The following is a 72,089-nucleotide window of genomic DNA, read 5'->3' on the forward strand; positions in this document are numbered from 1 at the left end:
TATTAAAAGGGAACGTAAGCCTCAATTCACGTCATTTTCTTCCACACAACTCAAGAAACTTCTAGACATCTCCACATACTTCATCTATAGAAATCCCAAAGAATCAAAAGAACATCAAGACCAACAACACCAAATTCATGAAATCAAGTGTAAGAACACAACAAAGGATCATCTAAGTGAAGAAATTTCAAAGAAGGTGGAACTAGGGTTTTGGCTAATTGAAGTATTTCAACTTAAGGATTGTTCAACCATCATCCAAGGTAAGTTTCACGATTATTCCAGGTTGTTTGAAGTATTGGAAAGCTTAGAGACTTGAAATGTAGAAGAACATAGAAAGGGGTCATTATTGAGTGAATAGTGACATAAATGAATGATAGTGGAATTGCACTATGAATATTGAAGTGTTGTGGGTACTAATACGTTATAAATGATGTTTATATCATGAAACAAGCATTAAATGCATGAAAACGCAAGGATGAGCTAGAAGTAGAAATAAGGGAAAATTAGAGGAAAATGGTGGATTTTGCCAAATGTACGTAAATGATGATTGTTGATTATGATATTGCGAATAATATTATGAATATTGGGAGTTGATATAGAATGTGAGAAAAGTAGTATGAGCGAAGGAAGTGTTGTCCTACTTCTCCTAGAATTAGCGACGCGTTCTTATAGTTAGTTTGCTAATGTTGATACGAATTCTCTTGTGAAGGTAACGACGTGATATCGACGGAGAACAAGTGAGCGATATCTTAGCTAAACGACCAAGGTATGTGAGGCTAGTCCTTATTTCTAATGGCATGAATCTTTTAGCTTGAATCCCTATTCCTTTCATGAGTTCTTACATTCTAAGAAGTTAAAAGCTTATACCAATGAATGTCTATATGAGATAAGTTATACGATATGATGACACTAGAATGATGATGATGTTATTCCTTGCCTACACTCACCTTATGTACTAGTCCTTTCAAGGTGAGGCAAAACGTCCATAATGGTTCCATAATGTAATCGGGGGATCACGACCTTACGTCACCCCGATTGAGTAAAGTTGATGATAAGCCTTATACACGCATTATGATAAGATAAGTATTTTGTGATAAGCATATTACTATGAGTATTTACGTTAAGCATGTCATGATTGCATTCACACCGGGCCTAGTTGGCCGGGCAGACACCGCTTCGGCGGGCGGCGATACGGATACACCACGACCTACGGGCATGGGCAGACACCACTAGTGGGCGGCATGAGATGGTACCCCGAACGCGGGAGGCCTGCACGCCGGCTAATATTATTGATTATCACAACGTTCCGACATGGACGGGCAGCTTGCATATGATGCATACATGTTATGATGATGAGTATGAGTAAAATAGCATGCATTACTTCATTTATGATTATCAGTCAGATCCAGATGTCTCATGTTGATGCTATACCCATATTATTAATGTCTCCTTTCATTATGTATGCCTCTCATACTCGGTAAAATATTCGGACTGACGTTCTGTCTTCGGACGCTGTGTTCATGCCCACAGGTAGACAGGGAGGAGAGCTTGGCCCAGGTCCTCAGTAGCTGTCAGCTGATAGATAGCACTCCATTGTTCGGAGGTGCTTATGGCTATTCTTTTGATGTACATTCATACATGCATATTTTGGGCATGACGGAGTCTTGTTCCGTCTATGTATTCATTATGTTAGTAGAGGCTAGTAGATACGCAGTGTGGGTTAGATGGTCTCACAAGATGTTTTCATATGTATGTATATTATTTTGATGGCCGAGAGGCAAATGTATATAAAGTATTTATGTTTTGACTAAATATGATTTTCCTACAATTGGTATGCAATTGATAAAAGAGTATTAAATGAGCAAGACAAGCAGTAGAGTGAGCGGTGCTCGGTAATTGCTCCGGGTACCCGTCGCGGCCCCTAGTCGGGTCGTGACACGTGCGATAGAGCCAAGTCATAGGAAATAAGATTCCTTATGTAAGCCTTACATACGATGGAAGAAGGTGAGGGATGATATGGAAATTCATAAAGGTAAGTTTTGATTTATTTGTTCTGTTATCTAAGACTGGGAGCTCTGGATGGCTGGAATGTGTAGTATGCATATGTATGCCCTGTGAGGCATTGTTGGTATTTGCTGCGTGCAGAGTTTGAATAGCAAGAATTGTAAAGGAGATTCTGTCAGAAATCTTTCAAAATCAGGTCATTTAGTTTGGTACGCCTATCAGAAGGAAGCATGGAAAGAAAATATTGTAATCAGACAATAAGTGAGATGAGTTGTTTGAGAAGGGTTATGGATTTGGCATAGCGCGAGAAAGACGATTAGCAGCCCGAAGGATTAAAATAGATAACATTTGAAGGTTAGTAGGAGCAAAGTCTGTTGGGAGATTCAGAGAAAGTCGACAATCAGTTTTGCTGTAGATTATTATGTAAGGATGGTGAGTGGAAATCTGAATAGGCTGATAACCGAAGTATTCATAAGTAACGGCGATGAAGGTATATTTGCTACCATCGGGAATTTGGGAATCTAGGACAAAGGGTAGTTATACACATAAGTGAAGAGTGAACATTGAGGATTGAAAAGGGCAAAACAGTAATTGTAAAAGGAAGGACGTGTTACGGGAATGTCTCGGAATCTGTAGGACTTCGACTTGCTCCAGATCATGTAATGAAGGTTATGCGGCGAAGCGGGTGCGATTATACCAATGCTAAGGCACCGGATTCCATTGAAGTTTTGAGGTTAAGCGTGCTAAGGTGGGAGAAATTTTAGGATGGGTGACCCCCTGGGAAGTGTGTAAGAAATCCTATAGATTTAGACATAATAGGCAAATGACAAGTTGGAGTAGCCTAAGGGAAACTAGAGTATACGGGATGGTTGGAGACCATAAGAGGACGCGTAGGACGAGGCAGACTAGATTGGTGAAGGGACAGAGAGTGTATCACAGCTCTGGAATTAGGATAGGCTTGAATAGCATTTGGAAGTATTTTGTGGGCAAGGTAATAGTAATTATACATACATATATACGAATGCTTATGATATCTCATATGTGATTGTATCGACGGGCATGTGGTGTGTGTCCCAGCAACCGGTGCTTCGGTATGGAAGGCATCAATCGAGTAAGGGTACCGAAGTTCAAGTGACAGCAAAAATAAATGGTACGAGTGTCATAAGGTAAACTGATGTTATTTTCACTACAGGTTAAGACTGGAAAGTTCTAATACAGCGATAATTGGAAAAGAAAGAGAGTGAGTAAATGGAAGGCAAGGAGATCAAAATGTCGGAAAAAGGTGAAAGGTAAGAAACCTCAGTGAGTGAAGCCCCGAGAGAAACTACCGGCAAAGCACGAGACGACTTGGGTAAAAATCCAAAGATAGGCACGTGAAAAGGATAAAGTGTGGTAATATAGAACAAAAGAATAATGTGTGGGGTTCGAGAACCGATTTAAATAAGTGGGGCTAAAAGAATAGTGATTGCGATAAGGAATGTGAAGTAAGGGAAAGAATGCTTAGGCCTTGCAACGATGTTAGGAGAGCATTTAGGCATAGGGCAAGTGGAAATCTTAAACCATAAGAATAAGAAACAGGGATGATGGATCGACACCGTGGATTAGGAAATTAATGGTATGGAATGAGAATTCTTGTGAGGTCTGAAAGATTTGAACTTAGGGGAGATAGAATGAAGTGCAAGGAATGTGCATGGGAGACCGCTCGGTCATAGCATCATAAATATAGTTCAAGGTCCGATGAGCGAGGATAGAAAGGGTGCAAACTGTAAGGATTTTGTGCTAAGAGCAAAAGTAGCGGGACGCTCGAAAAATATGGACGCGCAGGTGAGCTAAATGGGTGAAAGGGACTAATAGTGGATAGGAAGATATGGGAATGTTGACAAGAATGATGATATAGGCGCAAAATGAAAGAAAAACTTATGGTGAGAAGTTTCGATATGTTATGCACAGAGTTGGAAAGAAAGATGAGGAGTGAGGTATAAACGAAGATTTCACCAAAGGACTATTGGCATATGAGGAACCCCTTAAAAGGGGGGGGGGGGGGGGGGAGAGCATATTATATTAGACTTAAAAGGGAATCGCAACAATTTCAGACTCCAGAGGAGGAAAATTTATTAGCTCGGGACCAGAGTTCGAAACATGTCGGCGCATCAAAAGGATACATGGGAGAAGTAGAAACGAATTGATAATGAGTGTACCGTGAGGCCGACATGAAGGGAAAGGATGGAAGACACCTTAAGAGAATGCTTCATGCCAACATGAATTATGATATGTTTAGAACATAATTTGAATCCCTCATATCGGGCAAATTTGCGCCGTACCTAAGTACGCAGCAACGTGTGTTAAAGAGTAATAAAAAGAGCAAGAAAGGGCAACAAGCTAAGTTCACAAAGGATAATGGAGAGAATGATAAGACTCAAGGGATATTTCGGACAACAACGACTATTAAATAAAAGTATCAACAATTGGTAGTCTGGGAATTTTTGAAAGAAAGAAAGAACGCAGCACCTATGAATGAAATAAAAGAGTCCACCGGATACAAAAAAAATAGTTCATGGACCATTAAATATACGGAACTTGAGAATATACGCTATGAAATTATATGAATTATCGACGTGAAGCGATGTTCGATCATGTTTGTAAGGAATCCACACCAGAGAGCCGACAAGGAATAACGATGGACGAAACGAGTGCCAATACAAAGAAATAAAAAAAAAACAAGTATACTTGTGTCGAGGAATATGAGGGCAAGGAACAGCCTGTGGCCATATTGGATCGACAAGTGAAGATTACGTACCAAATACGTGGCCTCTGTTAAGGTGTTGTGACGAAACAATAACAGAGAAGATATGACATGGGAAGGACAAGGATAGTAAGTTGGTGTAGTGGGTTAGAAAACCCATGACACGGAATGAGGATTCATGTAAAGACCGAAGAGTTCGATTATAAAGGAAATAGGGTGAAAGATAAGGAATGAGCATGAAGAAAAAAGGAACAGCTATAAGAGAGACCCTCCCGAAGTATTACGACACCTCGTAAGGTCAATTGAACATTCGAGGACGAATGTTCTAAAGGAGGGGAGGATGTTATAGCCCGTATTTTGTACATGCGGATATTTCAAGGTAGCCGTAGTAAGTTAAGGACAAGACTATTTTCCAAAATTATTTTAATATATAAGTTGTTTATTAGTATGGAAATATTAAGAAAGGCTAAGGGTTAAAAGGGAAATTTACAAGAAGGTTCATGGTAATATTGTGGAAGGCTAGGGGCAAAAAGGAAATTTCACAAAACCTCAAGAAAGTTCATGAAAGGGCCCTTTGGCCGTGAGGTGTGGTGAGTGTGGGTCCTACCCATGGCCATGTGTCCATGTTTTTACTTGAAGGGCTTAATTATATATATAGATAAATGGTGGGAAACAAAATAAGAGATATTCATCTTCATCCTTTAGAAAGATGAAGAAACTTGGAGAAGAAACATAAGAGACCATTCGGCCATGGTGACAAGAAATTGAGGCCATAGAAATTGATCAAGAAAAATTATTTTCTTCTAGTATTCCAACTAATTTGAAGGCCCTAATCAACGTGAGGTGGTTGTTGAAGCAAGCAAACCATTCATTTGTACAAGTGTACAACCCTAGCCAAGTTAAGAAGTGGAGTGAGAAAGGTATGTATTTAATCTTCTTTTACATGTGTTATAGATGATTTATGTATATTGAAGTATGTAGGAATGGATGAAATTCATGAAATATGGATATAGGGGTTATGGCCGAATATAGAGTATGTTAACAAGATGTGATGAAGTGATTTTATTTAGTATTTTGATTGTTGTAGTTGTGGATTCCATGATGAAAATGAAGGTTGGATGAATTGAAATGAAGTTGTAATCGTTGAGAAATTATTGGAGGAATTAATGTGATTCTAATATGGTTTCTTGTAATTATGAGAATAATGTTGTTAGTGTGTGAATTATGGGTATAGTTCATGAATTGAAGGAAGGAAGTGTGTTATTATTGTTCTTGTTGAATTTGGAAGGTTTCGGGTGAAGTGGTATGTTGGTTGGGTCGTTTTGAATATTATGTGAATTGTTTAAGGTGTTCGTGACTCATGTAAGAAGGATTTCGGATTAACACTTGAATATGAGATTATTGGTGTTAGCTTGACTATATGTGATTGAATTGAATATAAATGAAAAGCCGTTGAATTATGTGACAAGGGTTGTTAGTGTTAGAATGCATTTAAAATAATTATTGAAGTTGGAGATATGATTGTTGGTATTGTTGTTGATAATTTGGCCGAGTTTAATTCTCGGATTGTTGTTGATAAATTGGCCGAGTTAGATTCTCGGGGAGGGTGTATTTATAGGGGAAATGCTGCCGAAATTTCGGCAGATTATAAATGAATTCATTTGAAGGACTAAGAAAAGTATATGATGATGAATCTAATGATGATGTAAATCTTCTTGAATGTAGACTAGCAAGCTTGGACGAAAAAGCGTAGCTAATAGGACGTGGGACAGGTATCTAAGGCTTACCCTTTCTTTCTTTTGGCATGATCCTTATGAAACAAGCAGATGACGTATATGTATGATTTCAAAGAAATTCCTATTCTTAGAGCCACTAGAATGGCTAATATTCTTGATTTCCATAAGCTACTTCATACGGTTGTGATAGGTATCTATGATTTCCGAAGCTCTATTTGATATGTTTCCGAGTCTATCTATGATTCTCATTCACTTCTTGATATGAGTATTCTCAATATGATCGTGTTTATTATATGATTGGACAACGAGATGAGCATAAAGAGTTTTATTTCTAAAAGAGTTCTGTAAGTTTTAATGTCCCTAACTTTTGTAAACAATCTCAGATTTGCTTTGAAACGTTCGTAATGGTTTCTGTACTAAAATGTCCATAACTTTCTCATACTAAACCGGATTGACATGAAACATGTTTATGATCCTTCAAATGTCGGTAAGTGTACGTATCTATCGAGTCTTGATTTATGTGCATATGGTTTCGCACTACTCTGCTCGTGCAAGCTTCAGTATGTCCTTCACTGCGCCCCGGGCCAGGTTCTGTTATCGTGCGCCTCCTCTGCATTGTTCACCGCGTCCCTCATTGGAGAGCCGGGATCTGTTATATGTATATCTGCATATGATGATATGGGGATGACATGTGATGATCCTATTCACCGCGTCTCTCCCTAGAGGGTCGGGATCTGTTATATGCATATACGATATATGATGTCGGCATACATGATGACTTCATTCATCGCGTCCCTCACTAGAGGGCCAGGATCTGTTATATGTATATGTATATGATGACATATGATGTCGGCATGCATGGCCTGTGTTTGGAAAGTAAGCATTTTGGCACTCCGGACAGTTTACTTATTTTCTGTACTTCTTCTAACATATGACATCGGTATGCATGATTTGCGTTCGGAAAAATAAGCATTTTGGTATTCTGAATAATGTACTTATTTTTGTACTGCTTGCTTCGATTTTGGTTCTGTTTTCTGTATTCCACGCCTTACATACTCAGTACATATTCCGTACTGACCCCCTTTCTTCGGGGGCTGCGTTTCATACCACGCAGGTACACCCAGATTAGTAAAAGACATTGCTAGAAGATGCTTCAGCTGGATTAGCGAGCTCCAATTCCTTTCGGAGTGTTGCCGAGTCAGAGTACATATGTTATGATTTTTGATTAATGTTAGAGACGTTGCATACAGAGTCGTGGGTCTAGAATGTCAGTCTTGTAAACGGCTTCACCAGCCGATGTGTCTTTATATATTATGTTACAGATTCCATATGATTACAGATTTTGTTGATTTGAGAATGATAAAAAGAATGTTGCTGAAAGTTGTACTATGTATTTCATCCTTATTTGATTTAAAAGTCCAAAAAGATTATGTGTGTACTAAGGGTCAGAGGGTTCGCTCGGCCCTAAGTAAGGGTCGGGTGCCCATCACACCCCAGGAAGATTAGGGTGTGACAGCTATATGCCAAATTTTCCAAATATGAATTTTGGCTAAATTAGTGGCTTTTCTAGGCCATATTGTGTCCGATGAAGGTATTAAAGTTGATGATCGGAAGATCTAAGCCGTTAAGAACTGGCCCCGACCAACAACCACTTCGGAAGTCCGAAGTTTCTTCGGTCTTTCTGGATATTATCTAAGATTTTTGGAAAGATTTTATTTCATAGCAGCTCCCCTTATAAAATTAACTCGGAAGGGGGCTAAGTTTCAATGGTAAGAAGTGTGCGAGCGGAGTTTCCAGAAATTAAAAGATAAGTTGACATCTGCTCCAATTATTACTCTTCTCGAAGGCACCGAGGGTTACACTTTATACTGTGATGTGTCACACACAGGTCTGGGGTGTGTATTAATGCAAAATGGTAAGGTGATCGCTTATGCCTCTTGGCAGCTATGGAAACATGAGCAAAATTATCCAACCCACGATCTGAAGTTGGCCGCAGTGATTCACGCCCTTAAGATATAGCGACATTACTTATGTGGAGTCCATGTTGATATCTATATAGACCATAAAAGCCTTCAATACATATTCAAGCAAAAGGAACTGAATTTAAGACAATGAAGGTGGCTTGAATTGATAAAGTATTACAACGCTGAGATTTAGTATCACCCTGACAAAGCTAATGTTGTTGGTGATGCTCTATGTCACAAATCGATGGGTAGCCTATTGTATGTACCAGTGGAAAAGTTGAAAATAACTAGAGCTTTACCGCTTGGCAAATTTGGGAGTTCTCCTACTGGATTCAGAAGACACTGGATTACCTTACAGAATATATCCCAATCGATTCTTGCCTCGGATGTAAAGGCTCAGCAGAATGAAGATCCAGTTTTAGCTAGCATTAAGGAAGGAGTGCAACAAAATCGGATCTCAGCCTTTGAACTGGATTCAGATGGGATTCTTAAATATTGAGGTAGTTTGTGCGTTCCAAATGTAACCGGGCTTCGAGACAGGATTATGTCAGAATTTAATTACTCCCGGTATTCAAACCATCCCAGATCCACCAAGATGTATCATGATCTCAAGGGCTTTTATTGGTGGGATGGTATGAAGAAAGATATTGCTAACTTTGTAGCTCAATGTCCCACTTGCCAATAGGTAAAGATCGAACATCAGAAACCCAGTGGCTTATTACAAGAAATGGAGATCCAAACGTGGAAGTGGGAAGTGATTAATATGGATTTTGTCACGGGATTGCCCCGTTCTCGTCGCAAATTCGATTCTATTTGGGTTATCGTTGATAGGTTAACTAAATCAGCCCATTTCTTGCCAGTAAGAACTACCTATACTGCTAAAGACTATGCTAAGCTGTATCTTAAGGAGATTGTGCGCCTTCATGGCATTCCATGGTCAATTATTTCGGACAGAGGCGATCAGTTTACGGTAAAGTTCTAGAAATCTTTTCAGGAAAACCTTGGGACTCGAGTAAATCCTAGTATGACTTTCCATCCGCAGTTAGACGAGCAGGCTGAGAGGACTATTTAAACTTTAGAAGATATGTTACGAGCCTATGTACTGGATTTCCAAAAGAGTTGGGATGATCATTTTCCTCTGATAGAGTTTGCTTATAACAATAGCTATCACGCCAGTATCAAAATGGCTCCGTATGAGGCTTAATATGGCAGGAAGTGCAAGTCTCCTGTCGGATGATTTGAAGTTGTAGAAGAAAACTTATTCGGGCCAGACCTTTTTCATCAAGTTATTGAGAAGTCAAAGCTTATTTAGGAATGGTTACGCACAACTCAGAGTCGTCAGAAATCTTATGCGGATGTACGACGACGATAATTGGAGTTTTAGGTAGGTGATTGGGTGTTTCTGAAAATATCACCTATGAAGGGCATGATACAATTTGGTAAGAAAGGAAAGCTCAGTCCCCGATATACCGAACCTTATAAGATTGTCCGAAAGGTAGGCCAGGTGGCTTATGAATTGGAGCTGCCATCAGAACTGCAAGCGGTTCATCCAGTTTTGCATGTATCCATGCTGAGGAAGTGTATTGGAGATCCCTTTAGATTTGTACCTGTTGATGATATACAAGTTACAGAAAATCTGATATACGAGGAAGAACCAATTGCTATTCTCTACAGACAAGTCTGCAGACTCAGAAACAAAGATGTGGCTTCAGTGAAGGTTCTATGGAGGAGTAAAGATAGGGAACAGATGACGTGGGAAGCCGAGGCAGAAATGAATTCCAAGTATCCCCATTTATTCCCCGTCACAGATGATACTATTTCGGAGGAACCCTTGGAATGTTCTGCTTTATCCGCAAATCACTTGCAAGGTAAAAGTCATATTTAATCCCTTGAGAATCAATGTGATAGGAAATATCATTCTAATTACTGCATGTTTATGTGTCATTGAGTACGGTAGACATATAAATGGAAGTTGTGGTAGGCGGGAAATTACCAATGCTCCAATTGCAAAAGATACTTTACTAAAGATTCGTAGAATTTTAAATATATGATTACACCGTAAGTATTCCAACATTCGAGGACGAATGTTTCTAAAGAGGGGGGGGAGGATATTATACCCCGTAGTTTATACGTGAAAATTCGTAGGTGTTGGCTGTTGTACCTACGGATATTGGAGTTACCTCTAAGGATACATGATATTAGATGCGCTTATCTTATGTTTATGAGGGTTTAAGTTTATATAATGAGCTGCGGAAGGATTTTAGGGCAAGTGAATCAAGGAAATTAAGTTTGTTGGATTTTGGAAGAAATGGGAGGGGTAATTTTGTCCCTACTTGAGGAAGGAATATCTTATGGTATACAAGGAGTTTTGAAGTGAAATACAAGCCTAATTGAAGTTCGGGAAGTCTAGTTTCCAACGCAACAAACCGTGTGTCGATCCGACATGGGAATAGATAAGTATGAGCATTTTACGACAGGCTGTCAGTGCAGGGCTTAACCCTGTGCGAACGCACCAAAGGGTGGCGCGAACGCAAAGAGTAGCACTGGCCAACTCTGTGCGAACGCACCCCATGGCAGCGCGAACGCGCAGAAGGATTTTAGAGTCGGTGCCAACCAACTCTAATCCACTATATAAAGGGTCAAACCCCCATTTTTCTCCCCCAAATATTTCCCAAATATTCCAGAAATTTCAGCAAGAATATGAGAGCACATATACACCATAAAAGTGAGGATTTTGAGTAATTTTGAGTGACGAAGTATTAATCGAGATCCGGACAGCATGTAATCGCGATTATAATTCGTTTTGCGTTGGAGTTGGCTTGGACACAAATTAAATATTAGAGATTTTGCTAACTTAGTAAAGATAAGGTATGAATCTCCCTTCATTAGTATTGATTTAGGAATGATTACGAGAATAAGAGTTATAATTATTGTGTTGGTGTTGTTGGCTTATGGATTTAAGTTTGAAGAGAATTTTGGATGAAAATATACATATTTATCTTGTAGAATCTTGATGATATTGTTGTTGATGTTGTTGGTATTGTTTGGGAGTTGTTTTGGTATTTGGAGGAAACGGATAATATAGGGGAGATGCTGCCCAAATTTTCGTAACCCAAATTAGTCTTCGATAACTTATACGAATAAGTTGATGGGAAAGCATGATTAAAGATGTGTTTCTCATTATATAGGTTTTGATGAAAGGCAGGCACCGAAGTAAAGGATTGCTTGAGTGGTAGCATGGTAAATAAAGTATGTAAGTTGTTCATTCCTCTCTCTTTCCTTGGCACGAATCCAACTAGAGCATGAATATGAGCGTTCCATAATAAACTCATTCCATTCCCAGGTCATGTAGCTCAACTCTTATTGTCTTAGCTATTTGATTGATTCTTGGTATATTATTATGTTTATCATCGGTAAGTTAGTTCTTTGGAGTCGACATGACTTCCATAATATAAGTCGGAGGTTACCGACCTTACGTCACTCCAATAAAGTTGTATCTTTCATATGAGCTTGCATGCATTCTATTTACATTAGGTATATGTAACATATTATATTTATGGATCGGGCCGTATATTCCTCGGCACTAACATGTGATATATATTGATCGGGCCGTACATTCGTCGGCACTAACATTTATGAATCGGGTTGCACGTTCAGCAACACTAATGTTTATATGATATATATATATACATGTGCTTACTTACATATGATCATAAAGATTCATGCATTACTTATTGTAAGTTCTCAGACAACAGGTTATCTCTACTCTATTTATATTCCCGTCCTACTTATGTGTTGCAGGCTCTGACAGAGTTATTGGAGAGCATCCACAGTAGGACTTCCAGCTTCAACGGTGACTGCAAGTGCAACTACTCCGGATTTGCTATCTTTGGGTACTTTTCTGCTAATTTAATATATGTTCATCTGCACACTCTTAGTGGCTCATAGACATAGTGGGGTATGTAAATATTGTGTATGGGCATGTTGGCCTTGTTTTTGTCTATGATACGTTCTTATTAGCCTTGCCGGCTTATGATACTCGTGTTGTCGTAGCGACCTTGCCGGTTCGCATATGTACAGAGATGTTGAGTTATCGGATATTTCTATGTTGAGCCTTTTCTGCGTGCAGGTATTGCTTGAGTTACGGTATAAAATATTCAAAGTAACTGTTAAGTCAGGTGGTTTCCGACCTACGGGGTGAAGCCTGTCATACTCCTCGTCAGGGAATGACAACCATGAAATATGGTTTAGATTCTTACCCCCAAGTAAATATATGACAAGAATGCCTTGAAATCACCTCAATCCGAGCTCCCAAACTTCTGAGAGAAAGGGCCATAAATTTTATATCCTTGTAGCACCTCCCTTTGGGAAGATTCCACTTACGAAACAAAAGTTGTTTACATACTTATAACGTTCAGAAGAAATATATTTAAAAAGATATTCGCAATAATTTAGTAGCGGAATTATGTGAAAAAGGTTTAAAAGTGCAACATTGTTTTTAATAATACACTTTATACAATACCTTAAAGAAATATCCAAGTATCAATTTAGTTTGGTAGTACCCTTCTTGAATAATCAAAATGTTGAACCAAATTCCTAATGAAATTTTATTTTCCATTCAGCACCACTGCAGGTTCATACTATACACGAATCTCAAACTTGCGAATATCAAAAGAAAACTAGTCTCCTTTGTACATAATTACAAGGCAAAATGTAAATTTACTACATGACATGACTTAGGTTATTATCACACCCTAAAACAAGTCAGCAAGTTCAAGTTACAAGCTGCGGTCTTATGGTCCGTCAAACCTCCAAAATTTCATACATAAGTTAACATATGGATCATTTACAAGTCCCAAAACTATACAAAACCTAAATGCATATGAAAATGTGATCTTCACTAAAGCTCCCATAAATTCTACTCCAAATGGCCATCTTCAAATCTTCTCCCATACATTACCTACGATAGAAAACAACTATCGCTAAGCATAAAGCTTAGTGGCGTATAAACTTTGGGCTTGAAGCCATTAGATTCTCCAATTCCCTTATCAATCGTAGGTAGCTTAATGAGATAAAAATAAATAAAGTAAACAAGTATATCGAAAGTATCAAATATCAAACCTTGAAGGGTTTCCAAATATCGATATCAATATTTGAATGCTCAAGTGTCAAGAAAGCTTATCAAATCAATTCCAGAGAGTTTGTCAAATAATAAATTTAGCCCAATATGTACGTCATGCCATCACACCAAGAATAATCATTATCAAGATGGACCGAAGCCACAAATCAAGTAGGGTCAAAACCCAATAATCAAGAGAATCAAGAACCATATTAAAAATGGCTTTCTAGTTCGTACTTAACATAGAGAAGTTCAATAACTAAGACAAAACACAATTTCAAAGTCAAGATGGCAAAAGATCCGAGTCAAAAGGCATGCCGATATCGGTGACAAAGGCACAACCACAAGAAGGACAAAGTCCCAGCAAGAATGAAAAATGATCAAGAAACTCGTACAAGTGGGAGATTTAGCGAATATCTTGCAATATTTGAGATAATAACCATACAATGATGTAAAGTGGAGAGAAAGGAAAAAACACATCAAGATATTTCAAAAATTCTAGAAAGTAAAGATATTCCAAGCTCAGGTTTATACACAAACCTTGGCGTTTTACCACACAACAAGTTCTCCCACAACTCGAGGAGTTCAAATCATCTATGCCATAGACCAACCAAATTTGTCCACTTCCTCAACCAATTCTGGTTAGCTTGTACAAGAGTATATATACATTAAATGCACAATCAAAGATCTATTTAAGTTCAGTGGTTTCGGTATGTTGAAACTAAACACGATATCAGGGAAAATTACCCAAAACTATCAAAACGTAAATTCTGGACAGTACCACTACGTTGTATTATGGCTCAATTTTAAAGGGGTAAACGATAAAACTAGACTTTGTTGTCTCATGAAAGTTGTATATTTATGTCTTGGGGTTCCAGATATAGTTAAATCATCCTAATATCAGTTTCATACGAAAATATATGCTCAAAATACTAACAATAGGACGAGGGTTTGTAAACGAAAATCTGGGCAGCACCTGCCCTGTATTCCTCACCCTTTTTCGAGTAAATACAGGCAAAACTAGGTTTTGTAGCTTCAACAAAAGTTGTAGACTATGGAATATATTTCTATATCATCTTGGCTCACTTAAAATGAAATTTTATACAAGGAGATATGCTAAAATTAGTAACGGCTATCTAGTTCAAAAAGGGGTTTGGTTAACTTACCTCAAAAGTGTGGAGTAGCTTTTGGCTCAACCACAACAAGTCTTGCTGGTGATTTAGTGGTAGAATTTATGAGAGAATAGGAGATTTGGGGTTTAAGTTTTTGGGAGAAAATGAAATTTGAGGTGGTGGAGAGGATATAAGCCCAAAAGGTATTATATATATACCTTGGATAAGGATGAAAGAAAAGGTGGCTTCCCAAACTTTTATGTTTGGATTAATAGGAAAGGTTTGCTGCCCAAACTTTATATATCTATTCTATTTCTTAATTTACTAAGATAGTAATAGGAGTAGTTTAGATAACTACACCATAACACTTCTAGCAAGTTCCAAATATCGTCAAATTCACGTTTAGAAAGTGCGAAGTAAAATATACCCTTACTATAAAGATATAGTCAATCGAAAATTCAAGTTTCAGTTTACAAATTTTGGGGTGTTACATGCTAGATGATCACGAAACTCCTCTTTGACAAGCCTCACTTAGTCATTGTGAGATTCCATCTAAGATAACCTTTTGAATCACCCAATTTGATCTTAAAATGAGAGACATATGACATTTTGAAGTTTTAAAGCAAGTCTGAAATTTAAGGACGAACTTAGGGACATAATCGATATTTTTAGAATTGTTGCACCAAAAAATTTAGTAATTGTAAAATCTTAGTTTTAGTACCTGAAACTCATCCGCAATCTCCGGGACACAAATCATATATGCATTTCAATCACAAAACACGCCACGAACATGATTGTACACTCAACACACCAAAAAGAGGTCGTCTTGACCCGATGTTTGACCAAGGTCAACTCCAATTCTTCATAATACCAGATTTTCAACCAACGACCCAAATCACACTGAATGCCTTGGGACCCGAACCAACAGTCCAACTAAGTCAATATATCACATTTCGGATCCAATGGAAGTGACGAAATTTTAAAAATGACGCATTTACTCCCGATGTTGACTTTGGTCAAACTTCTTTATTTTCTTAACTTAAGAACTTCAAATTCGTTAAAACTGATCTAAAACTCACTCGATTATTTCGATGATTGTACCACCCATCCCTGCAAGTCATTAATACCAAGATGAAACTATGGGAAGGGTAATTTAGGGGAAAAAGTCTAAAAGCTCAAAACGACCAAGCGGGTCGCTATATCACTATCACTTAAATACACGTTCGTCCTTGAACAGTAAAGAAAAGCACCAATGTTGTCAAGTAGTCGAAAAATCTCTATCATAAACCTCATGAAATCCTCCACGAGCGAGAATAACACTGATAGCGCCTCTTTTTCACTTTATCAGTCAAAACTTCCTGTAACTTAGCTCAAAGACCCAATTTCCATTTTACCAAACTCGAAATTTCTTTCACAGTTGATCCTCATATATTTGAACTGACTTCGCTCGAATTCCATGATTTTGATTATAACCATACCTCTGAACGCAACTTATTGATACCACAATTCCTCTCATAGGCACCACAATCCTTTAGTTGTAGCCGGAGTTGTTACACCTAAAAACTTTTCGTGTCGTTTGTATTGTGAGTAAACTAACGTATGCTCGGAGAGGTCAAGGAACCCTTATAAGGTTAAGGAAAACTCTTAACAACTGTTAAGTAAGAGTCTAAAGGTTCTGGGATGAAGCAAAATGAAGAAAATAAGTTTGTCAAAAATTTGGGACAATTTGGTAGAATTTCGGACAAACATTTTGGGTTAACTTTAGAGAGGTATATCTCCTAGTGTATCAGGAGTTTTGAGGTGGAATAAAAGCCTAAATTGAAGTTCATTGAGTCTAGTTTCAAACGCAACAAACCTCTCATCGATATGACGTCAGAGTAGAGAGTTATGGTCGTTACAAGTTAGGCCGGCGGAACAGATGCTCGCCCAGCTACAGTGCGCGAACGCCCAGCTACAGTGTGCGAAAATTCTAAGTCGGTGCAAACCGACTCTAGAACAATATAAAAGGGGGTTTACCCTTTATTTTCATCCAAACCACCCCTCAAAAATACCCTAAAACCTCTAGAACTTTCTCCCAACTTCCACCCATAAATTTTAGCCCAAATCAAGTGTAATCTCATGAATTAGTTTCGAATAGCGTATAGTTGTGATTATAGTATCATATTGCAGTGAATCTTGGCTTGGATACAAGGCGGATATTGAAGATATTGTAGCTATAGTGGGAACAAGGTAAAAATCTATCCTTGTTGATAGTGATTTCGGTGTATTTACGAAGATAAAGCTATTAAATGGTCGTATAATGAATTAGTTAGTTGAGAAATCGAATAAACATCATGTGGGATATTTTATGGAGTATTTTTGTATTGATGATGATATTGTTGATGTGAGTGTTGTTGTTATTGTTGTTGGTTGTTTGGTATTGTGATTTCGGGTTAGGGATATAAACCGGGGAGATGCTGCCCGAATTTTGGCAGATTCTAAAAGAATTTAACTTGAAGGCCTAAGACAAGCATATGACGATCAGCCTAACAATAACATGAATGGTTTTATGTGTGTATTATGAAACCGGAAGTAGGCTGAAAAATTGAGAAGTAAGCTTCCAGGTATGTTAAGGCTGTCCCCTTCCTTTCTAAAGGCATGATTCTTTTCTTATGAATCGACACATGCTTTCCATAACGTCCTTATTCCCAAAAATCTAGAAGGTCATGATTCTCAAAGTTCTTATGATGCCAAAGATAGATGTTTTTTATGATGATGATGATCCCATTCTAGAGATTCCAAAGCTTATGGATTTGATGCTATTATGAGATTATTGAGCTTATTTCATGATTTTCTTGATTTTATTCATTGTTGTTGATCTCACCTTATGTTGCTTGTTTCTTCGAGGTGAGATATAGTCATAACGATGATTCCATAATGACACATCGGAGGTTACCGACCTTACGTTACTCTGATGAAGTAGTAGCTCTTATTTAGGCTCTCATGCATGCTATTTATATTATATATGTATATACCTATTTTATGATACCGAGCCTTACTATAGCCGGGTACGGATACTACCAAGCTTATATGGCCGGGTATGATAGCTATTGCGCGTATACCACTGCAGTTGGGTATGAATATTACCAAACCTTACTAGGGTCGGGTACGGATAATACCGAGTCTATATGGCTAGGTACGGTATTGTGTAGATATGCATGTGGATATATGAAACGCTCTCCTAGAAAAAATAAAGTTAAGTAAGCATCACGAATGTCTTAAAAGGTATCATGAGGTATGAACAGTTTGCTTATCTTACGCAATACTTCATACTTTTATCATGTTACTATTCATGTCTTACATACTCAGTACATTGTTCGTACTAACGTCTTCTTTTGTGGACGCTACGTTCATGCCTGCAGGGAAGCGGGGAGACGGATCTGATCTTTAGGAGCTTCATCAATAGAGTCTCAGGAGCGCTCCATTTGCTTCGGAGCCACTATCTATTGGTATTACTCTTTTGTATATATACTTGGGCATGGCAGAGTCCTGCCCCGTCTTTATGGATTTCTATATTCTATATAGAGGCTCGTAGACAGATGTATGTAGCTAGATCTAACCTTATTAGTTCATATTGTTTTCTAATATTTTGGCAGCCTTGTCGGCTTATGATGATGGGCATAATTATTGATGATCATATAGAAATGTATTGTTATCTTGTGACATATGCCCTTATAGATCTTGACATCCATGAGCTATCTTTGTGGTCCACCTAGAGATGATTATGAGATGTATGTTCAAAGGTGCTCGGTAGTTTAGTTTCGGGTGCCCGTCATGGCCCTCTGGTTGGGTCGTGACAAAGGTTGTAATAGAGCAGCTCGTCCTAGGGTGTGTCTACGAGCCGTATCTAGTAGATTCTTATTTATGAGTGTGAAGCGCACCACACTTATAAACAGGAGGCTACGTGGCATTTAGGAATTATTGACCTTTCTTTCTCATCTTAGATCGTGCGATAGAGCTATGTTAACAGGACTCCCTTTTTCCTAATCGTGTGCTATGATTTCAGTAATGCCTTTGAAGAGGAAAGCTACAGCAGCTCAGAAGGGCAAGATGGTGGTCGGAAGGAGGACCAAACGGGGGTCACCGGTAGATATAGAGGAGGGTGAGTCTTAGAATAAGGCTCCATCCCGAACCTCTCATACTCCACCCATTTCAGAGGAGCATGAAGGGGGCCTCAGCTCCAGCTACAATACCCCAAGTTCCTCCACTAGATGCCTTTGGTCAGGAGAAGAGAGAGGCTATCAAATTGCTGACTCAGTTAGTCACCGGTCAGCCTCAGCGGCAGGGTGTGGGTCATAGTGATAGAGCGGTCAGTGCAAAAGCTCGTGATTTTGTTAGCTTGAACCCTCCCGAATTATTTGGGTCAAAACCTGATGAGGACCCGTGGATATTTATAGATGGATTATTGAGAACCTTGCAGATAATGCATGCTTCGGATGTGGAGTTAGTAGAGTTGGCCTCCTACAGATTACGGTATGTTGTGGTTTATTGGTATACGGTTTAGATGTCTTCTAGAGGAGTCAATGTTCCTCCACCAGTATGGCAAGAGTTTGTGGATTCTTTTCTCTTACATTTCCTTTTAATGTCCCTAACTTTTGTAAACGATCTCGGATTTGCTTTGAAACGTTCGTAATGGTTTCTGTACTAAAATGGCCATAACTTTCTCATACTAAACCGGATTGACTTGAAACATGTTTATGATCCTTCAAATGTCGGTAAGTGTACGTATCTATCGAGTCTTGATTTATGTGCATATGGTTTCACTCTACTCTGCTCGTGCAAGCCTCAGTATGTCCTTCACTGCGCCCCGGGCCAGGTTCTGGTATCGTGCGCCTCCTCTGCATTGTTCACCGCGTCCCTCATTGGAGAGCCGGGATCTGTTATATGTATATCTGCATATGATGATATGATGATATGGGGATGGCATGTGATGATCCAATTAACCGCGTCTCTCCCTAGAGGGCCGGGATCTGGTATATGCATATATGATATATGATGTCGGCATACATGATGACTTCATTCACCGCGTCCCTCACTAGAGGGCCGGGATCTGTTATATGTATATGATGACATATATTGTCGGCACGCATGTTCTGTGTTTGGAAAGTAAGCATTTTGGCACACCGGATAGTTTACTTATTTTCTGTACTTCTTCTGACATATGACATCGGTATGCATGATTTGCGTTCGGAAAAATAAGCATTTTGGTATTCTGAATAATGTACTTATTTTTGTATTGCTTTCTTCGATTTTGGTTCTGTTTTCTGTTTTCTATGCCTTACATACTCAGTACATATTCCATACTGACCCCCTTTCTTCGGGGGCTGCGTTTCATGCCACGCGGGTACACCCAGATGAGTAAAAGACATTGCTAGAAGATGCTTCAGCTGGATTGGCGAGATCCACTTCCTTTCGGAGTGTTGCCAAGTCAGAGTACATATGTTATGATTTCTGATTAATGTTAGAGACTTTGCAGACAGAGTCGTGGGTATAGAATGTCAGTCTTGTAAGCGGCTTCCCCAGCCGATGTTTCTTTATATATTATGTTAAAGATTCCATATGATTACAAATTTTGTTGATTTGAGAATGATAAAAAGAATGTTTCTGAAAGCTGTACTATGTATTTCATCCTTATTTGATTTAAAGATCCAAAAAGATTATGTGTGTACTAAGGGTCAGAGGGTTCGCTCGGCCCTAAGTAAGGGTCGGGTGCCCATCACACCCCAGGGAGATTAGGGTGTGACAAAGTGGTATCAGAGCAGGTTGTCCTAGGGGTTGTCTGCAAAGTCGTGTCCAGTAGAGTCCTGTTTATAGGTGTGAAGCCGGCCACATTTATAAACAGGAGGCTGCAAGGCATCTAGGAGTTGTTGACCTTCTTTCTGTCTTAGATCGTGCTGTTACACCACGAAAATTTCTCCGTACTTGTATGATGAGTAGAATGATGAAGAGTTTGAGTGGATGATGTTTTGTTAAGTCGGGAATGGCTAATTAAGAATTTTTGTGTCATGACCCGACTAGGGGCCGTGACGAGTACCCGATACTTGTACCGAGCACCCCTTATCTCGTGTCATATTCTTGTTACTAGGTGGCCACATGAACTATACCATATATATATATTTTTTTTCTTTTTTGTTACTTAACATTAGCATTAGCAGCATAATTATAAATACAGGCCATTAAACTTTACTAGCACCTTATACAGTGATGAGAACCACAAAAGCACAAAACACCTGACTGTACATATCTGTCTACGAGCCTCTAAGTATAATACATAGCATCTCGAAAAGGACCGGATACTGCCGAGTCCGGACATGTACACAAAAGTAGTACCGAATAGCTGGAGCCCCGAAAGAACTGGAGCACTCTCAATATACCGCTGGTGGAGCTCCTAAGGATCAAGTCCGTCAACCTGCTCACCTGCGCGGCATGAAACGCAGCGTCCGCAGGAAGGGACGTCAGTACGAATAGTGTACCGAGTCTGTAAGGCATGAATAGTAAAATAAGATCATACTAGAAAGCATAAAACATAGCATAGAGAAGGAGGGATATAATATGTACCTCTGTTTGCCTCTTAAGGCAGATACTTATGCAATTTAACTTTACCTCTAGAAATAACATATAGTCATCTCAAGTACACTGCCCGACCGCGTAGGTACGGTGTAATACTGCCCGACCCCATAGGTACGGCGTAGTGCTGCCCGACCATAGAGGTACGGTGTAACTTTATCTGCGCATACCATGGGGTAAAGGAATAAGCTGTTCATCTGAATGCCCCTTAGGGCGGATGCCATGCATGCTAGCTTTAAAAATAATATGTAAAAAATCCGTAAGTAAACTGCCCGACCATATAGGTGCGGTGTAATGCTGCCCGTCCCAATAGGAATGGTGCATAGACTGCCCGTCCATGTAGGATCGGTGTGTGAGCCCGCGTCCAGGCCTCCCGCGTCCGGGGTATAAGCTGCCCACTATAGTGGTGTGTATGTCTGCCCGGCCGCCCGTGGTACGGCACGGTGTCATAAAGTAAATAATACATAAGTATAAAGCATGCATGAGAGCCCAAGTGAAAGCTACAACTCTATCGGAGTGACATAAGGTCGGAAACCTCCGATTGCATTATGGAATAATCATCATGACTTTGCCTCGCCTTGAAGGGACTAGTAATATAAGGCGAGACTATCAACGAAGAATAGCGTTAAGGGAAAACATATGACAAGGTCATCATCATCATAAGTCACTTACTTGAAGTCTTTAGAAATTAGAGTCATAACCAAGGAGTAGCATTAAAGATCAATAACTAGCTTGACACTTTCATACTTATTTTGAGTCTTTAACTTAAGGCTCTTAGTCGTGGAATCACTCTTGTCATACTCATCATAGACATATTCATTTCTTAACATCACCGCTATCATTTTTATCATAGAATACTCTCTTTAGAATAATTGTAACACTTATCGGGTAATAACTGAACATTAAGGAAGAATCCGGGATCAATGGGCCCACCTCAGGTCAAATGAGGCGGCATACTAAATTTACATATGTTACGTGTCATGGCGTTACTTGTGAGGGTTTTAAGGTAATCGGGTCCTCTTTATGCAAGTTCTAGAGGTTCAAGAAGGTTTTTCAACATTTTGCACAATTTCTAGTTCAATTCTACTGAAGGAAAAAGGGAAAACTTTAAGTGCAGATTCCGGGGAATAGGGTTGTCCCCAAGGCTCGTACCCGACTTATTACGTCTAAGACATGCCATAAAAAGAAGGGTGAAGCCTTACATGCCTCTTTCCGCCCTTTTTGTTATTCCAAATTCGAGTCGCAAATCCGCCAAAATCTACAAATTGGTCAAATTTACCAAACTTCTATTAGAACTTTTAACATTGGAAATCTTAAGATAATACTTAGCTACCGAAATTTCGGCAGCATTTCCTCTGTAAATACTCCATCCCACCAAGTTCAACTTGGCCAATTTCAATCAACAACAATCCGGGAATTCAACCCGGCCAAACTAACAACACAATATCAACGACCATACTAACAATTTCCATATTCATTCCAAGTTGCATTATAATAACTCAATCAATATACTACTTCCTTCAAAACCTTCCAACTCTCATAAGAACATTAACAACATTATAATTCATATGCCGACAACACCATACTATCAACATTATCTTCCATACATGCAAGACATTATATTAAATTTTACATAAACTTCTAAAACAAGTCTCCAACTACTACCATTTCAGTAAAGTCATCCAACCTTCATTTTCAACATAGTATCCACAACAACGCAATATCACTCCTTAACCATTGAATCTTTATTTTACATCATGGAACTTACCATAACAACAATTACAATGCTAAGTAAAATTAATTCACCACACCTTTCCATAACCTACACCATTCGGCCAACACACCGCATATGCATGTTTTTATGAATTTCCATATTATCTATACTTCACAACAATAACCAACACACAACATAAAACAACACACACACACACACACGGCCACACACCTACACTCTTCCATCACATGAATTTCATCCATTTTCATACACCACATCATACATAAACATCCAAAACATATAAAGGATAATAAATTCTTACCTTTTCTTCTAATCTTCCTTCTTGAATACAACTTGCAACTCATAAGAACATGTGATTTCTTGCTCCCATGAACACTCCAACTTGCTAGGGACCCTTTAATTGGTAGGAAATTATTTTTTGGAGAAAATATTTCCAAAGTTCTTGTGGAACTTGAGGTTGGCCGAATGGCCTTCAAGTTTTTCTCCTTATTTTTCTTGTTCTTTGTTTTCTTGAATTCTCTAGAAAATTTGATGAATAAAGATGACTTCCTACATATATATCCACAAGTCTTTCACCAATTTTCATTATTTATAAATAGGTCCCCCAAAATAAAAATATGGTCACATGATCCCTCTCTCTCCTTTTCTAGAAGATCCTTCCATTTTCTTGGATTTTCTTAAAATAAATAAAGAAGTCCAAATGTCTTCCTTTGTAAGATTTAGTCCACATTTCCTTATAGTGTGTAATTAGCCCCCACTAATTAATAAAAATTTGGGCATATGCCACCCATGCCACACGACCATATTGGAATTTTTCTAAGAATTCTTCTTGAACACTTGTGAAATTACCATTTTACCCTTCGTCTTCCTCCATAATTCCACGGGTCATATTGCGCATTTCCCTTCTCGCCCCTAGCCTTTCTTAATATTTCCACTTCGAAATTCTTCATAAGCGACTCATATGTTTAACAAAATAAAAGTAAGTCCTTACTTGTCATCTCCCCGCAATCACCTTGAATTATCCGATTGTACAAAAATGCGGGATATAACATCCTCCCCCCCTTTAGAACATTCGTCCTCAAATGTTAAACTAGCCTCATAGTGTATTATAATACTTCGGGGAGGTCTCCTTTGTAGATGTTTCTCATATCACTTAACATATCCATTTTAGAAGCTTAGGTTGCCTTTAAGTCGTAGGTCAATAGATTTAGCTCTGAACGCTGGCTCTGCGTTAACAAGTCCCCTTTTACTGGACCTTGCATCGTCACAATCCATTTTAGGTCCAACATGTCCTCCCCCCCCCCCCCCCCCCCTTTATTAAGAGGGTCTGCACACGCCTATGCCCTTTAATAATCGTCTCCTTCGTGATCTTTTACCATTTTAGTTCCTTCTTCATAGTGTTTGTCACGTTTATTTCCTTGTTAGATATGTTCCTGTACAGCACCGCATTAGGCCTTTCTAGCCTTGTGGGTTCAGCATCGTTCTTACCCTGTGACTTCCATGCTCATACCTCTCATTGCGTCCTTTGAATTTCATTCAGCTAACACATTCTATGCATCGCGACACTACTTGTTAAAATCCTACAGTCACCGATAATAGGTCATGTGTATATATATATATACCTTTTCACCACTATTTTACTTACAGATACCCCCAAGAGCTAGTCAAACTTTCTTTAACCCTGAAACTTTATCATGCTCTCTTTCCTTCTGTTAGTCTAGTCCGCCTCTGTCTGCAGGACTTCTATAGGGTTCCTAACCACTCCACACACTCTAATTTACGTTGGCTACCTAATTTCACATTCGTCTCTTGTTCCCATACTTATGAAAATTTCAGCACATTTCCCAGGGGGTCATCCATCCTGAGATTGCTCTCACCCTAGCACGCTTAACCTCGAAACTTTAACGCGTTTTTGGGTCTTAGTATTAGTATTTTACCTCCATTCTCCTGGACTATCTTTATCACATCACCAGGGGTGGGTTGGGGTTTAACAACTTCCAAGACGCCCTCATAACGAAATGTTTCCTTTCAATTACTATTTTAGCCTCCGTAATGACTATTACTCACCTTTTTCTTACGTATACAGCTACTCTTTGTTCCGACTCCCCAATTTCCCATAAGTTCAATAATGTAAGAGTGATACATGATAAGGTAGGGTCTAGATCCATTAACACACGCATATAATTAAGAAAATACTAACAGTGTACCCGTAGCCACGTCTGGGGAAGGTTCAGGATCCTGCCGTCCTGTCAATGCATATATACGGTGCGGGGGGCCGGCTGAACTGGGTGTCCCTCCTCTACCTCGGCCACGGCCTGCTGGGGCCTGGGAAGATTGTCTAGGAGGGCGCACAGACGATGATGAACCGGCTACCGATCCCATGGGTTGATTCGCACCTGTACCTCGCATCGAGGGGCAGTCACGCATCATATGCCCCGTCTGTCCACAAGAATAACAAGCTTTCGAACCCAGGCGGCACTGTCCCGAATGCATCCTACCATACTGGTTACACTGGGGTGGGGGTGGCCTCGTCTGACCAGATCCACTGCCATACTGGGGGCTCGAAATCCTGGACTGCTCCTGTGTCTGACCCCCTCTATATTCACTGCTGGCTCCAAAAGATCTGGCCCTTTTTCTGGAGCTCCTATTCACATAACGCTCGCTCTTCTGCAACGGATGTTGTTCCTCCAGGTTCTGGGCGTGGGCCTGGATACGGGCAATGGTCATCCCATCCTGGAGTGAAGCTGTCAAACATTCCTTAATTAAGTGTGGCCCCAGTCCACTCACAAATCGGTGTACGTGATCCCCCATATCAGCTATCATGGCTGGGGCGTACCGGGCCAACGAGTTAAAATGAAGGCTATATTCTCAGACACTCATATTTCCCTGTTTAAGATTCAAAAACATATCAGTTCGAGCCCGTCGAACCTCTGGCGGTAAGAAATGCCGTAGAAATGCCTCCGTAAACTCCTGCCAGACTGGGGGAGGGGCATTTGCTCACCTAGAGGATATCCAGCTGTTATACCACAATACTGCTACATCCCGCAACCTGTACGATTCCAATTCCACTGACTCTGTATCTGAAACATGTATTATTCTCAGTGTCCTTAACATCTCATCTATGAAATTCTGCGGGTCTTCCTCTGGTTTCGAGCCATAGAACTCCAGAGGTTTTAGGGTAATAAAATCACGAGCCTGGCACTCACTGCCCTGGCTCCCTCATCTGTGTCTTGCCGCTGGACTTGTGCGGCGACTAACTGGTCAATAACTGGATGGCCTCTGCCATCTGCTGGCCCGGAGCTGCTGGCGGTGGAACTGGAGGTGCGGGGGCTGGAGCTGGAACTCTTTCCTGCTCTGCTGGTGCAGGGGAAGCAGGAGGAGTCTGAGGGGGAGCTTCAGTATAGGACTCGTCTTCTTCTGGCTCCTGTTCAACTCTGCTTCCAGCCGCCAACTTGCCCTTCTGGGCCGCCGTAGTCTTCCTCTTCTTCGGCATTACTAAAATCGTAACATAGAATTAAGAAAAGAACAAGGAAGCCTGGTAACATAGCTCTATCGCACGATCTAGAAGACAAAGAAGGTCATATTTCCTAAATGCCCTGCAGCCTCCTATTTATAAGTGTGGCGCGCTACACACCCATAAACAAGACTCTACTAGACACGGCTCGTAGACAAACCCCTAGGACCGAAATGCTCTGATACCACTTCTGTCACGACCCGACTAGGGGCCGTGACGAGTACCCGATACTTGTACCGAGCACCCATTATCTCGTGTCATATTCTTATTACTAGGTGGCCACATGAACTATACCATATATATTTTTTTTTTCTTTTTTGTTACTTAACATTAGCATTAGCAGCATAATTATAAATACAGGCCATTAAACTTTACTAGCACCTTATACAGTGATGAGAACCACAAAAGCACAAAATACCTAACTGTACATATCTGTCTACGAGCCTCTAAGTATAATACATAGCATCTCGAAAAGGACCGGATATTGCCGAGTCCAGACATGTACACAAAAGTAGTACCGAATAGCTGGAGACCCGAAAGAACTGGAGCACTCTCAATATACCGCTGGTGGAGCTCCTAAGGATCAAGTCCGCCAACCTGCTCACCTGCGCGGCATGAAACGCAGCGTCCGCAGGAAGGGACGTCAGTACGAATAGTGTACCGAGTATGTAAGGCATGAATAATAAAATAAGATCATACTAGAAAGCATAAAACATAGCATAGAGAAGGAGGGATATAATCTGTACCTCTGTTTGCCTCTTAAGGCAGATACTTATGCAATTTAACTTTACCTCTAGAAATAACATATAGTCATCTCAAGTACACTGCCCGACCGCGTAGGTACGGTGTAATACTGCCAGACCCCATAGGTACGGCGTAGTGCTGCCCGACCATAGAGGTACGGTGTAACTTTATCTGAGCATACCATGGGGTAAAGGAATAAGTTGTTCATCTGAATGCCCCTTAGGGCAGATGCCATGCATGCTAGCTTTAAAAATAATATGTAAAAAATCTGTAAGTAAACTGCCCGACCATATAGGTGCGGTGTAATGCTGCCCGTCCCAATAGGAACGGTGCATAGACTGCCCGTCCATGTAGGATCGGTGTGTGAGCCCGTGTCCAGGCCTCCCGCGTCCGGGGTATAAGCTGCCCACTATAGTGGTGTGTATGTCTGCCCGGCCGCCCGTGGGATGGCACGGTGTCATAAAGTAAATAATACATAAGTATAAAGCATGCATGAGAGCCCAAGTGAAAGCTACAACTCTATCAGAGTGACATAAGGTCGGAAACCTCCGATTGCATTATGGAATAATCATCATGACTTTGCCTCGCCTTGAAGGGACTAGTAATATAAGGCGAGACTATCAACGAAGAATAGCGTTAAGGGAAAACATATGACAAGGTCATCATCATCATAAGTCACTTACTTGAAGTCTTTAGAAATTAGAGTCATAACCAAGGAGTAGCATTAAAGATCAATAACTAGCTTGACACTTTCATACTTATTTTGAGTCTTTAACTTAAGGCTCTTAGTCGTGGAATCACTCTTGTCATACTCATCATAGACATATTCATTTCTTAACATCACCGCTATCATTTTTATCATAGAATACTCTCTTTAGAATAATTGTAACACTTATCGGGTAATAACTGAACATTAAGGAAGAATCCGGGATCAATGGGCCCACCTCAGGTCAAATGAGGCGGCATACTAAATTTACATATGTTACGTGTCATGGCGTTACTTGTGAGGGTTTTAAGGTAATCGGGTCCTCTTTATGCAAGTTCTAGAGGTTCAAGAAGGTTTTTCAACATTTTGCACAATTTCTAGTTCAATTCTACTGAAGGAAAAAGGGAAAACTTTAAGTGCAGATTCCGGGGAATAGGGTTTTCCCCGAGGCTCGTACCCGACTTATTACGTCTAAGAAATGCCATAGAAAGAAGGGTGAAGCCTTACATGCCTCTTTCCGCCCTTTTTGTTATTCCAAATTCGAGTCACAAATCCGCCAAAATCTACAAATTGGTCAAATTTACCAAACTTCTATTAGAACTTTTAACATTGGAAATCTTAAGATAATACTTGGCTACCGAAATTTCGGCAGCATTTCCTCTGTAAATACTCCATCCCACCAAGTTCAACTTGGCCAATTTCAATCAACAACAATCCGGGAATTCAACCTGGCCAAACTAACAACACAATATCAACGACCATATTAACAATTTCCATATTCATTCCAAGTTGCATTATAATAACTCAATCATACTACTACTTCCTTCAAAACCTTCCAACTCTCCTAAGAACATTAACAACATTATAATTCATATGCCGACAACACCATACTATCAACATTATCTTCCATACATGCAAGACATTATATTAAATTTGACATAAACTTCTAAAACAAGTCTCCAACTACTACCATTTCACTAAAGTCATCCAACCTTCATTTTCAACATAGTATCCACAACAACGCAATTTCACTCCTTAACCATTGAATCCTTATTTTACATCATGGAACTTACCATAACAACAATTATAATGCTAAGTAAAATTAATTCACCACCCCTTTCCATAACCTACACCATTCTGCCAACACACCGCATATGCATGTTTTTATGAATTTCCATATTATCTATACTTCACAACAATAACCAACACATAACATAACACAACACACACACACACACGGCCACACACCTACACTCTTCCATCACATGAATTTCATCCATTTTCATACACCACATCATACATAAACATCCAAAACATATAAAGGATAATAAATTCTTACCTTTTCTTCTAATCTTCCTTCTTGAATACAACTTGCAACTCACAACGACATGTGATTTCTTGCTCTTATGAACACTCCAACTTGCTAGGGACCCTTTAATTGGTAGGAAATTATTTTTTGGAGAAATTTTTTCCAAAGTTCTTGTGGAACTTGAGGTTCGCCGAATGGGCTTCAAGTTTTTATCCTTATTTTTCTTGTTCTTTGTTTTCTTGAATTCTCTAGAAAATTTGATGAATTAAGATGACTTCCTACATATATATCCACAAGTCTTTCACCAATTTTCATTATTTATAAATAGGTCCCCCAAAATAAAAATATGGTCACATGATCCCTCTCTCTCCTTTTCTAGAAGATCCTTCCATTTTCTTGGATTTTCTTAAAATAAATAAAGAAGACTAAATGTCTTCCTTTGTAAGATTTAGTCCACATTTCCTTATAGTGTGTAATTAGCCCCCACTAATTAATAAAAATACGGGCATATGCCACCCATGCCACACGGCCATATTGGAATTTTTCCAAGAATTCTTCTTGAACACTTGTGAAATTACCATTTTACCCTTCGTCTTCCTCCATAATTCCACGGGTCATATTGCGCATTTCCCTTCTCGCCCCTAGCCTTTCTTAATATTTCCACTTCGAAATTCTTCATAAGCGACTCATATGCTTAACAAAATAAAAGTAAGTCCTTACTTGTCATCTCCCCGCAATCACCTTGAATTATCCGATTGTACAAAAATGCGGGATATAACATTTTGGAAATAAGAAAGTTGCGGAAAATTTTTTGTCCAGTGGTTGTATATGGAACTATACGGCCCGTAAAGTGATTTACGGACCGTATAGTGCAATCGTCCTCCAGCTTGTCAAAAATCTCAACTTTCTGTAAATTGTGAAAATGGTTAAATACGACTTGGAGGACGGCCCGTAAACTGGTTTACGGACCGTTAACCTCAGTCGTAAATTGCCATAATCCCCAGCCAAACTTTCTGTTTCTGGGATGATTAAAAACGACCATGGAGGACGGACCGTAAACCACAATACGGTCCGTAAGCTGCAATTTACGACCACTGTTCATCCCGACAATTTTTCATTAAAGACCAGATTTTGAATTATTAAAAGGGAACTTAAGCCTCAATTCACGTCATTTTATTCCACACAACTCAAGAAACTTCTAGACCTCTCCACATACTTCATCTATAGAAATTCCAAAGAATCAAAAGAACATCAAGACCAACAACACCAAATTCATGAAATCAAGTGTAAGAACACAACAAAGGATCATCTAAGTGAAGAAATTTCAAAGAAGGTGGAACTAAGGTTTTGGCTAATTGAAGTATTTCAACTTAAGGATTGTTCAACCATCATCCAACGTAAGTTTCACGATTATTCCATGTTGTTTGAAGTATTGGAAATCTTAGACACTTGAAATGTAGAAGAACATAGAAATGGGTCATTATTGAGTGAATAGTGACATAAATGAATGATAGTGGAATTGAACTATGAATATTGAAGTGTTGTGGGTACTAATACGTTATAAATGATGTTTATATCATGAAACAAGCATTAAATGCATGAAAACGCAAGGATGAGGTAGAAGTAGAAATAAGGGAAAATTGGAGGAAAATGGTGAATTTTGCCAAATGTACGTAAATGACGATTGTTGATTATGATATTGCGAATAATATTATGAATATTGGGAGTTGATGTAGAACGTGAGAAAAGTAGTATGAGCGAAGGAAGCGTTGCTCGACTTCTCCTAGAATTAGCGACGCGTTCTTATAGTTAGTTTGCTAATGTTGATACGAATTCTCTTATGAAGGTAACGACGTGATATCGACGGAGAACAAGTGAGCGATATCTTAGCTAAATGACCAAGGTATGTGAGGCTAGTCCTTCTTTCTAATGGCATGAATCTTTTAGCTTGAATCCCTATTCCTTTCATGAGTTCTTACATTCTAAGAAGTTAAAAGCTTATACCTATGAATGTCTATATGAGATAAGTTATACGATATGATGACACTAGAATGATGATGATGTTATTCCTTGCCTACACTCACCTTATGTACTAGTCCTTTCAAGGTGAGGCAGAACGTCCATAATGGTTCCATAATGTAATCGGGGGATCACGACCTTACGTCACCCCGATGGAGTAAAGTTGATGATGAGCCTTATACACGCATTATGATAAGATAAGTATTTTGTGATAAGCATATTACTATGAGTATTTACGTTAAGCATGTCATGATTGCATTCACACCGGGCCTAGTTGGCCGGGCAGACACCGCTTCGGCGAGCGGCGATACGGATACACCACGACTTACGGGCGTGGGCAGACACCACTAGTGGGCGGCATGAGATGTTACCCCGGACGCGGGAGGCCTGGACGCGGGCTAATATTATTGATTATCACACCGTTCCGACATGGACGGGCAGCTTGCATATGATGCATACATGTTATGATGATGAGTATGAGTAAGATAGCATGCATTACTTCATTTATGATTATCAGTCAGATCCAGATGTCTCATGTTGATGTTATCCCCATATTATTGATGTTTCCTTTCATTATGTATGCCTCTCATACTCGGTACAATATTCATACTGACGTCCTTTCTTCGGACGCTGTGTTCATGCCCACAAGTAGACAGGGAAGAGAACTTGGCCCAGGTCCTCAGTAGCTGTCAGCTGATAGATAGCACTTCATTGTTCGGAGGTGCTTATGGCTATTCTTTTGATGTACATTCATACATGCATATTTTGGGCATGACGGAGTCTTGTTCCGTCTATGTATTCATTATGTTAGTAGAGGCTAGTAGATACGCAGTGTGGGTTAGATGGTCTCACAAGATGTTTTCATATGTATGTATATTATTTTGATGGCCGAGAGGCAAATGTATATAAAGTATTTATGTTTTGACTAAATATGATTTTCCTACAGTTGGTATGCAATTGATAAAAGAGTATTAAATGAGCAAGACAAGCAGTAGAGTGAGCGGTGCTCGGTAATTGCTCCGGGTACCCGTCGCGGCCCCTAGTCAGGTCGTGACAGAAGTGGTATCAGAGTAGTTCGCCCTAGGAAGTGTCTACGAGCCGTGTCTAGTAGAGTCTTGTTTATGGTGTGTTGTACGCCACGCTAATAAACAAGCGGCTACAGGGCATTTAGGAAAATCACCATTCTTCTTCTCATGAGATCGTGCGATAGAGCCATGTCTAGGATTATATCATTCCTAAAAGTGCGTTGTGGTTTCAGAAACATGCCGCCGAAAGGAAAAGCTACAGCTGCCCAGAAAGGCAAAGCTACGACGAAGAAGCGGGTAGAAAGAGAGCCTCCGGCGGAGGTAGAGGAAAGTGAATCGCAAAGTGAGGTCGCGGCTAAGTGATAGTTCGGCTAGTACAAGAGCTCGTGATTTCCTTACTCTAAACCCTCTAGAATTTTTTGCGTCGAAGCCAGATGAGGACCCACAAGGTTATATCGATGAGATATTGCGGACGCTGAAAATTATGCATGCTTCTGCGACCGAATCCGTGGAGTTGGCCTCATATAGACTCCGCGATGTGGCGGTGCTATGGTATAAGAATTGGGTGATAACAAGGGGAGAGAATGCACCACCTCCCGTCTGGCAAGAGTTTGTAAATGCCTTTATTCGTCACTACTTGCCACCTGAAGTCCGCCGAGCTAGAGCGGATAGGTTCTTGAATTTGAAACAGGGAAGCATGAGTGCCCGAGAGTATAGTATGCAATTTAACTCATTGGCCCGGTATGCTCCGACTATGGTGGCTGACCTGGGAGACCGAGTCTATAGATTTGTGAGTGGTTTAGGACCACACTTGTTCAGAGATTGTCTGACAGCTTCTTTGCAAGACGGGATGGATATTTCCCGGATACAGGCCCATGCTCAGAACCTCGAGGAACGACAACGACAGCAGAGAAGTGATCGTGATGGTGACATAAGACAAGGTAAGAGGGCTAGATCTATGGGGGAGAGCAGTGAGTACCGAGGGGGACCGAGACAGACGCATTCTAGGCACTCAGGTCAGTCAGTGACTAGTGCACCTCCCAGATTCTCGGATAGGAGATTTGACCGTTCTTTTCACTCAGGTCAGGGGCAGAGTTCGAGGGCCTCAGATTCGCAGTCTAGGGGAGACTTTATCCAGAGGAGACCTCCAGTACCGCGGTGTAGCCAAGTGCGGTAAATTGCATTCCGGACAGTGTCGTCAGGGTTCGGATGCTTGTTATGCTTGTGGGCAGGTTGGTCATATGATGAGAAATTGCCCTTCAGCGAGAGATATAGCGGGGACTCAGCCCACAGGTTCAGCAGCGGGGTCTTCATCAGTGCGCCCGACAGCACAGACTCCTCAGTCTATAACAGGCAGAGGCAGAGGTAGAGGGGGAGCATCCACTTCAGGTGTTGTTTAGCCCTGTGTATATGCCTTAGCTGGGCGACAGGATCTTGAGTCTTCCCCAGACGTCGTCACAGGTACCTTGACTATATTTTCCCGTGATGTATATGCTCTGATTGATCCGGGTTCTACCTTCTCATATATTACTCCGTATATCGTTGATTGTGTTGGGGTGAGACCTGAGCTAATTAAACCTTTCGAGGTATTCATTCCAGTTGGTGATGCTGTAATAGTGAAGCAAGTATATAAGAACTGTGTAGTCATTATATGTGATCGTCAGACAAAGGCTGATTTGATTGAACTTGAGATGATAGATTTTGACGTAATTATGGGTATGGACTGGGTGGCATCGTGGTTTCCATAACATTCCAAGCAAAATTATAATGACCTTGTGCATCTTCTAAACTTGCATCTTGATTTGTAACTTTAATCTTCAAATCTGCAAGTACAAAATTTTGAAAAGACTATAAATAACTATTGATAAAATAATATACGTAAATTTTACACTAGAAATGGTTAAACCGCCTTACCTATATCCAACATCAACAAAGCTGCAGGAAACTAAGAAAAAAACAATTAGAAAAGCTTTGGGACACATTAACAAAGAACCCAAAATCTATTTTAAAGAACTACAACTAAAACAATAAGCAATACGTCTAATTATATTTCCAACAAAATGAAAGGAATCAAAAGTTGTATCAATTAATTCAAGACCTACTGATCAAAAGAACTAATTCAATACCTACTAACTACTGAATTTACTCTCATGTTATATGCCAAGTAGAAAGATGTATTTTGCTGGCAACATTGTAGATTAGAAAATTCTAAAGTACACCAAATACTCATGGGTGAACTTAAAATACTCCTAAAACCTGTTTTTCAAACTTCAAGTTTAATGTTGAAATAATGGGTCAATTTGATAAACAAACATTTCTAGAAGTAAACTCCACATATTTTTCAGGCTTTTGAAAGAATATCAAATTTAAAATGAATGCAACTAATGATCAAATAAAGTCATGGAACTGAGTAAATTAACTTGCTTCTTTTTTCTTTCTTCTGAATTATAGGTCTGGCTTCACAGTGAACTATTTCTACAACACTTACTGCAGTAATGAGCCAAGGTGAGATTAGGCTTCTCTGTTTAGCAATAAATAGTGTAGATTATATCAGGTGATGTAATCTTTGCTAGTTTTTTTTTAAACAGGTAACATTGTATTCTTATCTAGTTTTCCTTTAACAAAAGTGTACATGTATTCACTCCTGGGCCTTTCTTTTCCTACATGTCTCATTGATTTATGTAATGTGTCACCTAATGACATACTACTAAAGAAGAACATGTTTATACGAGCAACAAGAAACTGTGTTCAGTCTATAATATAAGCACTTTAAGCATTGACTACAGGCCAAAAAAAGTATATTGAAAGAGTGATATTAGACTAACTCTAAAATAGACCCGTGGCTAAAGGAAAAGCATTTCTAAAGGCAACAATCATCCAACATATTTTCCATCATGACATATCTCTAGCCATCAAAACTATAGCCATATTATCACCTATAGTGTTTTGAAATACTGAGTAGAAGCAGAAACATAAACATTTTCAGGCAAGGACAAACATTCAACAAGAGATCTAAAACTGTCTTTCTTTCTCCACATCGTCCCAACAAGCGATTAATAGGAATTTATGAAAACATCTAATAAAGAAACCATATTGAAAGGAAAGGGATGAATGGTGTGGCATGTCAAAATCTAATCATTCAATTACATAATACCTTTAAAACGTAAAAGGCAACAGGATGTACAATTTATGAAGTAGTAGTAGAGGTAGTACATCAAATTTGACTGACTGTATACATTCAATAAGAGGTACCTTATGAACAAAGAGAGGGTAAAAAAAAACTGAGAAGAAGAAAGCTAGCAGATTTTATGTCCAGCTGTGTTAGAAGTTTAAAGTGTTTTGGAAATATTGGTATCTCTCCCTCGGTCAAATATTATGAACTAAGAGAATGATGAGAATGGAAAAGTTGACCTACCAAATTTGAGATAACCAGAAAATTCTTCAAAGAAAGCTCTCGCTGGACAATGTTAAATAGAAGAATCACCCAACGTACTTTAAGTTACAAGTTCAATAGGTACAAAATAAATTAAATGTCAAGTACATACTAACCTGGCTAGGAGAAAAAATGCAAGTATCCTCTCCATTTATTCCATAACTCTTTCATCCTTCCCAAGATACGATCAGGATGATCATTCAATTCAACACCCTCAAATTTATCCTACACTAATCAAAACATGAGTTGAGCAAATGGTGCTCTTGATCCAAATTATATGGTGCTTTATAACATTTTTACCAAGGAAGAAGCGAATATAACAAGTGTCAAATTTTAAAATTTACGGGAGGTTAACTCAAGTTTAAAATTTCAACAAGCGAAATATTAAAGTTTTCATGATTAAAGATCGAAGTTAACTCAATGCACTCAACTTTTAGTTATGTATTGATAGACACAAGGTAAATGGTAAAAGGCCTTATACTGAAAAGTAGTTGAAGTACTACTCTGTATATATGAAAAAACTGCCCCTATTCATACAATTTCCTTCCTTCGTTTCTTCATTTTCCACTTTCATTTATTTAGTTTCACAGTTTTAAGAAAATGCATATCTAATATTAACTATCAGGACATAAGTGTATAAAGAGATTCCATTACATCTATTCTTATAGATGAATTTTCATAGTGACTAACATCTAATTTGCTTTTGTATAAATCAGGGAAAATGTTTTGATCGAAATTGGATGGAATTAAGCCTTAAACATACCATTCTTTACAATATAACAGTCACAACACTAAGTTAGTCTATGCGTACAAGGAAATGGCCAGGAAAAATGTTGGTTGACAGAGTTAGGCCTAAAATAGGAGGAAATAAACTCTTAACTGGCATGTTCTCTTTCTCAACCAAATGATCTAAGCTCTCCTCGTCCTCGTCCCTTTCCTATAGCACCTATAGCACCTGGCACGACGAATGCATATCTGGTAGTAGTCTTCATAGTCGATCCCACCTCATTTTCAGTCTTTGATGGTTCCATATTGAACCTATAAAGCGCCAAAAGTAAAAAGCAATAAGAGAAAATGTGACAATGTAGTAATAAAAGAAATCATGCCATCAGAATGTGTAACAATGAATATACTAATTCATAAAGATATACTTCACCTCATCAGTTCTTTTTCATTTCTTTTGCGAAGGATTTACCATTTAAGAGAGCAACTAATAATAGTAAAGATATTGGTCCCAAGAAAAAGCAACAAATATTCCAAAACAATATTTCTTTTCTTGTTTGTTGATTAAGCAAGAAGAGTTTCATTAAAAGGCATAATTGAAGATGCAACAATTACAAAGGGGAACGTCAGGAGTTTTCTCAAATACAAAAGTTAGCTTAATCTACATCTACAACTAAGGAGCAAACCCCATCAAAAACTGATCACAACTAGCTACAAGAGCCTGCACTGCTCAGCCAAATAAAATTATAAATTCATTAAGTATTTAGCTTTAAGAGCATTTTAGAAGTAGAAATCCCATCAAAACACCTACGGTTCCTTTCATTTCAAATGCACCAAAAAATTGTAGCAGGTACCATTAACCAGTACTTTTTGATGAATTTACCTACTTTCCATGAGCACCAGTTTTCATAGGCTTCTTTAATGCTGCTAGGCATAACCCAGACTAGTCCAAAAATACACAAAAACATGTTCCAAATGTTAGCAGCCACTGGGCAGTGTAATAGAAGATGTCTAACACTTTCAGAGTCTCTTTCGCACATGAAGTATCTATTTACAATCTGGATTTTTCTCTTCATTCGTTGTCTTGAGTAAGACAAGCTTCATAGAGAGACAACCAGTAGAAGCAAATCACTTTAGGGGGAAGATGCCTAAAAACAGATTGTATTTTATCTAGAAAAGGATACAACAAACAGGAAAGGACGAAACAAAGTATAGACTTACATAACCACATCACCTATTGGTAAATCACAAAAAAGACTCAAAAGTTGAGAAATAAAATATCCAACATGTTAAAAGCTAGAATACAAAGAATTTGTACATAAGAATATGCTTTCGATCTCCAAGAATTATAACTTCAAGACACCCCAATTCAGTAATGAGGATATCACAGGAAACCCGTTTCTCAGAAAATGGTTTTCAAAAGAAAAATGATACATATGTCTGGAGATCCACATTTAACTGATCAAAAAGAATAAATAATTCAATATTCGGTAAAAACCAACAACAACAACAACACATACCCAATGTAATCCCACAAGTAGGATCTGGAAAGGGTAGATTCTACACGGACCTTACCCCTACATTGAGAGGTAGGGAGGCTATTTCCGAGAGACCCTCGGCTCAAGGATTCCTTGAGCTAGAATATAAGTAAACTAACAGCTTATCAATGTGACTAGAGTTCCATAATATCTTCCACACTAAAGCAAAAAAGCAAAACAGTAATATAAGCAAAAAATAAAAATAGTAATATGCTAAATTAGCTATGTATTCAAAAGAGAACTAGTAACCACATGTGAATTGTGAATCAAGTTACAAAATGCATCTCATATCCTATATCATGTTAGCCACAGCTGTAAAGGAAATAATGAGAGCTACCCAACACCATTGCTTGCAAAATCACTTAAGCTGGATCGTATAGTTTTAGTTCAATCAACAAGAACTTGAACAGCAAGAATCTGAAGGATTTTCACTATTCATACTTGTAATCTGAGTAAGATTACAGTAGATCGAGCATTGATCCTTATATCAAAGTAAGAATCATAAATCTAAAAAATTGTCTGCAAAATCACTTCAGTCCTATTGTTATAGCTACTTTAATATCTCGTACCGAATCCGAACCCAAATACCGTAGATCTAAAATTTTACTCTGAATACCGTATCGATTACCGAATTATCAAAATTTTACTCCCGAACACCGAATACAAAAACCGTAATTCTGAAAGTTTACAATGAAAGCGTATTTTTTTAATCTCTACTAAGATATGGCTTATCACCAACGACAAACTCCGGGATTCTTAGCTTACCCATCTAATACATCAAACTCCAAATGGGTATGCTATAATACTTATAAAACAAGACCAAATTGAAAAAAGGGAATAACAGTAAGCTAAGTGAAAAATGCATCTGTGTTTTGAGAAACAACGGAAGTTTGAAGATTAGCAGGGAATTGTAGTTGTTGGGCTTGAAGGCCTTCACGGCGCTCTCTTGGGCAACGATCGGCAAAGCTAGGGCATAGTACACGATGGGTCTGATGCGTAGAGACTAGGGTAGAACTGCGACCACTTATGTTTTGAGAAAGCTGAGACACTTTTTAGTTTATAGAATATTTTATTTCTGTATACAAAGTTTTGACACCTGTTTTTTGTAAAATAAATTTGTTTTAACTCAATGTAAACGTTTTTGGCGCCTAGTTTTTGAGAAAACAGTACATTTTTTAATATTTTTAGTTTTAGATTGAGCGCACTCTCTCCCGCTCAAGACCCTCAATTAAAATTTGAGACCAGTTATAATTTCTTTAGGGACTAGATTTAATATAGAATTAAGGACCGGTGTATAATCTCGTCCCAATACATGTACTTTTAGAGACGGGATTATTAACTAGTCCCTAAATGTTGGTCGCAGATAAGACTTTTTCTTGTAGTGTGGTACAGATTGAGTCTATTACTCTTTTATCATTCGAGTCGAGATATATATTATTTCAATTCTACCTTACATACTCGGTACGTCATTCGTACTGACGTCCCATTGCCTGGGGGTGCTGTGTTTCATGCCACACAGGGTACACAGATGGATAGAGGACCCTTGCTGTAGGATGTTCCCGGGCTATCAGCTGGACTGGTGAACTCCATTTCTATTCGGAGTGTTACCGAGTCAGAGTACTTATGTATGTCCTCGAGTCGGATGCATTACGGGTATGTTGGGGCCCTGTCCCAACTTATGTTATGGTAACTTGGTCCTTGTTAGAGACTTTTACAGACAGTGTCCTATGGATAGTGCATCGAGATGTCGACAGTTGTGTGAGGTAGCCACATAGGTCGATGTGTTCATATGCATTGATTTAAAGATTTTATTGTGACTAAATGTTTTCTTTGACTTAACGATAAGAGAGAAGTCCCTGATATGATGAAAGGGTTCTATAAAAAGTTTTCACTTTTTATTTGGCGGAAGCGTCATTTCATAATTTAAGGTTCACAAAAAGGTGTGACTTATTAATAGAATAGTAGTATGGCACTCAGCCGAGTGGGGTCATGGGTGTCAGTCGCGGCCCTTCCATTCAGATCATGACATTATCTACCACCAGAGGTTCGGTGAGCCAGAGTTAACGAGGTTTTGAATCTTAGACAAGGGAATATGAGTGCTCGAGAGTACAATCTTCACTTTAATTCCTTAGCAAGGTATGCTCCAACCATGGTAACCGATATGGGGGATCGCGTACACTAGTTTTTGAGTGGTTTGGGGCAAGATTTGATTAAGGAATGCTTGACAGCCTCACTTCAGAATGGGATGGATATCTCTCGTATTTAGGCCCATGCCCAGAATTTGGAAGAACAACAGCAGCCGCAAAGGGTGAGCGTGATTATGACAGAGGTTATAGTGAAAGGGCCAGATCTCAGGTGCCGTTGGTGAGTTCAGAGGGGGTCAGAGCCAACAACATTCTAGGCACTCAGGCCATCCAGTGGCTAGAGCACCTCCTCGATTTGCAGGCAAGAGATTTGATCGTACCACTATTCCGAACCGAGTTATATCTCCAGAGTTTCGGGTTCCCCGAATAGAGGTGAATCCGGTCGGATGAGACCGCCCTTACCACGGTGCAATCAATGTGGTAAGCCACATTTTGGACCATGCCGCTTGGGTTCGTATGTTTCCTATTCCTATGGTTAGCTAGGCCATATTATGTGTTAGTGTCCATTTCTAGGCAGACGAAGTATGGTGCAGCCTACTGGATCGGCAGCCGGATCATCTTCATCGGTGTGCCCTCTGGGATAAGACACTCAGACATCAGCAGGTCGTGGTAGAGGTAAAGGGGGAGCGTCCAGCTTGAGCATTCCTCAGAACCGTATTTACGCATTGACTGGTCGACAGGACTTGGAGTCTTCACTCGATATTGTTACAGGTATATTGTCAGTATTTTCTTATGATGTGTATGCATTGATATATCTAGCTTATACATTGTTGTATGTTACTCCTTATATTGCTGGTCGGATTGGGGCGAAACTTGAGTCGATTAAACATTTCAAAGTGTTTTATTATTGAGACGTCAGTATGATTAGATGGGAGTTGTAACTTCTTCTCGAAGTAAGAAGTTGAAGGGGATAAGTATATGTTTAAATATGACCCTTGAGTATAAATATGCTAATGATTTAAGAGTACAAAGGGGTAGAAGAGATAAGAGAACGATGTACGTTACTCGACAAGGGCCTTTTTACTATATAAAATATATTCGCAGGGATGTTGTACGGAGGTACGAGTATAAGGAGATATGAAAATAAGACAAAGGTAGGACTAAGGTATAGAAAAATTCTTTTTCAAACGCTCTCTTGTCATAAGATTATTGAGTTAGTAACACAAGGCTGAATATTTAATGAAGGATGTGAATGGTGCTTTGAAGAAATTAGTTGTATAATGGTAGATGAATGACTCTGAAGTTGTAAGTTGATATAAGATGTGCCCTTCATTAATGAGGTGAAGTTGTAGTTAAAGAGAGGCTTGTATAAAGGCCGAGTGTTTGTGTAGCGAAGAAAAGGAGGAATATTAACAATCAGGGCATATTTTAAGAATAAAAATTTGCGCTAGATACCATCCCTATGATGAAATGGGAAAGTGAGTAATAGGAGAAAGGTGATTTTGAAATAACAGTAAAGAAACTATGAAGATCCTTTTGAGTACAGAGTATCTGAGCAAGGTGGATTCCTAAGATATCAAGGCCGAACCTATATCACTGTAGCAAAGATAGATGATCTATTCAGAGGCAATAAAGATGTATCATGACCTTGGTGGAAGAAAAAATAAAAAGAAAGAAAGGAAATATTATAGAGTTCATAGTTCGATAATAAATAAACAGAAAGCCAGACCGAGGTTAACATATGGATCTGTCATTGAGAAATGAAGGAACGATCGGTATGGATTTTATAACTATAAGGAAGTTGGGATTACCGATAGTTTGTTCTAGTCACCATTCCAATATTCAGATGACATGTATTATAAGAACGGGAGAGTATTAAACGGGTTGAAATTTAGAAGTTCGTTCTGAAGGGGATTTATGAAAGTCGATAAGGATGACAAGTTTACCTCTTATACTTTAAACTTCATGAGATTATTTGCAGGATGGGCCAAATTAAGAATGGAAATCTGTACATCCAGTCTTTCATATGTCCATGCCTTGTAGAGTTGCGCTAGTTGATGATTTTTAGGTTGCAAAGCAATTATCATATGAGGAAGTCCCAACTACCCTCTCAGATCGCCAAAGTTCTAGGATTGTGGATTAAAAATCAGAGATATAGCCTTGGTAATAGTACGATGAAAGAATGTGAAGGTAGAAGAGATGACCTGAGAAGTTAAGAAAGATATGAGACCCAAGTATCCACATTTGTCTCCATTACTAAAGGAGATCTAGATTGAGACATTATAACCTTCAGGTTGGTAGTATTATAGCTACAGAAGAAGCTCTGCCGAAACTTCCATAAGATCTCTGAGAGTTTAACATTCGAGGACGAATGTTTTTAAAGGGGGGGAGAATGTTACACCTCGAAAATTTTCACGTCGTTTGTGTTGTGAGTAAACTAACGTAAGCTCGGAGAGGTCATGAAACCCTTATAAGGATAAGGAATACTCTTATCAACTGTTAATAAGTGTCTAAAGGTTCTGAGATCAAGCAAATCGAAAAAAATAAGTTTATCGAAAATTTGGAAAAATGTGGCAGAATTTTGGACAGACATTTTAAGTCAACTTTAGAGGGGTATATATCCTAGTATATCAAGAGTTTTGAGGTGGAACAAAAGCCTAAATTGAAGTTCATTGAGTCTACTTTCCAATTCAACAAACCGCTCATCGATATGACATCGAAGTAAAGAGTTGTGAAAGTTACAAGTTAGGCTGGCAGAGAAGAGGCTAGCCCAGCTACAATGCTCGAACGTGCAACTACAGTGCGCGAAAATTCTTGGTCAGTGCAAACCGACTATAGAATAATATAAAAGGGGGTTTACCCCTTATTTTCATCCAAACCACCCCTCAAAAATATCCTAAAACCTCTAGAACTTTCTCCCAACTTCCACCCATAAATTTTAGCCCAAATCAAGTGTAATCTTGGGAATTAGGTTCGGATAGCGTATAGTTGTGATTACAGTATCGTGTTGCGTTGAATATTGGCTTGGATAAAAGGTGGATATTGAAGATATTTCCGCTGTAGTAGGAATAAGGTATGAATCTCTCCTTATTGATAATTGTTACACTCCATAATAATCCGTGCTACTTGAATTAAAACAAGAAAGAATAAGTTAAGAAGGTTCAAGGAAAGCTAATCGAGTTAGTAAGAATACCGCTATATATATGGTTGCCTTAAGTATCCCGAGGTGACATGGTAACCTAAAGGATTTGAAATCGCGTTATGAGTATGTATACGAGGTAATGTGAGTGGCCTTTTAAAGTATTTGAGATTATTAGTAATGATATAGAAGATAGACAAAAGATAGGAATATACTTTTGCGATTGGAGTTTCGTCGAAACTTTGTGAGCTCTCTAGTCATGTTAAGGTTATTGTGATTCTCCGGACCCTTCGAGAAGCGTATATAGATTGTTATGAATATATATGAGTGTGTATATGTATTTATAAGAAGTTACATGAGGTTGGAAGAGGATTAGAAGTTAAACGAAAAGAATCGGAACAACTTCAGTAAAATCTCGGACCCGGTTTTAGCCTATATTGTAGGAGGCGTATCTCCCAGTATATGAGGAGTTTTAAGGTATTTCAAAAGCCTAAAATGAATTTCATGGAGTCTAGTTTGTAACACAACAAACCTCTCGTCAAAATAATATCGGGATAAGGAGATATGGACGATACAAGTTGGGCTGAGTGGAGGCAACTATGATAGTACCTCGTGGATGAATAAATTAAATTAGTAGTATTATGTGTTCATATTATAATGAATCATATTCCTTGGAATGCAATGTTGCACGTGAAAGGTGGAAGAGAAACATGTCAAGTGTGGCATTAAACTAGTAATGGAAAATTGGGATTAAACTAACCACAATTGGATTAATAAGTGGGATTGGAAAGACAAAAATCAGTCCATTTTAAATACCATGTTTAGCCGTGCATCTTGGTGGAGTGTTCAGAGAATCTTGACCCAAAATTTAAGTGGACACATGTCAAAGTCTTGTAGGGAATATGTGAGCAAGAAATCTGATTCATACCTCATTACACTACATCATTTCACCTTCACAAAGTTGAGAGAAACCAAGAACTAGAGAGAGAAGCTCTCGGCCATGGCTGGCCGAGAATGAGCTCCAAGATTTCGACCAAAAAAATAAATTTCTCCCTCAAATCAACTCCTCATCATGTGTATAAGAACATGTAGTAGTTGTTGAAAAGAAACAAGAAGGTGTATCATTTCAAAAGGGTTGAAGATTCGGCCAAGTGAAGCACAAGATTGAAAGGTAAGAATGTTTGTTGTTTCTTGTGTTGCATGATGATTTGAATGTATAGTTCATGCATGTTGTTGTTGGATTGTGGTTGTAGTTGAAGTAGAGAGTGAGCCATGTGTGAGGTGAGTTCATGACTGATTTCATTGTGCATGTATTGTTAGTGAATTGAATATGTATCAACATATGTAAATGAACAAAGATTGTAGGAGTTTGGTTGTGATGTTGCATGTTGGATATTGGACTGTTTTTGCTCGAAATTAAAATGAATCATGTGTTGAAGATTCTAATGAAGTCATGCTTAATCTTGTTGAACATGTATTGGAAATGAATTGAATGCATTGTAGTTGGATAAACGAATGAAAATCATGAAGTTGGAGTAGTTGTGATGAAACCGGGTAGGGGACTGTTTTGGACGAATTCATGGACTGTTTTGGGCTATAATTTGATTGTTGTTGTTATGGACATTGTAGTGTATTGTATGCATGTTGAATATGTGAATTAAGGTGTTCAAGAAATGAATTATGTTGAGGGGTAAGGGCAGTCCAAAACCGTGGACAGTTTTAAGGATTAGAAGTGAAATTGTGTGTGTTGAATGTTGGCTTTTGTTGCAAACGTGTAGTGAATGTAAAATGCCATGATTCAAGTTAAAAACTGAACTGATTGTGGGCTGTTGTAAGAGTGAAGATGATGCTAAAACAGTTCCAAGATTCATGAAAGTAAAGTCATTGAAAGTGTTGTGTTGTTGCAAGTTAAAAACTGGAAATTTGCTAAGTATGAATGGAAACGATGTGTGTGTTGGTTTGCCGTGTATATGAGACTGTTTTGGGTGGTGTAGGGACTGCCCAAGTTCCCTAAGTCATGCTTAAACAAGTTTTGATCAATATATGAAAGAACGATTAGCAATGTTAGCTTGTAACGCTAGTTGGTTTAAATGTGAACGAAACGTCGTTTAATTGTTAGAAAGGAGTTGTGAATGTCGCGATACGTATTGAATGCCCTTGTAGACTAATTGTAGTTCTTCACATCTTGATATAGGATAAGTGTGGTTGGGCAGCAAGTACAAGTTAGAATACAACTAAACGCAAAAGGTATGTAAAGCCTATTCTTTCTTTCTTTTGGCATGTCCTAGACGTAAGAATGAAACGATATGAACCTTGGGGTAAATTCTATTCTCTAGTTTCATGTATGGCTTATGAATCTATATTTCATTAATGTTATTGTCATGTGCCTACAATATGAGTGACTAATCAACAATGCATGAAAGTTCCTACAGTTAAAGAATTGCACAACTAAAGACGTACTTGACTTCCAAAAGCTATACCATACTAAAGTGACATATGTACATGAAATCTAAAACGTTTCTTGTAATAGTTTGTTATGAGATTTAAAATGAACTGAATATGAATATTATTTTGACACTTTAGAGCTGGTTAGTTGCTTATCCCTTGAGTCTAAAAAGATGAATTGCATATATGTGGTTGCTTATTATTCTGCTCGTGCTTACCGCTATATCCTTCACTGAGTCCCGGGCCAGGGTACGTTTTCGTGCGCACATTTATTATATTAATCACCGAGTCCCTCACTAGAGGGCCGGGACACGTTATATATATATATATATGATGATGATATGATGATATGATGATATGCTGATATGATGATATGAAGATGATGGTGGCCAGGAGGGCATATTCCTTATTACCGAGTCCCTCAGGAAAGGGCCGGGACACGTCTATGTTTATGTTATGATGCTATGATTTTAAATTTCCGAGTCCCTCATTAAAGGGCCGGGACACGTTATATATGTTTTATACAGAATGATTATGCAGCTTTGACTATAAAACTCTATAATTACAATGATATGAGAATGATACAGATGAAATATGTTCAAAGGCAAGTTTTATGAAATTCTGTTGTTGCATTGTGTCCTATATACCGTGTCTCAATATAAGTATATTAATGTGTTTCAAGCTTTACATGCTCAGTACATATTCCGTACTGACCCCCTTTCTTCGGGGGGCTGCGTTCATGCCCGCAGGTACAGACGCTCGTTTCGGAGATCCGCCAGCTTAGGATACTTGTTCAGCTATTTTGGACTGCTCCTTTGTTCTGGAGCCTAGTTGTGGTATAACTCCCTTATGTTGTATTCATATGTGTTTAAATGGGGTACGGCGGGGCCCTGTCCCGCCATATGAGACTGTTATTACTCTTAGAGGTCTGCGGACATCGGTGTGGGTCTGTTTACAGTTGCTAATGCGTTTTATGTTTTTGACTTATGTTTGGGGCGTACCCATTCGTAATGGCAGCCTTGTCGGCTTGCATATGTGCGTATACTTGGTATTTTGTATATCGTGGCAGCCTTGTCGGCCTGCTTAGGAATATATATAAATGTTGTTGTTTGATAAGTGCAACTCCTCGGGAGATAGGTGACTAAGACATACAAAACTTGACAAACTTAAATAACTCCCTATCTTTTATATACAAATGAGATCATGACATGCTAATTGTAAATGACTATAGCTAACATATAATATGAGTGTCCAATTCGGGCACGAGTCACGGCCTACGGGGTTGGGTCGTGACAATAATGATTTAGGTGTATTAACGAAGATAGAGCTATTAAATGGTCGTATAATAATTAGTTGGTTGAGAAATCAAATAAACATCGCCTGGGATGTTTTATGTAGTATTTGGTGTTGATGATGATGTTGTTTTTGTTAGTGTTGTTGTTATTATTATTGGTTGTTTGTATTGTGATTTAGGGCTTACGATATAAACAGGGGAGATGCTCCCCGAATTTCGGCAGATTCTAAAAGAATTTAACTTGAAGGCCTAAGACAAGCATATAATATAAGCCTAACAATACTATGAATGGTTTTATGTGTTGATTACGAGACCGGAAGTTGGTTGGAAAATCGAGAAGTAAGCTTCCAGTTATGTTAAGGCTGTCCCCTTCCTTTCTAAAGGCATGATTCTTTTCTTATGAATCCACACATGCTTTCCATAACATCCTTATTCCCCAAAAGCTAGAAGTTCATGATTCTAAAAGTTCTTATGATGCCAAAGATAGATGTTTTCTATGATGATAGTGATCCCATTCTAGAGATTCAAAAGCTTATGGATTTGATGCTATTATGAGATTATTGAGCTTATTTCATGATTTTATTCATCGTTGTTGATCTCACCTTATGTTGCTTGTTCCTTCGAGATGAGATATTGTTAAACCTCATACTTTCAGAGCATGAGTATGCCACATACTTCACCGTATTAATGAAGTATTGGAGACGTCCCATGAAGTTTTGGAAGGTACAAGGCATGGGAAGTACGTAACAGCGAAGTAAAGGATGAATTATGATCTCGTAAATCGTAACTGGGGAGGACAATCTTGAACCAAAGGAATGACCATTATCAAGTATGATTAATGATAAATATCATGTATGGAGAGTTTCGGAAGATTCTGGGACTAAGCAAATTGAAGAAAATAAGTTTGTCGAATATTTGGAAAACACGTTAGCAGAATTATGGACAAATTTTTGGTATCTATTAAACACGTAATTGTATTCATTCATCATACTAGTCCCATTGGACAACAATGCCTTTACATTATCATTGGTATCTATGCCACACCAATGTAGATGAGCCGACAAGGCTATCAAAATGATATACAAAATATAGGCCGGCAAGGCCATACATATCTAACCATATACACGTGTCTATGAGCCTCTAAGGAGAGTATAACATATCACATAAGCGGGACATGACCCCGCTATGGCCGTAATTATGTACACAAAAGAATAAGTACCCAAAAGCTATGGCTCCGAATGAAATGGAGCTCTGCTATGTAGTCTCTGAGAATGTGACTTTGGATCGAGTCTGTCTCCCTGTGCACCTGCGGGCATGACGCAGCGTCCACAAACAAAAGGACGTCAGTAAGAAGAATGTAATGAGTATGTAAAGCATAATCAATATCGATATAGAAGCATAATGAATAACATGAGAAATAGCACAAGATGGTAGATGGTAATATCATCGTCATAGGCATTTACCTGCCTTTCATAGGAACTTTCAATTTCTAATGCGTATTCGTGTACATACATCCATAACCGTATCTGTATCCATTTACGTATCCTTATTCACTTTCTTATCATGTACATACTCTCATTCGTAATCGTATCATATTCGTATTCCTTCACATATCTATATCATATACATCATCATATCATATACATAGCATTTACATAATATACTCGACCATGGAGGATCGGTGTTTCATACATACATGGCCAACCAAGGCTCAAGGTTACACATACCCGGCCCTACCAAGGCTTCAGAGTTACATCTACCAGGCCCTACCAAGGCGTCAGGGTTATTCGTACCATCTGCAGAGGTGTGCGTCCGTTACGTAATCATATACATACTTATTTACATATCCTACCCGGCCTCATAGGCTCGGGGTTCCATAATAGTCATACATAGATACATATACATAGTAACTCATAATCATCTTTACTATATTCATTACAGTCATCATCGTCATCGTTATCATCATCGCTATTACCATTATAGTCGTCCTCAATATCATTGTCACTATTATCATCATTCATCTCATCTACCTTAATAGGCCTACTCGTCATACGAGGAACTTAGTACAATGTTAACTTAGTACAATCGTAACATATCGAGAATCATAAGCTTAGTAGCTTTGAAGATAGAGGCATTTGGAGAATATCATAAGCTCGTAGAAGATTTAGATGATTGGCCAAATAACCATGGCTTATGAAAGAAGGGTTAGCCTTACATACCTTTTCCGTTCAACTATTCTACACTTGCACGTTCTCCTCCAATGCTAGCGTTTCTACCTTCATTAAAGTCATACTATCATTAGAATCGGTAGCTAGCATATATGACTAAAACTAGAGAAAATCGGATAGCATCACCTTTATTTATACGACATTCCGCCTTAACGTATATCAGCTCCCTAACGTCAATAACACATTCACAATACTATAACAATAGTCGTTATTCATCCACATTATCCACATTTCTTAATTTACCTTCAATCACCCATATCCATGGTCATATCACACGACTACGTCCATTCACATACATTTCTCATCTCATGTTCTTAACATGATTTATAACATATTTACATCACAATATATCAAGAATCATAACTCAATTCAAGATATTTCTTAAAATGCCACTATTCCACATTCATGACCCATTTTTCTATACCCTTCTACAACTCACGTATTTCAACTCTCAAATACCTTAAACAACATATAAATACCATAAATATTACCTTAGATGTCGTATGAACAAGCCTTGGTTGATAATACTATTACACCTCGGGAATTCCCCGTGAACGTACAATGAATAGACTAATGAAGAATACGAGTATTTGATGTTTTAATAAGAAGGGAACGACGTTTGACGACCCTAAGTATGATTTCGAAGGCAATTGCAATGAAAGGTAGGTTATGCTCCACAATGACTAATTATAGGTTTTGGAAATGTGAAAAGTTGCAGGTTTGCATTCTGGCAAGTTGGTCGTAAAATGAAACACGGACCGTAAAGTGGTATACGGTCCGTAAACTGCCATGTCGTATTTTAGCTTCCAAAAACTTCAACTTTCTGTCAAATGCTGGAATGGTTAAAGACGACTTGGAATACGGACCGTAAACTTAAATACGGCCCGTAAACTGAGTCGTAAACCACCATATCCTCAGCCTGACTTTTTGTTTCTGTCATCCTTAAATACGACCACGAAATACGGTCCGTAAACTGCAATACGGACCGTAAACTATGTTTACGACCACTGTGCACTTTCGCCGACTGTTCATTTAAGATCAGATTTTGGGTTATTAATAAGAGACCAAGTTCATTATTTCATTTCCACATGACACCCCTTCTCTCTAAAACCTCTCTCTACATTTATTCCACAGGGATTCAAGGATTATTAGTGAACAACAACATAAACTAAGTGAATCAAGTATAAGAAAACCCATTAAGGATCACACAAGTCAAGAAATCTCATTGGGGATAAATTAGGGTTTTGCTCAAGTGGAGTATTATCAACCAAGGCTTGTTCCTACGACATCTAAGGTAAGATTTATGATGTTTCTATGTTTTTTAAGGTATTTAAGAGTTGAAATACTTGGATTGTAGAGAGGTATGACAAAATGGGTCATGAATGTGGAATAGTGCCATTTTGAGAAATAGTTTGAATTGAGTTATGAGTCTTGATATTTTGTCATGTAAATGTGTTATAAATGATGTTGAGAACATAAGATGAGCAATGTACGTGAATGTACATAGTCGTGCGTTATGGCCATGGATATGGATGATTGAAAAGTGAGTCTAGAATATGGATAATGTGGATAAATAATGACTATTGTTGTAGTATTGTGAATGTATTGTTGACGTTTGAGAGTTGAAATACACTATAGAGGAATGTCGTATAAATAGAAGAGACGTTGCCCGATTTTCTCTAGTTTAGTCATGTATGCTAGCTATCGATTCTAATGATAGTATGACTTTAATGAAGGTAGAAACGTGAGCTTCGGAGGAGAAAGTGCAAGTGGTAAATAGTTGAACGGAAAGGTATGTAAGGCTAACCCTTCTTTCATAAGGCATGGTTCTTTGGCCAAACATCTAAATCTTCCATAAGTCTATGATGTCTCATAAATGATTCGATCTTCCGAGCTATTAAGCTCACGATTCTTGATACGCTACGATTGTACTAAGTTCCTCGTATGACTAGTAAGCCTATAAAGATAAGTATAATGAATGATGATAATAGTGATAATGATATTGATGACGACTATAATAGTAATGGCGATGACGATAACGATGACGATGATGATAGTGATGAAAGTAGTAAAGATTCTTATGAGCTGTATGTATGTGTGCCCATGTATGGCTACTATGAACCCCGAGCCTATATTGCCGGGTAGTATGTGTATAGATGTATATGTATGTATGCTTACGTAACGCGCGCACACCACTGCAGTTGGGTATGGATGACACTAAGCCTTGGTAGGGCTAGGTATGTGTAACACTGAGCCTTGGTTGGCCAGGTATGTATGATCACCGAGCCTAGCCATGGTCAGGTACGTGAAACACCGAACCTTCGGGGTCAGGTATGTTATGTAAATGCTATGTATATGATATGATTATGTATATAATATGAATACGAGTACGAATACTAATATGATACGATATGAATGTGAATAAAGGCATATATACGAACACGTGTACAAATATGGAACGGATATCATTTGGATGTAAGTATCTAAATACGCATTAGAACCAGGAAATCCTATGAAAGGCAAGTAAGTGCCTATGACGATGATATCACCATCTCCCATCTTGTGCTATTTTCCTATGTTGTTCATTATGCTTCTATATTGATATTGAATATGCTTTACATACTCAGGACATTCTTCGTACTGACGTCCTTTTGTTTGTGGATGCTACGTCATGCTCGCAGGTGCATAGGGAGACAGGCTTGATCCATAGCCACATTCTCAGAGGCTACATAGCAGAGCTCCATGTCATTCGGAGCTATAGCTTTTGGGTACTTATACTTTTGTGTACATAATTATGGGCATATCGGGGTCCTGTACCACTTATGTGATATGTTATACTCCCCTTAGAGGCTCGTCGACATGTGTATATGGTTAGATATGTCTGGCCTTGTCGGCCTATATGTTGTGTATCATTTTGATAGCCTTGTCGGCTCATGTATATTGATGTGGCACAGATGCCAATGATGATATAAAGACATTGTTGTTCAATGGGACTAGCGTGATGAATGAATATAAGTATGTTAAATTATGTGGCTCACCTAGATGTAAGTATAAGTGTAAGCCAAGGGGTGTCCAGGTGGGCTAGCACCGGGCGCTCGTCGCGGCCCTCTAGACGGGTCGTGACAAAAGTGATATCAGAGTCGTTCAGTCCTAGGGTGTGTCTACGAGCCGTGTCTAGTAGAGTCTTGGTTATGGGTGTGTTGCGCGCCAGACTTATAAACAAGAAGCTGCGGGCATTTTAGGAATCATTGACATTCTTTCTTCATAAGAATCATGCGGTAGAGCTATGATATGAGAAATTCTTGTTCTTTAATCGTGTATTGTCTATTTCAGAAATGCTTGTAAAGAGAAAGGTTACGGCAGCCCAAAGGGCAATACGGTGGCAGGAAAGCGGGCTTAAAGAGCACCGCCACCGGTAGTAGAGGAAAGTGAGTCCCAGAGTGCGGCTCAATCTCAGTCCTCCCGTTCAGTACCTATATTAGAGGAGCGTGAGGGAGCCACGACCCCAGCTCCAGTACCTCCGGCTCCTCCACCGGATGCGTCAGGCCAAGATGTGAAAGAGGCCATACACTTGCTTACTCGATTGGTTGCTGCCCAGACTCAGCGACAAAGTACAGGGCAGGGTGATAGGGTTGTTAGTGCAAGGGCCCATGACTTCATTACTATGAACCCTCCGAAATTCTTTGGGTCAAAGCCGGAGGAGGACCTTCAGGATTTTATCGATGGTATGTTGAGGACGCTACGATTGATACATGCTTCGGACACCGAGTCGGTGGAGTTAGCGTCGTATAGATTGAGAGATGTCTCGATCCAATGGTATACGATTTGGATGGCTTCACGGGGAGCCAATGCACCTTCCCCGGCATGGTAGGAGTTCGTTGATGCTTTCCTCCGACATTATATGCCTCCAAAGGTTCGGCGAGCTAGGGACGATAAATTTTTGAATTTGAGGCAAGGTAGCATGGGTGCTTTAGAGTACAGTCTCCACTTTAATTCCTTGGCTAGGTATGCTTCGGGCATGGTAGCGGATATGGGTAACAGAGTGCACCGCTTTGTAAAGGGCCTAGGGCCGCATTTGATGGATAGGTGCTTGACTGCGTCCCTTCAGGACAATATGGATATTGCACGCATTCAGGCCCATGGTCAGAACTTAGAAGAAAGTCTGCAACAGCAAAGAAGTGAGCGTGAGCATGATAGGGTAAAGGGCAAGAGGGCTAGATCTTCGGGTCCGATGAGCGAGTTCAGAGGCGGGCACAGGCATCAGTTTTCCAGGCATACAGACTATTCTATGACCAGTGCATCTCCTCGGTTTTCAGGCCTGGGGTTTGATAAATCTACTCGTTCCGGGCCGAGTCAGAGTTTATCAGGGTCTTAGTTCAGAGGCGATTCGGGTTAGGCAAGGCCACTCGTACCACGATGTTCCCAGTGAGGGAAGTTGCATTGGGGTCAATGCCGATTAGGTTCAGAGGGTTGTTATTCATGTGGTCGACCAGTCCATATTATTCGTGATTACCCTTCGATTCATAGTAGAGGTAGGACCCATCCTTCAGGGTCAGCAGCCAGATCTTCATCTTCCATGCGCCCTATGGGGCCAGGTTCACATGGGCCAGTCGGCTATGGTAGAGGTAGAGGGAGAGTTCCCAGTTCTAGCGGTCCTCAGCACCGTGTTTATGCTTTGGCTGGACGCCAAGATCTCGAGTCTTCTCCTGACGTGGTCACAGGTATATTATCGGTATTCTCTCATGATGTATAAGCTTTGATTGATCCGGGCTCCACATTGTCGTATGTTACTCCATATATGACGGGTCGATCCGGGCTCCACATTGTCGTATGTTACTCCAACCAGAGTCGATCAAACCTTTTGAGCTGTCTACACCCGTTGGTGAATCGGTAATAGCTAGTCGAGTATATAGAAATTCCATAGTTTTGATTTTTGACCGCCGTACGTTATGTGACTTGCATGAGCTAAAGATGGTAGACTTTGATGTCATTATGGGCATGGATTGGTTGGCCTCTTGCTATGCCAATGTTGATTGTAGAATAAAGATGGTTCGTTTCCAATTTCCGGGAGAACCAGTCTTAGAATGGAAAGGGAATACGGCGTCACCAAAGGGTAGGTTTATTTCCTATCTAAAGACAAGGAAAATGATCACGAAAGGATGTATATATCATCTAGTTCGGGTTCAAGATGTAGAAGCCGAATCGCCGACCCTTCAGACAGTTCCTGTAGTAAACGAATTTCCGGAAGTGTTCCCGGAAGAGGTTCCAGGCCTTCCTCCCGAGCGGGAGATTGATTTCGCAATTGATGTTTTGCGGGCACCAAGCCAATATCTATTCCTCTTTATAGAATGGCTCTTGCAGTATTGAAAGAGTTGAAGGAGCAATTGAAGGACTTGCTTGAGAAAGGCTTTATTAGGCCTAGTTCATCCCCATGGGGAGAACCCGTATTGTTTGTCCGAAAGAAAGATGGCTCTTTGAGAATGTGCATTGATTACCGGCAATTGAATAAGGTGAGAATTAAGAACAAGTATCCTCTTCCGAGGATTGATGACTTATTTGATTAATTGCAAGGTGCCAAATGGTTTTTCAAAGATTGATTTGAGGTCCGGGTATCATCAAGTGAGAGTTAGGGAGAAAGATATCCCTAAGACATCCTTTAGAACAAGATATGGTCATTTTGAGTTCCGGGTGATGTCATTTTTGGCTAACTAATGCGCCGGCGGCATTTATGGATCTGATGAATAATGTGCTCAGGCCTTTTCTGGATTTATTTGTGATCGTATTTATCGACGACATCTTGGTATATTCTAGATCCGAGGCAGAACATGCGAATCATTTGCGTACTGTCCTTGGAGTCCTTCGAACTCGAGAGTTGTTTGCAAAGTTTTCCAAATGCGAGTTTTGGTTGAACTCAGTGGCATTTCTGGGGCATATTGTGGCTGCCGATGGTATTCGAGAGGATAGTCTAAAGATTGAGGCCGTGAAAACTTGGCCAAGGCCCATAACTCCTACGGAGGTTCGCAGCTTTCTGGGCTTAGCAGGTTATTACTGGAGATTTGTTAGAAGGTTTTTCTTCTATTTCTGCACCACTCACAAAGTTGACCCAGAAATTAGCAAAGTTTCAATGGACAGATGCTTGTGAACGTAGCTTCCAAGAGTTGAAAAGTAGATTGACATCTGCCCCAGTCTTGACACTTCCAGAAGGATTGGAAGGATATGTCGTTTATTGTGATGCTTCAGGTGTTGGGCTAGGCTGTGTATTGATGCTACACGGTAAAGTGATTGCGTATGCTTCAAGGCAATTGCGGAAACATGAGCAAAATTATCCAACCCATGATTTAGAATTGGCTACAGTGGTTCATGCATTAAAGATATGGAGACATTATTTATATAGTATCCATGTGGATATTTATACAGATCATAAGAGTCTTCAGTATATCTTCAAGCAGAAAGAGTTAAATTTGCGGCAACGACGATGGTTGGAATTGCTAAAAGATTATGATGTTGATATCTTGTATCACCCCGGAAAGGCAAATGTTGTTGTTGATGCTATTAGCCGCAGATCTATGGGAAGTTTGTGTGATGTACGACCCGAGAGGAGAGAAATGACTCGTGAGCTCCAGCAGTTAGCTAGCTTGGGAGGTAGCAAGGGAACTACTATCGAGAATTCAGCAGTCTCGTCGCTAGTAGCAAAAGTGAAAAAACGACAATACGAAGATTCCATGCTAATACATTACAGAGATACACTCCCTCAGAAAGAGGAGTCATCATTTGATATCATAGGAGATGGAGTTCTCCGATGCCGAGGTAGAGTATGCGTTCCTGATGTGGCAGGATTACGCCACCAGGTATTGAGGGAAGTTCATTGTTCCCGTTACTCTGTTCACCCCGGTGCGATGAAAATGTATCATGATCTTAAGTCTGTATATTGGTGGAATGGAATTAAGAAAGATATAGCGGAATTCGTAGCTCAATGTCCTAATTGTCAGCAGGTGAAAATCGAGCACCAAAGGACGGGTGGATTGTTGCAAGCTATAGAAATCCCAACCTGGAAGTGGGAAGTGATTAACATGGACTTCATTACAGGCTTACCCCGTTCTCGAAGCAAGTATGACTCTATATGGGTGATTGTAGATATGCTCACAAAGTCAGCTCATTTCTTACCAGTAAGAACGACCTATTTGGAAAAAGATTATGCAAGGCTTTATGTTAAAGAGATAGTGAGACTCCATGGTGTTCCAACGTCAATTATCTCTGATAGAGGGACTCAGTTAACAACAAATTTTTGGAAGTCTTTCCAAGAAGGTCTAGGGACCCAAGTGAGCCTTAGTACGACATTTCACCCGCAGACTGATGGACAAGCCGATCGTACCATTCAGACTCTTGAAGATATGTTGCGGGCATGTATGATAGATTTTGGAGGAAATTGGGATGACCATTTGCCACTCATCGAATTTCTTACAATAACAGTTATCATTCTAGCATCCAAATGGCACCGTATGCAGCTTTATATAGGCGAAAGTGTAGATCCCCAACTGGGTGGTTTAAAATAGGAGAGGCCTGGCTGATAGGGCCAGACTTGGTCCAGCAAGCCATAGAGAAAGTCAAGCTCATACAAGATCAGTTATTAGCAGCCCAAAGTCATCAAAAGTCCTATGCGGATAATCGCCGAAGAGACTTAGATTTCCAAGTGAAAGATTGGGTGTTCTTGAAAGTGTCACCGATGAAAGGTGTAATGAGATTTGGCAAAAAGGGGAAGCTTAGTCCCCGGTGCATTGGACCTTATGAGATTGTGTGCAAAGTGGGCAAAGTGGCCTACGAATTAGATCTACCTCCGGATTTTGAGTCAGTTCACCCAGTTTTCCATGTCTCGATGCTTCGAAAATGTGTTGGAGAGCCTACTAGGATCGTGCCAATAAGCGATGTGCAAGTGATAGAGAAGTTGACTTATGAAGAAGTGCCCATTGCCATACTAGATAGGCAAGTACAGAGGCTTAGAAACAAAGAAGTGGCCTTAGTTAAGGTTTTAGTATGCGATCCAGATACCCTCATTTATTTCAGCCCTTGGGAGAGATTCAAGATGAAACATCAGCGGTATGAGATATGTATGATTTCCTTTTCATGCTCTTAGTAATCATGTGTGGTCATAGATATGTTGATATTGTGACATAGCCCTGTGAGGAGATGATATTTTGGGTTGTTGTGACAGGTTGGTAGTGCCATATTATAGGGGAAACTCTGGCGAAATTTCTATAGAATCCACGAAGACTTTAACATTCGACGACGAATGTTCTTAAGGGGGGGGGGAGAATTTTACACCTCAGGAATTCCCTCGTGAACGTATAGTGAATAGACTAACGAAGAATACGACTATATGATGTTTTAATAAGAAGGGAACGACGTTTGACGACCCTAAGTAATATTTCAAAGGCAATTGCAATGAAAGGTAGGTTATGCTGCAGAATGACTAATTATAGGTTTTGGAAATGTGAAAAGTTGCAGGTTTGAATTCTGGCCAGTTGGTCGTAAAATGAAATACGGACCGTAAAGTGGTATACGGTCCGTAAACTGCCATGTCGTATTTCAGCTTCCAAAAACTTCAACTTTCTGTCAAATGCTGGAATGGTTAAAGACGACTTGGAATACGGACCGTAAACTGCAATACAGCCCGTAAACTGAGTCGTAAACCACCATGTCCTCAGCCTGACTTTTTGTTGTGGTCATCCTTAAATACGACCATGAAATACGGTCCGTAAACTGTGTTTACGACCACTGTGCACTTTCGACGACTGTTCATTTAAGATCAGATTTTGGGTTATTAGTAAGAGACCAAGTTCATTAATTCATTTCCACATGACACCCCCTTCTCTCCAAAACCTCTCTCTACATTTATTCCATAAGGATTCAAGGATTATTTGTGAACAACAACATAAACTAAGTGAATCAAGTATAAGAAAACACATTAAGGATCATACAAGTCAAGAAATCTCATTGGGGATAAACTAGGCTTTTGCTCAAGTGGAGTATTATCAACCAAGGCTTGTTCCTACGACATCTAAGGTAAGATTTTTTGATGTCTCTATGTTGTTAAGGTATTTAAGAGTTGAAATACTTGGATTGTAAAGAGGTATGGCAAAATGGGTCATGAGTGTGGAATAGTGCCATTTTGAGTAATAGTTTGAATTGAGTTATGAGTCTTGATGTATTGTAATGTAAATGTGTTATAAATGATGTTGAGAACATGAGATGAGCAATGTACGTGAATGTACATAGTCGTGCGTTATGGCCATGGATATGGATGATTGAAAAGTGAGTCTAGAATATGGATAATGTGGATGAATAATGACTATTGTTGTAGTATTGTGAATGTATTGTTGACGTTTGAGAGTTGAAATACACTGTAGAGGAATGTCATATAAATAGAGGAGACGTTGCCCGATTTTCTCTAGTTTAGTCATGTATGCTAGCTATCGATTCTAATGATAGTATGACTTTAATGAAGGTTGAAACGTGAGCTTTGAAGGAGAACGTGCAAGTGGTAAATAGTTGAACGGAAAGGTATGTAAGGCTAACCCTTCTTTCATAACGCATGGTTATTTGGCCAAACATCTAAATCTTCCATAAGTCTATGATGTCTCATAAATGATTCGATATTCCGAGCTATTAAGCTCACGATTCTTGATATGCTCGATTGTACTAAGTTCCTCGTATGACGAGTAAGCATATAAAGATAAGTGTGATGTATGATGATAATAGTGATAATGATATTGATGACGACTATAATGGTAATGGCGATGACGATAACGATGATGATGATGATAGTGATGAAAGTAGTAAAGATGCTTATGAGTTGTATGTATGTGTGCCCATGTATGGCTACTACGAACCCCGAGCCTATATGGCCGGGTAGTATGTGTATAGATGTATATGTATGTATGCTTACGTAACGCGCGCACACCATTGCAGTTGGGTATGGATGACACTGAGCCTTGGTAGGGCCAGGTATGTGTAACACTGAGCCTTGGTTGGCCAGGTATGTATGATCACCGAGCCTAGCCATGGTCGGGTACGTGAAACACCGAACCTTCGGGGTCGAGTATGTTATGTAATTGCTATGTATATGATATGATTATGTATATAATATGAATACGAGTATGAATACGAATATGATACGATATGAATGTGAATAAAGGCATGTATATGAACACGAGTACAAAGACGGAACATATATAATTTGGATGTAAGTATCCAAATACGCATTAGAACCGGGAAATCCTATGAAAGGCAAGTAAGTGCCTATGACGATGATATCACCATCTCCCATCTTGTGCTATTTTCCTATGTTGTTCATTATGCTTCTATATTGATATTGACTATGCTTTATATACTCACTACATTCTTCGTACTGACGTCCTTTTGTTTGTGGATGCTGCGTCATGCTCGCAGGTGCACAGGGAGAAAGTCTTGATCCATAGCCATATTCTCAGAGACTACATAGCAGAGCTCCACTTCATTCGGAGCTATAGCTATTGGGTACTTAGTATTTTGTGTACATAATTATGGGCATAGCGGGGTCCTGTCCCGCTAATGTGAAATGTTATACTCTCCTTAGAGGCTCGTAGACATGTGTATATGGTTAAATATGTCTGGCCTTCTCGGCCTATATGTTGTGTATCATTTTGATAGCCTTGTCGGCTCATGTATATTGATGTGGCGCAGATGCCAACGATGATATAAAGACATTGTTGTCCAATGGGACTAGCATGATTAATGAATATAAGTATGTTAAATTATGTGGCTCACCTAGAAGTAAGTATAAGTGCAAGCCAAGGGGTTCCCAGGTGGGCTAGCACCGAGCGCTGGTCGCGGCCCTCTAGACAGGTCGTGACAAATACTCTACTTGAGCAAAACCCTAGTTCATCTCCATTGGGATTTCTTGACTTGAATGATCTTTGATGGGTTTTGTTACACTTGATTCACTTGGTTTATGTTGTTGATCACTAATAATCCTTGAATTCTTGTGCAATAAATGTAGAGAGAAGGGGTGTCATGTAGATGTGAAATGAAATAAGACTTAGTCCCTTTATTTAATGATCCAAAATCTGCCCGACCGTATATACGGACCAACATACGGTCCGTATAATTTATACGGGCCGTATGTTTGGCCGTATATTTGGTCCAAAAACCTTGGCCTTTCTGGGCTGATTATACGGTCCCAAACATACGGACCGTATAATTTATACGGCCAGTTTGTTTGGTCGTATAACCCTAGTGGTTCTGAAGTTCGTTTCGTCGATTTGTTTGATCTCCAATCCTTATGGAACCTTCTTAACATTTGTTCAACACTTCCATACCAATCTAAGGGACGTTATCACTCTTCTCCAAGACATCATTAAAGCCTTGTTAACTCGTTACTCGTATTTCCTTCCCGATACCTATCGTATGGCTTGCCTTCTCTTGGCCATCTTTCTCGTCTAACATCGGATGCCTTTGAAATCTCTCTTAGGGCCATCAAATGTCATTTATTACTCATGCAAATATCGTATATTCGTACTCCTCACTAGTTCACTCACTTGTGCAACAACGGAATATTTTCTGAGGTGTAACATTCTCCCCCCCTTAAGAACATTCGTCCTCGAATGTTAAAGTCTTCGGGGATTTTATAAAAATTTCGCCAGAGTCTCCCCTATAATATGGCACTACCATCCTGTCACAACAACCCATAATAACAATGCCTCATAGGGCCACAACATAATAGCAATAGAAGTTGTCCATAGACGACCCAAAAGCATAAAAGGAAAACATACATGCCTTATAATCTTGACGTCTCCTTTTGGATCTCTTCCAAGGGCTGAAATAAATGTGGGTATCTGGATCGCATACTTTCTTCCACTGCCCATGTGATTTCCTCTTGTTTACTGCTTCTCCATAGAACCTTCACTGAGGCCACCTCTTTGTTTTTAAGCCTCCGTACTTGCCTATCTAGTATTGCAATAGGTACCTCTTCGTAAGTCAACTTTTCTGTCATTTGCACATCACTTCTTGGCACGATCCTAGTAGGATCTCCAACACATTGTCGAAGCATCGAGACATGGAAAACTGGGTGAACTGACTCCAAATCCGGAGGTAGATCTAATTCATAGGCCACTTTGCCTACTTTGTGCACAATCTCATAAAGCCCAATATACCGGGGACTGAATTTCCCTTTTTTGCCAAATCTCATCACGCCCTTCATTGGCGACACTTTCAAAAATACCCAATATTTCACTTAGAACTCTAAGTCTCTTCGACGATTATCTGCATAGGACTTTTGACAACTTTGGGCTTCTAATAACCGATCTTGTATGAGCTTGACTTTTTCTATAGCTTGCTGGACCAAGTCTGGTCCTATCAATCTAGCCTCTCCTGCTTCAAACCACCCAATTGGGGATCTACACTTTCCCTCATATAAAGCTTCATACGGTGCCATTTGAATGCTAGAATGATAACTGTTATTGTAAGCAAATTCAATGAGTGGCAAATGGTCATCCCAATTTCCTCCAAAATCTATCATACATGCCCGCAACATATCTTCAAGAGTCTGAATGGTGCGTTCAGCTTGCCCATCGGTCTGCGGGTGAAATGTCGTGCTAAGGCTCACTTGGGTCCCTAAACCCTCTTGGAAAGGCTTCCAAAAATTGGCTGTTAACTGAGTCCCTCTATCAGAGATAATAGATACTGGAACACCATGGAGTCTCATTATCTCCTTAACATAAATCCTCGCATAATCTTCTGCCAGATATGTCGTTCTGACTGGTAAGAAATGAGCTGACTTGGTGAGTCTATTCACAATCACCCATATGGAATCATACTTACGTCGAGAACGAGGTAAGCCTGTAATGAAGTCCACGTTAATCACTTCCCACTTCCAAGTTGGGATTTCTATAGCCTACAACAATCCACTCGGCATTTGAAGCTTGATTTTCACTTGTTGACAATTGGGACATTGAGCTACGAATTCCGCTATATCTTTCTTCAGTCCATTCCACCAATATATAGACTTAAGGTCATGATACATTTTCGTCACTCTGGGTGAAGAGAATAACGGGAACAATGTGCTTCTCTCAATATCTGCTGGCGTAGACCTGCCACATTGGGAACACATAATCTGCCTCGGCATCGGAGAACTCCGTCTCCTGAAATATCAAATGATGACTCCTCTTTCTAAGGAAGTGTATCTCTATAATGCCTTAGCATGGAATCTTCGTATTGCCGCTCTTTCACTTCCGCTACTAGCGACGAGACTGCCGAATTCTGAATAGTAGTTCCCCTGCTGCCTGAATCCACTACTCGAACTCCTAGGCTAGCTAACTACTGGAGCTCACGGGCCATTTCTCTCTTTTCTGGTCGAACATCACACAAACTTCCCATAGATCTACGGCTGAGAGCATCAGCCGCAATATTCGCCTTTCCAAGGTGGTATAAGATATCAACATCATAATCATTTAGCAGTTCCAACCACCGTCGCTGCCGTAAATTCAACTCTTTCTGTTTTAAGATATACTGAAGACTCTTATGATCTGTATAAATATCCACATGGACACCATATAAATAATGTCTCCATATCTTTAATGCATGAACCACTACGGCCAATTCTAGATCATGGGTCGGATAATTCTGCTCATTTTTTTGTAATTGCCTTGAAGCATACACGATTACTTTACCATGTTGCATCAATACACAGCCTAGCCCAATGCCTGAAGCATCGCAATAAACAACATCTCCTTCAAATCCCTCTGGAAGTGTCAAGATTGGGGCAGAAGTCAATCTACTTTTCAATTCTTGGAAGCTACATTCACAAGCATCTGTCCATTGAAACTTTGCTGATTTCTGGGTCAACTTATTGAGTGGGGCAGAAATAGAAGAAAACCCCTCAACAAATCTCCTGTAATAACCTGCTAAGCCAAGAAAGCTACGAACTTCCATAGGAGTTGTGGGCCTTGGCCAAGTCTTCACCGCCTCAATCTTTTGACTATCCACTTGAATACCATCGGTTGCCACAATATGCCCTAGAAATGCCACTGAGTTCAACAAAAAATCGCATTTGGAAAACCTTGAAAACAACTCTCGAGTTCGAAGAACTCTAAGGACAGTACACAAATGTTCCGCATGTTCTGCCTCAGATCTAGAATATACCAAGATATCGTCGATAAATACGATCACAAATAAATCCAGGAAAGGCCTGAACACATTATTCATTAAATCCATTAATACTGCAGGCGCATTAGTTAGCCCAAATGAAATTACCCGGAACTCAAACTAACCATATCTTGTTCTAAAGGCTGTTTTAGGGATATCTGTCTCCCTAACGCTCACTTGATGATACCCGGACCTCAAATTAATCTTTGAAAACCATTTGGCACCTTGTAATTGATCAAATAAATCATCAATCCTCAGAAGAGGATATTTGTTCTTAATCGTCACCTTATTCAATTGTCGGTAATCAATGCACATCCTCAAGGAGCCATCTTTCTTTCGGACAAACAATACGGGTGCTCCCCACGGGAATGAACTAGGCCTAATAAAGCCTTTCTCAAGCAAGTCTTTCAATTGCTCCTTCAACTCTTTCATTTCTGTGGGAGCCATTTTATAAGGAGGAATAGATATAGGCTTAGTGCCTGGCAACATATCAATGGCAAAATCAATCTCCCGCTCCGGAGGAAGGCCTGGAAGCTTTTCCGGGAACACATCCGGAAATTCATTCACCACGGGGACAGACTGAAGAGTTGGCGATTTAGCTTCTACGTCTTGAACCCGAACTAGATGACAAATGCAACCCTTTGTGATCATTTTTCTTGCCTTTAGACAGGAAATAAACCTACCCTTTGGTGACGCCATGTTCCCTTTCCATTCTAAAACTGGTTCTCCCAGGAATTGGAAACAAACTTTTTTCATTCTGCAATCAACATTGGCATAACAAGAAGCCAACCAATCCATGCCCATAATAACATCAAAATACACCATTTATAACTCATGCAAGTCGATCATGGTACGACGATCGTAAATCACAATTACACAATTTCTATATACTCGGCTAGCTTGTCACACCCTCATCTTAATAGGGCATGATGGGCACCCGACTCTCTTCAGAGCCGAGCGAACCCTTAAACATTCGCTTTACCAAAACCTGCCATTTTAAAAACTTTTTAAAACATGGAACTTTTCCAAATACAGATCATTGTCTTTATACAGATTATGAAAAACTTTCAACCGATTACGTGCTTTTTACCAACTGAAATCATCTGAACATACATACTCTTTTGACATCAAAAAGTGATTCGCACTTCTCGATGCCCTATCCACAGGACACTGTCTGCAAAGTCTCTAACATATAAGAAATACCATGACATAAGTACTATGACCCAGCAACACTCCGAACTGAGATGGAGCTCGCCAATCCCATTGGAACATCTTTGTTATATCCCGTATTTTTGAACATCAGATTATTAACTGAGGTGGGGCCCACACGTCAATATTTTTTTTGGGACACGTGACAAGTTATATGAATCGCATATGTAAGGTAAAACACAACTTGTGAAGGGCCTTGGGGCCAAATCAAAGTGGAAGCCCTCCAAACGAATTTTTTTAAGAAAACGTTTTCGGATGACCTGACTTGGAGGGACAAAAACGGCATTATAAGTCTGGAATTTTGGAAAACGCCCAGAAATAAAAGTTGTAGATAATTGAAATAGTTTTCCAACGGTAGGTCGTGGGCCTATAGGTGACATCGGGATAAGGAGATATGAACATTTTAAGGCGGAAAGGTCAAGCTGGGCAGTGAGATGGGCCCAACCCGATTCCAATCCGGGTCAGGCCCATTTCCTTGTTATTTAAGGGAGGTTTCAGCCTCCTCCTCCACATTTTCAGATTAGAAAAGATCCAGAAAATTCTATAGAGAGAGAGGGAGGAAAGACTTAGAGAGATAAATAAAGTTTGATCAAAATCTGAGCCCCGAATCCCGAAGCCCATGAAGAGAAAAGTATTCTACGTCGCGTTGCCTTCGATTTGAGCTAAAAATCAACTAAAAATAAGAGGGTGGACGTGGTAGCTGTGCACTTAAGGTATGATTAAGGCTCTTTTTCATTGCCAACAAGTTTATTTAAAGTTTCAACGGAATAGAACGGGAAAATAGCGATATAAATTCGTCCGTTGGCATTGAAATTGATTGTAGAAGATTATGTCATTTTAATATGATTTTATGATATTATGGAAATGAAGTTGTTAAGATGTGAATTATGATTATGGTTGATGAAATTGGAAGGTGGAAATATGTTGTGAATATGTATGTTGAAGATTTGAAGTTTTGGATGGATTATGGTTTGGTGGAAAATTTGTATATTTTGTATATCATGTGAATATTGTATAGAAATGATATGAAATACTTCCAAATCATATTCTAATGGTCTTGATTAATGATGAATATGGAAATGTTGATACTAGTTTGGGTTTGTGAAGTTGAAGTTGAAGTTGTTGGACCATGTGGAAAACAAGGCTAGTTATGCCATACTATGTGTTTTGTAATGCTTGTTGTTGTTAGTGATGTTGTTGTTGGGTTGCTGTGTTGATATATTAAGCCGAGCTAAGTCTCGGGGATGTCATATATATAGGGGAAATGCTGCCGAAATTTCGGTAGGCAATTATGTGATTAAGCTTAGATTCTCGAAAAGCTTGAAATTGACAATTGGTAAACATGACCATTTGTAGATTCTGGACGAAATTGGAATTGAAGCCAAGCGAGCGTAAGGCGCAATCGAGGTATGTAAAGTCTTCCCCTTTGTTCTTTGGCATGTCCTAGATGTACTAGGTCAAGATCGGAGCCTCGGGGGCGATTCTGCTCATAGAAACTCGAGATTGATTTTTGGTACTATTCATTCAATTCAATTGAATTACAAAAGGCGCATTTTGCTAGAAAAGTGGTTAAACCTCCATAACTTGTACAACTGTAACCCGATCACTATGAAACCTTCCTGGATGACTCCGTAGAGTCTAATGGGCGTGATTCTTGTCCGCCGCCTCGACTTGGCCCGAGGTGAGCCCGCTATTCCCCGATGCCTCTCTTATTGTTCTGTCTGTCTTATTCCCATACGATAAGTCGAGGAAACTTATGGCTATTGTTCCGACTACTAAACGGGAGTTATTTTAACGAACCTGAATTGATTTAATGTTCATGGAAACAATTACGGGGACAGAAACCCTGATATAAATTCTGTATGGCTTTAGCCAATGTACTTGTGTCCGGAGCTCGCAGGTAGCTCCTGGTTATTATGTTGTTTACTATACGATATGTGCTATGACCACCTTTATGAGCTTTATAAAATATTTTTTTTGACATCTAAAACGTTTTGAAAATATTACCCTGATATTTTGGATAAACTACTTACCTCCCGTACTTACTGATATACGATTTTGGTATACCTGAATCTTGTGTGATGTATGATCCTGGCGTGTGTGATTATGTTGGGAAAGTGATAATTTGGCATTCTGTATGGTTGTTTTCTGTTTTACCGAGTCCCGGGCCGGTTATGTGAATATGCGCATATGTAATATTGGCCGCTGGACCCTCGACCGCGGCGTGTCCGACATTGACAGTTGGACCCTTGACCGCGTCATGCCGGACGTGTGGCATTGACTGCTGGACCCTTGACCGTGTCTGCCGCACTTGTGATTGTGCCTGACATAGACCACTGGACCCTTGACCGCGGTATGTCAAATGTGTGATTCTAAACGCTGGACTTTTGGTCGCGGTATGTGTGATTATAACCGCTGGACCCTTGGCCGCGATACGTGTGATAGTGACCGCTGGGTACTTGGCCGCGGTATGCGTGGTAGCGACCGCTGGACTTATGGCCGCGGAAATTGTGCGTTGATTCCTTTATATGTGTGAAACAAAAATGTTTTTCAAAAGAAATTAAAGCATTTTGACATTCTAACTGCCGTATTTGCCTGCTGGAACCTCTTGGGTATGACTTGTGAACTAGAGGCGACCTGGTTATTCGTGCACACCCCAGTGCACTGTCCATTGCACCCCTCACTAAAGGGCCGAAACCTGAGGTAAATGTATACTACCTGTGCTTGTGTAAGTTTATGATTCTGCATGCATGGTTCTGCCTGTTACATTTCTGGACAGCGGATTCAGAGAATGATTCTGTTGGTGTTGCTTCTGCATGATTGAGCCGGACTATGCCTCAGTCGGCTATAGTTCTACACCCCTAGCTTCGGTTGCGGGTATGTCAGTCGCACTCTGTGCCCCAATCCGCACGATGATCCTGCCAGTTAGGCTTTGTACCTCTGTTTCATATCACGATTCAGACGGCTACACCCCGTGCTTATGATATATATCGTGGTCCTGGCCATACACTCTGTATTTCCGTTTCGGACTTGGAGCCGATACTACCTGTTCTATTTCTATTGTTCTGGCTCGGTTTTTCTTATATTGTTATATTTCCGCTTTACATACTCGGTACATTTCCGTACTGACCCCCTGTTCTTCGGGGGCTGCGTTTCATGCCGCGCAGGTACTCCCAGTTCAGTTGAGGACAGATGGAAGATGTTCCAGTGCAGATGGCAAGCTCCATTTGTTCCCGGAGTGCTGCCGAGTCATATTCTGTATGTTATACTTTTGGGATCTTATTAGAGACTTTGCAGACAGTGTCGTGGGTATTGGTTGTCGGTCTGTGTACGTAATGAATTTTGTATGATCACAAATTTGTTCGGCTTGAAAGCCACGAGAAAGAATATTTCTGAAAGAAAGGTTTTGCTATGTACTTTATTATTTGTTTTAAAGAAAAAAAAGTTGACGTGATTTTATGTGCAGCGAGAGTCTGAGGGTTCGCTCGGCCCTAAGTAAGGGTCGGGTGCCCGTCACACCCCAGCGAGGTCGGGGTGTGACAGAGTGGTATCAGAGCAGGTCTGTCCTAGGGGTTGTCTACAAAGTCGTGTCCGGTAGAGTCCTGTTTCTGGTGTGTTGCGCGCCACATCTATAAACAAGGGACTACGGGGCATCTAGGGATTGTTGATCTTCTTTGAATCCTGGACCGTGCGATAGAGCCAGCTGTAGGAAAGGAATTTCCTTTTTACTAACCCTTAATTTCAGCTGGAGAACAGTATCGACGTAAGGCAACAACTGATGATATTAGAGGCTACACAGTATACCGGTAAGCAATGGTGTGAAAGACGTATGTCGGACAAGGTGTTTGAAGTATGATTGATACGTAAGGGTAAAAATTAAAGGGGAGAGTAAACAGGAATGTCACCGGTGCCATTTGAGTTGGGCACGCAAGGTAAGTCTCGACTTGTTTATACTTTCATTTGAAATTGTTAGCCCTGTGTGGCTATGATGCGATATGATGTGATGTATATATACGTATATGTGTTGGCCCTGTGAGGCGTGGTTGGTATTTCCTGTGTACAGGTTTTGCGATAGTGAGAAATACAGAGGAACCTCTGCCCAAAGTTTTCTAAAAATACGAGGAGGAAAATGAGATATAAATTCTTAACAAGTCTTGAAGGTCGATATCGATAGGGCAAAAAAATGCCTAACGATCAAGTTTCCTCTAACTGGAAGAATGCAAAGTGTATGACGGGCCGTCGAGAATTGAGCAGTTCGCTCACGCCTCAGAATTATATATGTATGCATAGAGGTAAACATTGAGGATTTACGGGGGCGGCCCGGTAACCAGAAAAGTAAAAGAATCTTCTCTAGATCGGGGTGAGACCTGCTACGAGAACGTTTTGAAAGTTGCTAAGACCCCGAGTTGCCTTAAATTATGTGACAAAGGTCGTGCGGGACCGTCGACGCAATTATATCAGCATTAACGTGTCAAAATGTGTGAAGGTTACGAAGTTAAGCATGCTAGGGCCAGAGCAATTTTGGGATGGGTGACCCCATGGGAAGTATACCAAAATTTTCATGAATGTAGAAGTGAAAGACAGATAGGAAATCTGGGGTAACCCCAAAGGAAAGTAGAAGGCACTGAGCGATTGAAAACCCTAAATAGGTCGGGTAGGCCAAGGCAGACTCGGCTGGTGAAAGAGAAAGGAAACGCAATACAGCCCTTGGATAAGAGTAAGTTTGAAAAAGCATTTCGAAATATTTTGTGAGTAAAATGGCAGTAAATGCATAGATATGCATATGATGTCTCGTTCATGACTGTACCAATCTGTAGTGGGCCCCAGCGGCCAGTGTTACGATATCTGAAGAATGTTAGCTAAACAAAATTCGGGAGACAAGTAAAAGGTGGGATGTAGAGATGTCATGAAGTAAACGAGTACTGAACTCGTTACAATAAGAGTGGAAGTTTCTGATGCGACAATATTAATGAAAAGGAGAAAAGTAGGTAAGCGGAGGAAGAAGAGATAGCGATTGCAACTTTTGGAAATCTTCGAAGGAAAGACCGGTACCTCCCCGGATGTATCGGGAGACCCCATAAGGTCAGTTTAACATTCGAGGACGAATGTTCTAAAGGGGGGGAGGATGTTATATCCCGTATTTTTGAACGTCAGATTATTAACTGAGGTGGGGCCCACACGTCAATATTTTTTTTGGGACACGTGACAAGTTATATGAATCGCATATGTGAAGGGCCTTGGGGCCAAATCAAAGTGGAAGCCCTCCAAACGAATTTTTTTAAGAAAACGTTTTCGGATGACCTGACTTGGAGGGACAAACACGGCATTATAAGTCTGGAATTTTGGAAAACGCCCAGAAATAAAAGTTGTAGATAATTGAAATAGTTTTCCAACGGTAGGTCGTGGGCCTATAGGTGACATCGGGATAAGGAGATATGAACATTTTAAGGCGGAAAGGTCAAGCTGGGCAGTGAGATGGGCCCAACCCGATTCCAATCCGGGTCAGGCCCATTTCCTTGTTATTTAAGGGAGGTTTCAGCCTCCTCCTCCACATTTTCAGATCAGAAAAGATCCAGAAAATTCTATAGAGAGAGAGGGAGGAAAGACTTAGAGAGGTAAATAAAGTTTGATCAAAATCTGAGCCCCGAATCCCGAAGCCCATGAAGAGAAAAGTATTCTACGTCGCGTTGCCTTCGATTTGAGCTAAAAATCAACTAAAAATAAGAGGGTGGACGTGGTAGCTGTGCACTTAAGGTATGATTAAGGCTCTTTTTCATTGCCAACAAGTTTATTTAAAGTTTCAACGGAATAGAACGGGAAAATAGCGATATAAATTCGTCCGTTGGCATTGAAATTGATTGTAGAAGATTATGTCATTTTACTATGATTTTATGATATTATGGAAATGAAGTTGTTAAGATGTGAATTATGATTATGGTTGATGAAATTGGAAGGTGGAAATATGTTATGAATATGTATGTTGAAGATTTGAAGTTTTGGATGGAATATGGTTTGGTGGAAAATTTGTATATTTTGTATATCATGTGAATATTGTATAGAAATGATATGAAATACTTCCAAATCACATTGTAATGGTCTTGATTAATGATGAATATGGAAATGTTGATACTAGTTTGGGTTTGTGAAGTTGAAGTGGAAGTTGTTGGACCATGTGGAAAACAAGGCTAGTTATGCCATACTATGTGTTTTGTAATGCTTGTTGTTGTTAGTGATGTTGTTGTTGGGTTGCTGTGTTGATATATTAAGCCGAGCTAAGTCTCGGGGATGTCATATATATAGGGGAAATGCTGCCGAAATTTCGGTAGGCAATTATGTGATTAAGCTTAGATTCTCGAAAAGCTTGAAATTGACAATTGGTAAACATGACCATTTGTAGATTCTGGACGAAATTGGAATTGAAGCCAAGCGAGCGTAAGGCGCAATCGAGGTATGTAAAGTCTTCCCCTTTGTTCTTTGGCATGTCCTAGATGTACTAGGTCAAGATCGGAGCCTCGGGGGCGATTCTGCTCATAGAAACTCGAGATTGATTTTTGGTACTATTCATTCAATTCAATTGAATTTCAAAAGGCGCATTTTGCTAGAAAAGTGGTTAAACCTCCATAACTTGTACAAATGTAACCCGATCACTATGAAACCTTCCTGGATGACTCCGTAGAGTTTAATGGGCGTGATTCTTGTCCGCCGCCTCGACTTGGCCCGAGGTGGGCCCGCTATTCCCCGATGCCTCTCTTATTGTTCTGTCTGTCTTATTCCCATACGATAAGTCGAGGAAACTTATGGCTATTGTTCCGACTACTAAACGGGAGTTATTTTAACGAACCTGAATTGATATAATGTTCATGGAAACAATTACGGGGACAGAAACCCTGATATAAATTTTGTATGGCTTTAGCCAATGTACTCGTGTCCGGAGCTCGCAGGTAGCTCCTGGTTATTATGTTGTTTACTATACGATAGGTGCTATGACCACCTTTATGAGCTTTATAAAATATTTTTTTTGACATCTAAAACGTTTTGAAAATATTACCCTGATATTTTGGATAAACTACTTACCTCCCGTACTTACTGATATACGATTTTGGTATACCTGAATCTTGTGTGATGTATGATCCTGGCGTGTGTGATTATGTTGGGAAAGTGATAATTTGGCATTTTGTATGGTTGTTTTCTGTTTTACCGAGTCCCGGGCCGGTTATGTGAATATGCGCATATGTAATATTGGCCGCTGGACCCTCGACCGCGGCGTGTCCGACATTGACAGTTGGACCCTTGACCGCATCATGCCGGACGTGTGGCATTGACTGCTGGACCCTTGACCGCGTCTGCCGCACATGTGATTGTGCCTGACATAGATCGCTGGACCCTTGACCGCGGTATGTCAAATGTGTGATTGTAACCGCTGGACTTTTGGTCGCGGTATGTGTGATTATAACCGCTGGACCCTTGGCCGCGGTACGTGTG

At 39.7% G+C, this 72,089-nt stretch overlaps 1 long non-coding RNA gene across 12 annotated transcripts; it reads right to left on the reverse strand.

The window, feature by feature from the left end:
- Positions 1-13,240: 13,240 nt before the first annotated feature.
- On the reverse strand, positions 13,241-39,116 carry LOC132603385 (uncharacterized). 12 transcript variants are annotated; one of them, XR_009568202.1, is made up of 7 exons: positions 37,376-39,116; positions 36,650-36,807; positions 35,886-35,994; positions 34,251-34,271; positions 34,109-34,159; positions 15,400-21,134; positions 13,241-13,407 (listed from the first exon to the last, which is right to left on the reverse strand). It is a non-coding gene; the product is annotated as an uncharacterized LOC132603385 (long non-coding RNA). The 12 variants fall into 12 exon arrangements; XR_009568210.1 differs by adding an exon at positions 27,052-27,138 and having other exon boundaries at positions 21,048-21,134; positions 36,650-39,116; XR_009568206.1 differs by adding an exon at positions 27,052-27,138 and having other exon boundaries at positions 36,650-39,116.
- Positions 39,117-72,089: the final 32,973 nt, after the last annotated feature.

Source organism: Lycium barbarum, chromosome 7 (genome assembly GCF_019175385.1).
Source record: "Lycium barbarum isolate Lr01 chromosome 7, ASM1917538v2, whole genome shotgun sequence".
NCBI lineage: Eukaryota > Viridiplantae > Streptophyta > Magnoliopsida > Solanales > Solanaceae > Lycium > Lycium barbarum.